The following is a 66,108-nucleotide window of genomic DNA, read 5'->3' as shown; positions in this document are numbered from 1 at the left end:
TACTAATCTTACTTCTATCTGTTGCTTCTATGAGGAGAAAATTGTTAGAAACGACTCACACGGAAGAACGCAGCGCCCATACAAATTCGGAAAGATGCAACATTCAACTCGGATCGTAAACAAATCAATTTAATTCCAAACAAATCATTCAGATATTACAAACAATAGTAATCGGTTATTTTTCGACGCATTCATATATAGTTAATATTTCATAATATTTTTGATTTTGTTTTTTAGATTAATTTTCGCTGGCGCTGGATTTTCGAACATTCCTGGAAAATATGAAAATGTCGTCTTCATTATCAAAAATCCTCGAAACAGGAAAAAATGTAACTCTCAAATCATGAAAAATACAAAATATTATGAAATATCAACTATTTACGAATGCGTCGAAAAATAATCGATGACTATTGTTTGTAATATCTGGATAATTTGTTGGGAATTAAATAGATTTCTTTACGATCCGAGTTGAATGTTGCATCTTTCTGAATTTGTATGAACTCTTCGTTCTTCGGTGTGAGTCGTTTTTAACAATTTTCTCCTTATAGACGCAACAGATAGAAGTAAGATTAGTAGCGATCAAAAGCGCTTTTTTATCGCATTAAGCCTATACCCCCTTTCATTTTTCGCGAACACTCCCTTTAAAAAAATTTCAAAAATCGAATTTTGTTAGAGGCAAATTTTTGAAAATTTGATCATCCATAAAGCTTCCCTGGTGTCATGTGAGGCCCCACACAAAATTTCGGCCCAATCGGTTCTAAAGTTTTGACGTTTATTGGATACAAACGAACAAATACCCACCAAGAAAAGGAAAGTATTATATATAGAAGTATGAAAGAGTGCAGAGTCCTTTATATTTCTTTAAGAATAAAGTATAAAAGAGTGCAGAGTCCTTTATATTTATATAAGAATAAAGTATAAAAGAATCCTGACTGCCTGGATTGACACGAAGGGTCTGAACAATAAACAGTAAAGACAGAGTTTACACTTTACAGGCTCTTTCAACCAGTCAGGTATTATGTTTAAACGTTGCCAAGAAAAATGCTAAATGAAAGGGAAAATATTAAACTAAACCAAAGTTTATTAGTAGTGGAACGATGTTTAAACTCACATAGTTGCACTATATATCTACTTTTTTATTAAAAGCGCATTCATAACAGAAATAAACAAAAAAATATCCTTTTTTGGTCAAATTGTACAAATGGGAAGACAAAACGTCGTCAATCAGAGCAGGGTTGACAAAATACGTAAAGTTTTCAAATTTGCACAGAACCCCAAGATAATAAACATCAATTTTTAGAAGGAAAATAAGGAAATCTTTATCATCACTTTGGTGTTTAGATAAGAATTTATATAGACTCTGTGTGAAATCTTTAAATGAAATGTTACTTTAAATATTGATTTTAATGATAAAATGGTTGAACACAATCTTATTGTTTATGAATTTTGCTCAAGAAAATCTTTGACAAATTGTTTCCTAGGTTTTAAACAAAAACCAAAGATTGCGGTCTGGTGCAATTCTTTTTCCAAAACTGATTTTCTAATTTAAACTTTTCTGCTTACAGAGTTTTCAGTTTTCACACGGATAGATTACAGAAAACCAGCACAGTTTACTAAAAATGTTTTTCATCATTGTTTTCATTTCATTTCATTTTAGATATTTTATATATATTTAGTATATTATAAAATATATCATATATAAAGAGGGAGTAAAAAACGGCATTAGCGTAGTTATTCACAGCCTTTTTTATTGGAAGGTTATCAAAATGTAATTACCAAAGAAAAAAATTTCCAAAACATTTTAAAGAAATACGCTTTTTCTTTAGATAGTTATAGTTTTATTCTGTTCCGAAAAAAATAGAAGAGAAAAGGCTAAAAAAATATGTTTTACAGGTGGATCACATTGGGATCGAAAGTCACAATCCGCATGAATGTTGTTTATAAATGGATCATGCATTTTGGACCATCAAGGTTATTGTGTAATTTAAAGTAGAAGTTGAAGGATTCATGTAATAAAAAGTTTTAGGAGCTGGGAACTTTTGAATGGTGAATATCGGATTAATGCTTGATCCACTCTTTTCTTAATCTCGAGACTAAATAATGCTTGTTCTCCTCTTGTTATTAATGTCCAGAGCTGAAAACTTTAGATTGGGATATCCTTAATCCCGATCGGTTAATTAATCTGGAGATTAAAAACAAGAGTAAAACAAGCAATATTTAATCTGGAGATTAAGAAAAAGAGTGGATTAAGCATTAATCCCATATCCACCATTCAGAAGTTCCCAGCTCTGAGCTGAAAACTTTAGAATGGTGGATATCGATATTAATGCTTGATCTCCTCTTTTTCTTAATCTCCAGATTAAATCATGATTGTTATCCTCTTGTTATCAATCTCCAGATTAATTTACCTATCGGGATAAAGGATCCCCATTCTAAAGTTTTCAACTCAGGTCTCATAGAATAAGAAACATAGAGGTGAATAGAATAAATTGGTTGAGTAAATATATTCCCAATAGAGTAAACATAATACAGGTTCTTATATACATAAGAAAGAAAATAAGTATTCAAAGCATGATTTGAAGTTTTATTGTATCACATTATGTTTCATTGCAATGCATTCTTCAGGATACTATAAATTTGGTGAATTCTTAAAATCGTTTGAGGATTTTTTAAAATCTTTTCGGAAATTTTTAAAAATAAAACTATTGACAAATAGAATTTTACAAAAAATATACATCTAATTACAGCAAATTAATTATATTGAATCACCAGTATATATATATATAGTCAAACCCTTAATAACGAATACATCGAAAGAATTCATCAAATGTCGTCTTCTTCACTTTCTGATAATGGAATGTTGCAGATCTTTAGATTTTAATTAAATGATTATATGGAACTCTTTAAAACTGTTCCTGCATATTCATGGCTATTTATTTATTTTCGCGAATACTGAAATTTACGAAATATAGCATAAAACTCATTGAAAAATTGTCAAGACGACATTTTTTTAAGGAACTGTCAGCGTAATTTACAATGGCCCTCCATTTACAGAGAAGCATGTTTGATTTTCAACGGTGCCCTTAAAACTTTGATTAATTAAGTATGTATTATGCTGCAGGAAAACAATGTAGAAATTATCAGAATTGAATACTTTTTTAGCTAGAAAAACTAAATCTTTTCCACATTTTTGACCAGATTTAAGGGTACCGTTGTGAATCGGACATACCCCTCTGTAAACGAATAGTCAATTAAAACTATAAAACTGCAGAAGCGTAGAAAAGAAGTGAGCACTGGCGAGTGGCGACAAACTATAACTTTAGAATAGATCTAATAATAAAAGATTGAAATATCAAAGGTTTAGTTTCTTTATAGAATAGAAACTTTTCAAATCCCTTTGGACCAAATTTAATAAATTTGAGAGAGGTTGCTCAAACTATGTAACGCCGGTTCAGAAAATCCTCACGAATCTCCTACCTTGAATAGGCGATTTAAGATTTAAACCAGGGCGGTAGATAGTTCAGCGACCTCTCTCCAATACATAAAATTCCGTTCCTGGACTATAGCATACCAAAATACGTTTTAAAAAAACCATCAATTTTCTAGCAAGCAGAGAGAATAATGCAAATCCAGCCAATTCCAAAGTTTTATTTTCAAAATAAACATGAATAATTCTTGATTTTTGGAAACATATGGTTTAAATTTTCATTCTTGAAAGATGACGGATAATTAATTATTTTTGTGAAAGTTGAGAAAGAAATTGAAAAAGTTGGATTAACTTTTTCAACTTAAAAAGCTTGTATCATCTAAAGTTTGCTCATACATACAACACAAAATATTGGAAACTAAACATCAAATATTTTCTGGTAACAAAAAATCAAGCAAAAAAACCATGGCGATGAAACAAAAACTGTTTGTCCCTCAAATAAACCAGAATTCATTTGTCCTACAGTAGTATTTTATTAAAGCTACAAAAAGAACTTTTGTGATCTAAATATCGGGATCAAGCATTGAACTCCATCTTCACTGTAGTTTTAGTAGAAGTAAATATTTCCATTTACTGATAGCGCCGATTGAAGTATTCATATCTCTAATTAGTTAATGAGATAGATAGAAAGATAGCAGTTACCGCCATACTATTTCTATTGGTTCAGAATAGACAACAAACATATGACTGAACCCTGATTGATCAAGCGGTAATGGACTCGGCATACAGGAGTGATGTAGAATTACGGATAAATTTGATACCTCTGAGATATCCCGTGGTGTTTATACCCTGCATGGATAACTGTTTTTTAGGGATCAAGAATTGATCCTAAAATATGAAAGTCTCCACACTAGATATGGAGATAAAGGTTTCAAGATTAACAATATTCCGCATTAAAGTATCCGATCTCTGGGATGTGTTAAGCATTTGAAATGTTCCAGCTCCATTAAAAACATTATTTTTATCATTAAATTTGCCAACTACCCAACATAAAATAGGAAGTAAATTGAAGTAGCATAGCACCATTGGCAAGCAGAAATTACTAAAGACTAAAAACTTTATTTTTTTTGCTTCTCATTTTTAGAAAATACTTCAAGATGACATTCTCACTCTAGCGTTTAAAAGTAATGAAGTTACAATGTTTTTAAATGAAATTATGTAAAGTTAAGCTAAAAATGTAGCACTTAAGATTGGAGAGCTTGAGTTAATGTGTAAATTCTACTATTTCTAGTTTTACTTTTTTCTTAAGGTTGCTTCTCATATTGGTAAATTCTTGGTCGCGTTGTGAAAGTAAATTTTATATATTTAGATCTCAATATATATTATATATATATATATAATATGGATATATATAATAGAATGGATATATCATAGTCAAGGTTTGATGTAATTTTTTCGCTGGGGTGTTATGCAGTAAGTTAGACATTGGACCCTGGAACTTACAATTTGTCTTTGATTTTCTTAAATTTAATAGATGTCAAAGGAGTATAGAAAAACATTGTAAGTCTTTAAAACTTGATAAGATTTAGCCTCCTTCTTTGAATTAAAAAAATGGTTGGAGATACTAAAGATTTAAACAACCTTGCTTATATTTAATATTTTGAATTTTAAACAAATTTCTCAATATCTTGATCAATATCTTGGTCAATTCTTAAGGTACAAAAACGGCAGACCACATTTTGGAATTCTGAAAACAAGGCGCCTTTCATGCTACCAACTCTTTGAAGAAAATGCTATGTTAGCAAGTACAAATTATTTTTATAGAATGAACAATAGCCAGAATAAAAATTTGTTATAGTAAAACCTAAAATTTGCTATGCAGAGGTTTTAGAAATTTCCGTAAAATATCTAGGGTCCACTGAGATATAACAGCTGCGTAGCCCACCGACAAAGTTACATGTAAACTAGCCCAGAATAGTATAGATCGGTAGATAGAAGCATACATATAAGCGGGCCGTGATTGTGAATATACCATTTCAAATTGTTACTGTATGTACTGGAAAAAAAATGCCGACATATATTGTTTTTAAAAATGAACAAAATTTTAAGTTGTACAATTTACAAAGAAAAATGGCAGCTTAACGAGCAACTATTTAAAGCAAAGTTTTTCCCAAAAAACAAGACGCTTTTATTTGTACATATATAAACATAAATCAGCATATCGTAGTAACCTTCCGACACCCTAGTCCGCTTTTACTTGCTGACCCCTCCCCACTTAAATACCCCCTAATACTTCCTAAGACAACCCCAGCCCCCCCCCTTATCTCCCTGGAAGAGTTGAATCTGGAGCAAAGTTGTGTGGATTCTAAATGGGAACATGAAAACCCTCTTCATATATATATACACATGAACTATGAAATAGAAGGAAGATACAATTGACGCCGCCCGCCCTACCATATGATTATACATGCTTTGCAGACAGTACTCCATTTGTATAAGAAATATTCAGAATAGGTTGTTGTATATGTGGTAATTGTACATCAGACTTTGGAAATATATTTCTTATACAAATGGAGTACTGTCTGCAAGGCATGAATAATCATATGGTAGGGCGGGCCGCGTCAGTTTCCTTTCTTTTTCAGCTCCTTGTGTTTATACAGAAAAAGTTTCTTACATAACAACGTACTCATGATATAGAAATAAACAACCAACAGGAGAATAATTGTCGTCTTTTAATCCCAGTTGAGATCGATCCCATGACATATTTTCACAGCAGTACTCTCTCCCCCCTCCCCCCTTAGCACTTAAAAGCCGCAGCACTCGGACCCCTGATGGCCCTAGCCTATTAAAACCGTATCGCTCAGCCCCCTACTTTGTCCTGTCCCGAGCTTGTTAGATAGATAGTTAGAAAGATATGTATTTCAGTTAAAAATTGCTTTTAAAATATATACATCTTAAATTTTCTATTTAAAAAATAGACGATTCATAACCAGGGCTGCAGCCTAACCATTTCTGGTTGTTATAATAGACTGGTCCTCCAAAGTTTTTTTTTAAACTAACAAATAACTAATTCATAATTGTAATACTTAATATATTGTTTGAGTAAATTAAATTAGTTTTTAAATAATAATGTTATTTGTACTCTCTGCTCTTCTCTTTCCAGCTATAAAGTCCATACAATCCATAGTTTAATCAATCAATCATATTGACAAATTATTATTTTAAAATATACCCAATAATGCTTTTCATATTCATATCAAAACGTTTTCACAAATCTGCGAAGTAAATTGAACTTTTTAATTACAACATCCTTATTTTTTTCAAGTACTGTAAAAGTGTGTTTAGGCTTTTTAGCGTACTAAAAATCGTTGTATTGTGTTAAAAAGTGCTCCCAGGTGTTGCCCGTAGAGTGGCCCTTCATGTCAAAAATCATTTAATAAAGGTTTTTTTCATATGTACAAACATTTTTTTTTCCAACTGTAAAATCTCATGCCCACAGAAAAACATTGCGATTTTTTTATTTTAGCAATTTTTGGGGATTTTTTCAGCGCTTTAGTTATTTCTCAATTCTCGGTCAGTTTTGATTTATATTACTAGCCTTAGAGGGCGCTTCGCGCCCATCTTCTAAATTAATTGTGAACATGTTCTCTTTGTGTACATCGTAAAACAAAACAAAAATAATTCGCGGATTTTCACAAACAAATTTTGTGGATTTTCAAAATTTTCAAAAATTTAATGAAGATCGAATTTTGATGGAGACAAATATTTGAAATTTTGATCATTCATAAACCTTCCCTGGGGTCCCTAGATGTCCCACAAAAATTTGGGCCCGATCGGTTCAGCTGTTTTGACGTTTATTGGATACAAACAAACAAACAAACAGACAGACAGACAAGCCAAATTTATATAAAAATAGATTTATATAGAAAATGTCTTTCTTCCAAGAAAATAATGAAAAAATTAAGACATTTGTTTCTGCTCGTTGAACCTTCTTTGAAAAAGCCTGCAAAAGATTGCTGGGAAGGCTTTGATTTATTTAAAATGTGGTCTGCTGTATGTATAACTTCAGAAATGGCTAAATTACAGAGTGTTTATTTAAACTTGCGCAAGTTTATTACTTGCTGTGATAATCAGTAAATTACAAAACTTTAGATTTTTACGCTTTTTTGATTTATAATAATTAAGCGGTTATAGATAGAAGAATATTTTTTTATACATTTTTACTATCTACTCAATAATAGCTTTACAAAAAACTTTTATTTTTTGGGGTGGGGCTTTTAAGAAGGTATCAACGAGCAGAAACAAATGTCTCGATTTTTCTATTTTTTTGAGAAACCAAATTATTTTCTTGCAAAAAAACACATTTTCTATAAAAATCTATATTTCAACATATTTCATGTGTATAACCTTTATACACATGAAAAAAACCTTAATGAAATGATTTGTGAAATCAAGGGCCACCCTTTTGGCGTCAATGAAGCATTTTTCTCTAAAATTCCCTTTGTTTTTAAATTAGGCCTCTAATATTCTAAAATGTGATATTAATTGCTTTTTCAACCACTAAACGTCATTTTATTCTACTAAGTATAGTTACCTGTAGCTGTACAGTGCCCAAAAGGAATTGAGTTTTTGTCACAAACTCTGATTTTTTATACCTATATCTTTGCATTTGAATGTCAGAAACCTTAGATATTTAAAACTATGAATCATTTTAGATCAAATGATAGTTTGAATTATCAAAGGTTTACACCATCAGGTTGAACAGATATGGCGATTGTAAAATCAAAATTTGTGGCAAAAACTCAGTTCCTTTAGGGGTCGTGGTTAAAATATTTGTCTCTTATATGCAGTTTTAACCTTCAAAATTAACTGAAAATGTAAGTTGTCCCTTTTCCTAACATTTTCAAAAAAAAAGTCAAGCATCCAATTTAAAGTTCTTTATTTTCAAAATCCTCATTTCTATGATTAAAAATACCCAATTAATTTAATTCTGTCGTGCAAAACGTAAAAGTAAAATTACTATTATTTTTTTTAGAAAATCTTTGAAATCGATAATACCCCCCCCCNAGGAATTGTACGTAGAAGAAGCACTTTTTTCAGAGGCGCCCTGTATATATATATTGTTTTGCAAACGTACCGAGTGCAGTTTTCCAATGCTAAGTTACATCCAAAACTTTCAATGGAATTTAAAACTGGTTCTAACTTTGGCATGTTATCAGACTCTAGAGGAGGAATGGAATGGACGGGTGTGTTTTTTATTGAAATGCCGTAGCCGAAGCGTATGTCCAAGACATATTTTATGCATTATCATTATATGTATTATAATCTTTTTGATCTTTGTAAAATATTCGTTTAGAAACCATCGAAATCTATATATAAATTTGGCTTGTCTGTCTCTCTGATTGTTTGTATCCAATAAACATCAAAACGGCTGAACCGATCGGGCCCAAATTTTGTGACCACAGGGGAAGGTTTATGAATGATAAAAATAAAATAAAAAATGCGTTTTAAAGGTTTTTAATTTTGTAAAAAAATTAAATTCTTGAAAATCCGTGAAATTTTTTTTTTAAATCCGCAAAATTTTTTCTTCTTTGTTTTAAACTGTAAACAAAAAGAACATGTTCACAATTTAAATAGAAGATGGGCGCGAAGCGCCCTAGTACTTTAAAATACTCTATGAATGGAATTCTACTTGAAGATTTGTCTATGTCATATTTTAGTTCTTCTATGCTATATATATTTAACACAATGTATTATTTTCTATTCTTCATTTATTTCTATATTTCTAGTTTTGTTCTGGTGTTTGTTATTAATCATCTAGACCTGGACATTCTTCCAAACAAATTATATAAACCTATAAAGAAAAAGATTATAAATCTTCTAATCAAAACAAACAATTAGTTTACACAAATTGTACACAAAGCACAACTATTTTAGAAAACAATGAATCTAATATATATCATATATATGAAGAAAAGTGTGACAAATATTAATATTATTTTTTTAAGGAAATTTCATTCTTTAGATTTTATTCAATATTTATCGAAGAAATATTCGATGCATCTATCTATCTATCTATCTATCTATCTATCTATCTATCTATCTATCTATCTATCTATCTATCTATCTATCTATCTATCTATCTATTTGAAAATTCTTTCCTTTTCTTTGATAAAAAAATATGGATATCTCTCTTTTAATATTTTAAAAATAAAATCATTTTATCATTCAACAAAGAAAATACTTTTTTTGAGAAAAACTTTAAAATAGAAAAACAAAAGCCATCTGAATTTTAAAAAGTCAAATAAAACGAAACTCAGGCATAGTTTAATTTTCAAGGTACTAATGTTCTTAAAACAAAATTTGTTTTTTGCAGAAGCAAAAGGTTGTGTACATTTTTGGCACACATATATTGTCCTTTTTCAGTCTAGAGAAGTGTTCAATTCTACCGATCAAATCAGAAAATCACTTTATAAAAAAGTTAAAATTGGAAATTATAAAATTTTAGAAAAAAGGATTTGAATCTGGCATGAAACTCCCTAAATGGAGAAGAAAAGAGATGAACGCAGGAAGAGAAAAAAGAAAGAAATTAATGCAAGAAGAAAAGAAAAAGAGACATGAATGCAGTAAGAAAAGAAAAAGAAACACGAATGCAGGAAAAAAGAAAGAAAGACATAAATTCAAGAAGAAAAGAAACAAAATGACATGGTTGCAAGAAGAAAAGAAAAAAGACATGAAAGCAGTAAGAAAAGAAGAATACACATGAATGCAGGAAAAAAGAAATAAAGACATTAATGCAAGAAGAAAAAATAGACATAAATGCAGTAAGAAAAGAAAAAGAGACACGTATGCAGGAAGAAAAGAAAAAAGACATAAATGCGGTAAGGAAAGAAAAAGAGACATGAATGCAGGAAGAGAATAAAGAAAACATTAATGCAAGAAGAAAAGAAAAAAAGACATGAATGCAGTAAGAAAAGAAAAAAAAACACGAATGCAGGAAAAAAGAAAGAAAGACAAAAATGCAAGAAGAAAAGAAAAAATGACATGGTTGCAAGAAGAAAAGAAAAAGATATATGAATGCAGGAAGAAAAGAAAAAGAGACATGAATGCAAGAAGAAAAGAAAAAAAACATGAATGCAGTAAGAAAAGAAAAAGAGACATGAATGCATGAAGAAAAGAATAAAAATGACATGGATGCCAGAAGAAAAGAAAAGAGACATGAAAGCAAGAAGAAAAGAAAAAAGAGACATGAATGCAGTAAGAAAAGAAAAAAGAGACATGAATACAGAAAGAAAAGAAGAAAGAGACAAGAATGCAGGAAGAAAAGAAAAAAGAGACATGAATACAGGAAGACAGGAAGACCGGATGAGAAAACATAAAGAAAAAGAACAAATCCTTGTAAACTGTTGGTAAATGTTAAAAGTTGTATAATAATATATACTTTTCCTAGATTTATGATATTTATTATCACAATACTATTTGATATAGTTGTTAATGTTTGTAGTTAGGAGAATATCTTTTATAAAGATAATAGAAGTAAAAATCCAAATTTTTAAAGGATCTAAAATAATTTATAGTTTGAAATATCAAACGTCAAGTCATCGGGTTGCAAAGATATAGGGATTAAAAAATCAAAGCTTGTGGAAAAAACTCCGTTGTAAGGGTGTATGTCGCATGTGTTGGCACATTTTTATGTCGTTTGGCATAATTTTTATGCCGATTGGTATTTGGTACATCTCTTATCAGTTTAAATTTGTTTTTACGGCTTCAGTCTAAAGAAAAATATTCTGCACAGATGAAAGCGTAAAAGAGAAACCTTTGAATGTACATGAGCAAAAATTGAAATAACCAACCTTCCATTCAAAGAAAATGGTAAATCATTGATGTGTTTTGAAGTAGAAAATATTGAAAAGGACTCAGGTTTCAATTTGTAGATTAGGAGGTTGGAAATAAAAATGAGTTTGAATCCATTTCAATATTTTTGCGACGTTCAGAGATTGTTTTGACATCTTTATTCCTTTTTTATTATTTGGTAGGAAAACATTGATCCAACGCACCAGTAACTGTACAATTTACATGCTCCCACTCAATCATCAGCATTTTACCATTTACTCTTTTTTAAGTAAAGCTAGAACCTTTAAAATTGATCCGGTCTAGAAAATAGATCCGGTCTAGAAAATAGATCCGGTCTAGAAAATAGATCCTGTCTAGAAATTAGATCCGGTCTAGAAAATAGATACGGTCTAGAAAATAGATCCGGTCTAGAAAATTGATCCGGTTTAGAAAATAGATCCTGTCTAGAAATTAGATCCGGTCTAGAAAATAGATCCGGTCTAGAAAATAGATCCGGTCTAGACAATAGATCCGGTCTAGAAAATAGATCCGGTCTAGAAAATAGGTCCGGTCTAGAAAATAGATCCGGTCTAGAAAATTGATCCGGTTTAGAAAATTGATCCGGTCTAGAAATATATCCGGTCTAGACAATAGATTCAGTCTAGAAAATAGATCCAGTCTAGAAAATAGATCCGGTCTAGAAAATAGATCCGGTCTAGAAAATAGATCCGGTCTAGAAAATAGATCCGGTCTAGAAAATAGATCCGGTCTAGAAAATAGATCCTGTCTAGAAAATAGATCCGGTCTAGAAAATAGATCCGGTCTAGAAAATAGATCCGGTCTAAAAAATAGATCCGGTCTAGAAAATAGATCCGGTGTAGAAAATTGATCCGGTCTAGAAAACAGATCCGGTGTAGAAAATTGATACAAAATTACCTCAGCTTTCTGGATCTGTGTTGAAACGAAAGGCTTATTTGTGATGTTTATCCCAATTTTGAGATCAATATTGTTTTTTACAAGTTTTGAAGAATATTCAAATATTTAAAAAAACAAGAATAATGACGGGATATCAACCTAAACAGTATCTTTATATTTATAATATCATTTGCAGTTATTTTTCTCTAACTCTAGCTTCTAGTTTGCTTAGTTTCATGATTTATCTTACGGTTTATTCTTCTAAACTTTTTGCTCTCCCTCATTCGTTCTCATTTGTGGTAAAAGGTTCTATTTACAGATTTACTCTTTCTACAGATATTGTAAAAACACTCAGAACAAGTTGTTTTTCTATCTTGAAAATATGTAATTCATTGGTTATTAAAATAGAATTTTTCTTTTGTCCCACCTTCATTTTTACTTTCTGTTATACTTCTTCTCCTTCTTCCTTCCTTTCTCACTTTCTACCTTTCTTTCTGCCTCCTTTCCTTCTTTCGTTTCTTTATTCCTCTCGTTCTTTGTTTTTACCCTTTCCATCTTTCAAGTTTTTGATAGTTTTTCCTTTATATTATCCTTCTTTCTTTCTTCCTTCCTTCCTTTGTTTCTTTCTTCCTTTCTCTTTTCATCCTTTCCTTTATTTCTTCCTTTCTTTTCGTTCTTCCTCCCTTTCTTTGTTTGTTTCTTCGTCTATATATCTGGGTCAGATGTCTCTAAGGTATACTGAGTGTTAATTTAGAAGTTTATATACATTACATTTATCGTTGAACCCTTACTTTAATACCATTATTTCATTTAGAGAATACAATGCCACTCTCAGGCAAATAGATTAGTTCTGTGTATTTTTGTCAAAATCAATCTTTTTTTGTATTTTTGATTCCTCCCTCACAGTCACCTGGGAAATATCATTAACATAATTTTCCCGAAAAACGAATTTCTAGTAAACTTTTGACGACTTCCCGCAATTCCTATATTCCGATTGTTTTTAACCCTTTTCTAATTACTGAACCAATTTGGGTTATTTCATAAACATTCTTAATGGTACAGGGTGAGTCAAAAAAAGGGTGAATAGCGAGATCTTGCATATAATAAAGCAGTTTTTTTGGTAATCTAATTTTTAACAAATATGTATGAAATAAAAAAAAATTTGATAGGCAATTTGATAGACCCTTTAAAAAACGAAACTATTTTTTACACAAAATTAGATGAGTAGAAAAACAAAAGTGCGGGAATTTATTATTTCTATCGCACCTTAAAATCTTAAATAAATAGATAAGAAGTTTAAGAGAAAATGCGCGAAATTAAATTAAAAAAATCAACATATTTTAATAATACGCTTTTGTATGCGTATTTTCCTAATATTATAACTTAGATATTTTACATATTGCCTATTAAAAAATTTGTTTTTGAAACTTTGAAATTTTTACCTATTTGTTAAAAATAAGATTTTCAAAAACTGCTTTATTTTATGCAAAATCTTGCTATTCACCCTTTTTGACTCACCCTGTAGATTTTCACTTAATTAGTTATTTGATTAGTTTAAAGATAAAAGTGAGATAAAAGGTCCATTCGATAATTGATAAATGGACAGACAGTGTTTAATTAAGAAAATATAAAGGAAGTGCATGCATTGGGTTAGTTATGTAATAAATACCCATAGTATTATAGATAAATTACGTTGTACATTTACCACACATCTTAATTCATTAGTAAATACGAAAATCATGTATTGCGATTAACCCAACCTATATACATATATATATAACCTCATCAAATCCATATTGAGATTAGCTTAACTACGTTATGTATAACTTGTAATTAGTTGATACTGAGACTCCGTACTGTTTTCTGGGAGAGAGTAATCGTTCCCTGTTTTAATAAAACAGGTTGCAGATTTGTGCCCATTGGTTTGGCATTGATAGTTGAAAGTTTGTGTCCCTTTTGACATTGATAACTGGTCCTCGTTGAAACATATGAGCTGAGATTGTGAACATTGCTTTGGCATTGATCGATTAAGAGCTTGTGTCCTTTTTGACATGGAGAGCTGACAAGTTGTAACTGGATAGTTACGGTGCTACGCATGTTTTCAGAGTTTTCAAAAATAAACGAAAGATACTCATTTTTAGTAGGACTCACTGTATTAACCCAGTTGTAACTCTCCTATTGGTCGGAAACTGCTCCACCATAAGAGCGAGTCTACTATTGGTCAGTTTGGATCGGGATTTACCTGAGAAACAAAATCCGACTCACTCTATATACAGAACTCGAGCCGTCAACAATAGTATACTCAGTTCTAAAATCGAGTCATTTCTCAGGTTTATCTTTTCAGACTCTTGTAATGGCTTGGTTCAGGTTGGACTAGATTCCTTTTATACATTTCATCTATCAGGATGCCAGCATATGTAAGTACGACGACCTTTTATTTCGTTCTATTTTGTATTTCCAGCTTGCGCAGTAAATGGAGTATTCCCCGTAACATTTTGTAAACCGCATTAGAGTCTGAGGCATTTTGGAATCCTTAATTTTGAACATTTATATTTATCTAAATTTGTATAAGTTAAACCTGATATTCTTTTTTCTTATGCAGATTTGATCCACTGAAACATGTTTCCAGAAGAGTAAGAATGGTTTAAACTTTACAGTTACATGCTTCAAGATTCTGGACGCGGGATACCAAGAACGGTTACAAAAGATGGAATCTAGGTAAATTAAAAGGGATTCTTTTTAGTATGCGAATTTGGTTATTTCCACCGATTCACGCTTAACATACAGGTTTGAGAAACCCATTTGAAGTAGGGCATTTATAACAGTTAGATCCTCCATGAACAGAATGAGTTTTGTTAGTTAGATCCTCCATGAATAGAATGAGTTGGGTTAGTTAGATCCTCCATGAACAGAATGGTATTTCCAATGTACAACAGTACAGTACAACATTACCCTTCAAACCTATGACAGCTCCAGATGGATTTAATTGTCCATAGAAAAGCTGATAATTGTTGAGCTCTTTAGTTCGTAATCTTTTTATATGTTAAAAGAAAAATTAATATTTACTTTCTAGAAATCCCAGGAAAAAATGTATACAAGGATAGAAAATTATTTGTCCTAATTATTTTTTACCCACTCTCTAGTTGATTCCATTTCTGAGATGGGATTTTTCCCGGAATAACGGAAACCTTAAAGGGAGTGTTTGCGAAAAATGACAGGGGTTATAGGTTTTATGCGATAAAAAATCGCTTTTGATCGCCACTAATAACCATACAAATACAGAAAATTGCATGATACGATTTAGACCATAAAATATCAATTTAATTTTAAGGTGTGGCGGGAGATTTACTTCTAACACAATTAAGATCACTTACCAGCTCCTAGAGTTATACAATGTTGGTGTAAACGCTGGCCTGGATTTGAAGCTGAATCTATGGACAAGGGATGGGGACAAGTTTTTTTCTTTTTCTCGCCTTCCTGGATCCAAGCATCAGAGAACCAGGACTAGGAGCAGAAGATGGAGAAGTTATGGACAGGCGAGAAATACCTCAAAGGATGTTAGGTCCCCCTTGCAGGCTGCAGGACCCTCCCAGGTGCGTGAGAGGTCCCATCTGCAGGTAGCTAGACCCCGCCAGGTGGATGAGAGTTCCCAACTGCAGGTAGCTGGACCCCGCCAGGTGGATGTTATTATAAAATATAAATTATATACAAATGTGGCGAAAGATAATCGATGACTATATGTTGTAATATCTGAATGATTTGTTTGGAATAAAATTGATTTTTTTATGGTCTAAGTCATATGTTGCAATTTTCTGAATTTGTATTGGCCCTAAGTTATTCGGTATGAGACGTCTTAAACCATTTTCTCCTTATAGACGCAACAGATAGAAGTAAGAATAGTAGCAATCAAAAGCACTTTTTTATCGCATTAAGCCTGTAACCCCTTTCATTTTTCGCAAACACTCCCTTTAAGAAGGAGACTTTCTCAGCTGTTTTGCTTTTCTTACACTACAAATCTTTCATTCCTTTTCTTAATTAACCCCACCCCATCTCCAATAATGAGAGGATCTAGAAATTGATCCTTATTTAATCCTTCCCTTATATACTTCCCTTTCCCCTACTCTTCCTCCCCATACCTCCTACTCACCTCTTACCTCCCCCTCCTCCACCACCCCCTTCTCATCCTGTATACCATCCCTTGTTGGATACTAATTATCCCAACCCTTAGATCTTGCTATCTACTCTTGGCACTTTTGTGTTGGATACTCATAATCTTAGATCTTGCTATCTACTCTTGGCAATTTTGTGATGAATACTCATAATCTTAGATCTTGCTTTCTACTCTTGGCAATTTTGTGTTGAATACTCATAATCCCAATCCTTAGATCTTGCTATCTACTGAGGCCACTTTCAATTTGAGGATCAATGCTTATTCTATTCATTTTAGTTATTCCTCGGGGTACTATTTCCATTCCAGATATCAAATTAAGTTAATATTAATCTGCAGATTTGAAATATTGAATGCACTGTTCCTTAGACTAGCTCCACCCTTTGTCTCTGGATTGCTCATGGATTCCGAACCTGCATAGAGAAAACAACTAGTTCCTTTGTGCCCCAAGATTTGAAGTCATACACGCTTCAGCAGTTCTCAGATAGCTCTGAGATAATTCCGAGAGCGAGTCCTCAGAGAGTTTAGAGAGTTCTCAGATAGACTTATAGAGTTCTCAGATAGTTCATATAGAAATACAGATAACCTCACTTTAGATACTCGGCAGAGGTAAATAATAGATCTTCCAGAATTTTTTAGAGAGTTATCAGATGGTATTTGAGAGTTCTCAGATATACCCTGATCTACTTTATATACTATAGAAAAGATCACTAATAGATCTTCCGGGAATTCTTAGAGGGTTCTCAGATATATCCGGATTTACTTCATAAACTCTAGAGAAGATCACTACTAGATCTTCTAGGAGTTCTCAGAGAGTTCTCAGATATATGCTGATCTACTTCATATACTCCAGAGAAGATCACTACTAGATCATCAGGAGTTCTTAGAGAGTTCTCAGAGAAATCACCCCAAATAGGTTCAGAAAAAGGGATACAGAGTCTTTGTCCTGAAGAAGTTAGAGTTGCAAGAGAAACAGCCGCTCATCATAGAACTACTCTTTAAAGATCCTATATGCCCGATTCAGATTCTTAGTTTGAGGTTTTATAGGGGTTGGTTCTGAACCATTGGATAATCCTCCTGAACCTCAACCAGCTTGAGTTAGTCCTCCAGCTTCAGAGAGACCGTTAATACCTGGAGCAGCTAAGATTGCAGGAGCAGCAGCTAAGGTAGCAAAGGGTCCGAGCGCAGTTAAAGTAGCAAAGGGAGCTACTATAATAGCAGAGGAAGCATCTAATATTGCAGGAGCAGCAGCTAAGGTATCAGAGGCTGTGGGAACAGCTAAGGTAGCAGAGGGTGCAGCTATGATTGCAGAGGGAGCAGCAGATGAACCAACAGTAAACCTGGCAGCTTCTGTTGCTGGTCTGATGCCAGAATTAAAGGATGATCTTTCATCCTCTGAAACATCTGCCCCCCAGATCTCCTAGTTCAGAGATAGAGCTAGGAGAGATTGTAGAACCGGTTGAAGCTGTAGAGATGGATCCTGAACCAGAGCAGCTTATTCATAATCTGGTGGATGCAGAACATCCTCATGATCAGAGTTATACAAAGAACCAGGATTTTGTGATCAACCCAGGCTATCTCAAAGGTGGTTTCCCGAACCTGGAATAACAAGAAGATTTAGTTAAGATTGACACTGTCTAGATTATTATATTAACAAACTCAAAAGTTGGCAATCTCATTTAATAATCTATCTGTAAGATAGAGATAAAGAAACGTTGAAAATAGAAAATACAAGGGATCAATTAAAGGTACGGCAACATAAAGCTAAACATTCACATAAGCCCTAACCAATGGGAGTAAATTGTGAAACTGGACTGTCCCTAGGATATAAGCATTGGTTGGATTTAATCTGAATGAAGAGAAAATTATTACTCTGCCATATGCTGACGATTTTTGCCTGATAACAACAGATCTGAGAAAACATCAAAAAATTCAAAATGAAATAAAATCCAAGATTGAAAGTATGGGAATGAGATTAAAACCAGCTAAATGTAGATCATTTTGCATGAGATCAGGTGTACCTAGCAGAATAAACTTTACTATTGGTAAAACTGAAATTCCAAATATTTTTCAAGAAGAGCAGAAATTTCTTGGCAAACTTCTATTTTCTACTGGTAAACTTAGTGATGCGTTCGACTACATCAAGAGTGATTTTGAAAAAAAAACTAATAAACATTAATGCACTCTGCTCACTGTTCATGCAATACAAAGCCATCTGAAGAAACTGGATACATTCCCTAATGTGAAAAAATGGACTGGATTACCACCCTGTGCAACAAATTCTGCTCTACACTTGAAACCTGGCCTAGACATCACTTCAATATCCACCCTGTACAAAACAACTATGACGCAAGCATGACACAAGGATAAAAATACTGGGTGATAAAACAGTTAACTCTGCCTTACAATCTAAATTAGACAGGGAAAAAAATTGGCACCGCAAAAATTCCATCACAGACTATGCAGAAAAAATGTTTCAACAAGCCACATGGTCAAGCAGAAATGCCTGAGTGAGATGACCAAGCTTCCAAACATCAATGCTATAAAAAAAATGAAAACTACTCCTGTTTGGACACCCTGCCAACACAAGCTAACCTTCTACAATGGGGAAAATCTACATCAGATCTCTGTAAACTATGTTTACAGGCAGGCTCTGAATTGCAAGGTAGAAGACAAGAAACTACAAACCATATTTTGAGTTGCTGCATGGTTGCACTACACCAAAAAAGATATACTTGGAGGTACAACAATCTTATTAAATATATTACTGGATTAATTGATATTGACCGATTTTTGATGTATGCCGACATCCCGTTCCATATCTCCTTCCAGAGGGAGGTATTGTCCCCCCCCCCCCACCTCCTTGTGACCGCAGAGAAACCATATCTAGTAATTATCTAGTAATTATCAATAGAATGGAGGAAAAGATGGATATTTTTGAGCTTACTGTCCCATTGGAAACAAAAATCAAAAATGCCAACGCTCAAAAGATGAACAAGTATGAACATTTTATCACAGATATAAAGTAACTGCATAAGTTCTGCAAACCCAGTGTTAGTTTCAAAGCAATGTGTGAAAATATATCCAGCCTTGCAGTACCATCATACCACATTTTTCGAAAACGAAAAACACTAGACTGGGACCAAGAAAATCCATTTGTGCAAACCACCTCTGAATAGCTAAACTATGCTCATGCTAAATGTCTTTAGATAAATATATTTGAGAATACAAGGGATCAATTAAAGGTATACAGTGACATAAAGCTAAACATTCACATAAGCCCTAAACCAATGGGAGTAAATTGTGAAACTGGACTGTCCCTAGGATATAAGCATTGGTTAGAGTAATTAGTCCTTGAAAAACGTCAAGTAAACTAATCAGTAGTAGTTCATAAATGATCATAAATACTACAGATTAACATAATATCGAGATCAAGCATTGATCTCGATATTCACAATTCTGGGCGGAAGAAACAATTTTTGTAATTAATTATTTCAAGCTTATTAAAAATATTTGATGGGATACTTTTCATTTATATTTTCTAAAGGAATTGAGTCTTTGTAACAAACTTTGGTTTTCTAATCCCTATATTTTTTTTCAACCCAGTGCAGTAGACCTTTGATATTTCACACTATGAAATATGTTAGATTTAACAATCTAAGTTTGAAATATCAAAGGTTTACACTAACCGGATGCAGAGATATAGAGATTACAACATTTGGGTTTGTGGCAAGAACTCAGATCCTTTGCAATTTATCTATCTATCAATCTATATTTCTATTTATCTATCTATCTATCTATCCATCTATCTATCTATATTTCTATCTATCTATATATCTATCTATCTATCTATCTACCCAAGTTATGCATTTGTACCTTGTATCTACCTATACATTTATCTATCTAAACATCTATCTATCTATCTATCTATCTATCTATCTATCTATCTATCTATCTATCTATCTATCTATCTATCTCTATCCCTCTTTCCATTCATCTATCTACATGATAGCATCATAATAGGTTAGGATTCACGTTATGAATTGTTTCCCATGCTTTATCTCCCGTAGACTCAGGATAATGGATAATCTCTCTCTCTATATAAACATATTTATATGTATATATATAAATTTATATCATATATCAATAGATCTACTTACAATAATATATTTATATTTGTTTGTAGTAAATTTATGATAGTGGTATATTTACAAAAGTCACAATAATTCTTTTTTTTAAACACCTCTCATTCTTCTGTAATCTTGCTATCAACAACCTATTCAACTGCAGTGCTCAACCCAACAACCTATTCAACTGCAGTGCTGAACTCAACAACCAATTCCACTGCAGTGCTCAACCCAACAACCAATTCCACGGTAGTGCTCAAACCAACAACCAATTCCACTGCAGTGCTCAACCCAACAACCAACTCCACGGCAGTGCTCAACCCAACAACCAATTCAACTGCAGTGCTTAACCCAACAACCAATTCCACTGCAGTGATCAACCCAACAACCAATTCCACTGCAGTGCTGAACCCAACAACCAATTCAACTGCAATGATCATTCCGCTAACTAATTTCACTGCAGTGCTCGGCTCGATAACCAATTTAACAGCAATACTCGTCTCGACAACCAATTCCATGAGGGGTATAAAGTTGAATACCTCTAGGTGAGGGGTGTATAGTTGAATACCTCTAGGTGAGGAGTGTATAGTTGAATACCTCTAGGTGAGGGGTGTATAGTTGAATACCTCTAGGTGAGGGGTGTATAGTTGAATACCTCTAGGTGAGGAGTGTATAGTTGAATACCTCTAGGTGAGGAGTGTATAGTTGAGTACCTCTAGGTGAGGGGTGTATAGTTGAATACCTCTAGGTGAGGGGTGTATAGTTGAATACCTCTAGGTGAGGGGTGTATAGTTGAATACCCCTAGGTGAGGGGTGTATAGTTGAATACCACTAGGTGAGGGGTGTATAGTTGAATACCTCTAGGTGAGGGGTGTATAGTTGAATACTTCTAGGTGTATAGTTGAGTACCTCTAGGTGAGGGGTATATATAAAGGTGAGGAGTGTATAGTTGAATACCTCTAGGTGAGAGGTATAAAGTTGAATACATTTAGGTGAGAGTGTATAGTTGAGTACCTCTAGGTGAGGGGTGTATAGTTGAATAACTCTAGGTGAGGGGTGTATAGTTGAATACCTATAGGTGAGGGGTATATATAAGGTTGAATACCTCTAGGTGAGGGGTATATATAAAGTTGAATACCTCTAGGTGAGGGGTGTATATAAAGTTGAATACCTCTAGGTGAGGGGTGTATATAAAGTTGAATACCTCTAAACCAAGAATACCGGAGCCTCTCTTCCTTTAGTATTCAACAGTCCAGCACTAGGTCAACATTAGAGGATGAGGGAGGATCTATCTATCTATCTAACAATCAATCTGTGTATTTATTTATATCTCTATTAATCCATTTTTCTTTCAGTTCGTGTATATTATATTGCGGTAACTAATAATGTTTATATAAATTATCCTTTTTTTATTATTTATAATTTAAAAAAAACTAAAACCTAAAAGAACAATTAAATTAACATTAATTTAAGATTTCTCATGATTGTCTGTAAACTTTTTTAATTTAATAAAAATAATAATAATAGTAATAATAATAATAATGATAATAATAATAATATCAATGTTTATTTATAACATAATGATTCCAAAACATTGCACCTTTAGGCTTTTTCTATGTTGATACAAATTTAAAATTTGGGTTTTCAACAAAATACCATCTTCTGATGTAAATAGCCCCAAAATCAAAATTCGAGTACTATGTTACTTTTTCCCTGCTTCTTTGCGCCTTCAAAAAATATAAGAAAACAAATACAAAGATTCAATTCTGAAAAGAGAAGGTTTGTACGTTTCAAATGCAAAGGCAGTTCACACCAATGGAAGTGGAAATTCATCTTTAAATTCTTATTTACAAATCTAGATTTGTTTATAAATTCTAGATATTTTTACAATTACATTAATATACTCGGCTAAGGTGGAAGTAATAATCTGATTTAATCTCAAATATTTCTAGTACTACTGGTGAGGGTATCCAAAATATCAACAAAGCATGGGTGCTTTGGCACAATGACAGCAGTAAACTGTAAAATCAGCGTATCGGTTTGAACAGTCAGGCTAAGAGTGTGTATTCAGAATATTGCCATGAGAACCGTGTTAATAATACGCTGAAGTGTTCTTTATTCGTCCCATAATCATATAATCTTTATTTTCCATTTTTACACCGGGAATCAAGGATATTTGATATTATTTAGAAAATGGAAGAAATAATTTTGAGAAAGTTAAATCCTTTTTGTTGGAAATCCAGAGTTTATTTTTCGAACATTTTTACTTTTCAATGATTTGACATATGCTCGCCCTGCATGCCAAAGATAAGCATGCAAATTGAATTGTTTAGAAGCCTAAAGTGATATGTTAGATATATTTTATACCTTTCTAGTGCAATTGTAAAGTGGTATGTTAGATATATTTTATACCTTTCTAGTGCAATTGTAAAGTGATATGTTAGATATATTTTATACCTTTCTAATGCAATTGTAAAGTGATATGTTAGATATATTTTATACCTTTCTAGTGCAATTGTAAAGTGATATGTTAGATATATTTTATACCTTTCTTTTTATTCCTTTAAAATATATACTAATTTATCTCTTGTAATTCAACGCAGCATACGCGCGTAACTTCTTTTTTGGGTCTCTGCCTCTGCCAGAACCATGTAGCTAATGGATTCAATATATATTTGCTTTGTATGTTTGTTTCTTTGTTTTATCAAAACGGCTGAACTGATCGACCCCAATTTTATTTAATAAGAGCTGCCGATGCAGAAGGTGGAAGATGGAATTCATAATATTTACGTGGCATTCTCCTAAATTTGAATTCTTAAATTCATTTAAGAAATTTCTATAACCTCATTAAAATTAAAATAATAAAATAATTCTTAGTAGTCTGATAATACCAATTTAAGATCAGAAGTTAATTAATGAATGATGAGATCATAGAAATCATAAAGAATCCATCTCCTTAATTTTCTATTTTTATTTTAATAAAAAGATTTTTAAAAGTAAGGGAGACAGAAAGAAAGAAATATTTTTTTAGAGTCACTTATATTTAATAGGCTTGTGCACCTAAAGGCATTGTTCACATTCACATATTGGAAAATACGCATATTAAACTTTAATTAAACTTTTATTAAACCTTGATTTTTTAGATCATAACTAAGCCTACTTTCCCCTCTAACAAGTTTGTGAGTTCCCGAATACTCAAAGATATTTTTGAAATGTTCACTAAAAACATTTTTTCGTGTATTTTTTCGCAACTTCTCGTAGCGATAACGCCCGATGTCTGTTAAAATATTAGACATTTCCCAAACGGCAACTTCCCAAAGGTTAGGTTAAGCCCTTGAAAACTGCAGCTAGTATGGGCTAGGGGGCCGAGCGCTGCCGATAGAACAGGCTAGGACGGACTCGGGGAGTCGCCGCTTGGAAAATTGCACATTTGGGAAGTTGCACCTGGGGAAAATACCCTTGGGAAGCTGACACTTGGGAAACTGCCGCTTGGGAAGTACCCAATATCTTTTAACCCCCCCCCCCTAACCTGCAAAGTAAAGCACGTTAAACTAAAGTAAATGAACTGTTTTTAATCATAAGTCTTGCTTTAGGAGCTACGAGACCACAACGTTGTACCAGTAATTTGACCTTTTTCTTCTTTCTAGTTCAGTTTGTGACCTAGCCAACCCACTCATGCTGTTCACTATTTTGTAGCTTTAAACATAAAAACTTCAAAGCTACAGCCGCTTGATTGTTTTTGTGAGAAAGGAGTGTTTTCAGTGCAGCTAACTGAACTGTGTAGAATGTATGCGAAGGTTCCCTGTAATCAGAGATGTATCTGATTCGGGGGGGGGGGGCGCTCAGTGAAATCGCTGATTTCCAGGGGGGTTTTAGGGTTCCAACAGGTGCTGAGCTCCACCCCCCTGGGACAAATTCCTGAAAACACCCCTGCCTGTAATCTTGTGATAAATAAATGCCACTACAGGGTCTGACATAAACAGGAAGGTTTAAATTTAAATTTATGATTCAAAATCTTGGAAACAAAACTCTAGAGTTAATTAATTTTGTGGGTTGGAACAAGTTCTGGATTAGATAGTTTTCATGTTTTCTTATCCTTTCATCCTCTTCAATTCTGGCAATACGGAAGCCCCCCCCCCCCCCCCCCCTCCCTACAATGTTGTATCCGGGTTTGGGGGGAAGTCAGCAATGTTGAGTTTATACCATAAACATCTTATTTGAGCCAAACAAGGCTCGGTCGTTTGAGTACGTTTTTGAGAGAAGTCTGTGACTCATAGTAATGTTGTGTTTAATTTTTGAAATCCGCCGGAAAATTGATAATATCCGTGAAAACTCTTAAAATGGGTATTTTAAACACGAATCAGGGACCAAACTAATACTTTGACGGGCTGCTATAAAGTAAACGTTTCCCTCGAAATAGTTCGCTTTAACAAAGACCATATTCTAAATATATTGCGGGTTTTAGTTAGGATCCATTCAACCATAACTATGTTTAAGAACGGGAAAAGTAATTATGAATTGAAATCATTGTAAATGAATGGAAGCTGCAATTGATATAATGTTTGTAAATGAAAAAATTTCAGAATATATTAAGTTTGTCCCATCTCATTATGAAACACAAGACAAACGCATTTTAGGAGGAGTATTGTGACAAAAAAAACCCTGACACCCTAAACTACCCCACCGTAACCCCCCCCCCTCCGGCTCTTACCTCATAAATTCTAAAATGTAGATGTACAGGGTGTCCCACGAAACATGACAGTTGGTGACTAGTTTTGAATGTCTTCTTACATATACTGTATTATATATAAAAGACTTTTTGCAGTTTATTTTGTTTTAACAAATCTTTTACTAAAATATATTTTACTTTGAAATAGATTTTACCATAAATATGACTGCTTTATAATATTTGTATTATTCTGATTAATATCAAATTAACAAATTATGGAAGAGGATATTTCAAACTATGCAGACTCTGTCATGCACTAGATTTAAAGCAATATAAAATCTTAAATCTAAATTCTGAATTTAATTTGTTGAAGAAACTCATAATTGTCAGCCACCAAGTGTTTGCATTCTTGTTAGTAAACACAAAATGTCAAATTAAGAATTGAAAAGTTTTTCCAATCCAGGTTCAGGTTTTGCATTCGGTAAAACTTTATAGTTTTAAAAACTTATTTTCCGCTTCTAAATACTTTCAGAGAGAAATCTTCTTTTACAGTTTCTCTCAGAAAATGGTGGAGAAAGAATGAAACTTTTTCGTGTACATTGAAAATGAAGTATAGACGCATCCTGGGTTGAAGAGTATAAAAGGGAATTAAACCCCTTGATAACCAGCTTTAAAGCAAATCCTTGTTGCATGATGATTGATTGAATAATTCTATATTTTCTAAAAGAAAGAGTTAGCTATTTTTTTTTATTTAAGTTGTCAAAAAAGAAGTCCGCAATCATTTAATAAATAAATAACAGAAAAAAGTGTATTCAATAAGTTTATAAATAAAGATATTGAGTCTTTGCCAGTTCAACTCTTGCAACTCCAACTGCTGATAATCTATTCCTAGCCAAAACTCCTGTTATAGCATTTGTCATTATTTATAGGTGGAGATTCTGACATTGGGTCCTTCAAAATTTTCTATATTCCACGTTTGGTGGAGTGTTCCTTTTTCTTTCCCCACCCTGCAACAGAGCTAGGAAACATTAACTGCATATAGATCTATATTTAGTAAGGTTATCAACATTTAACAATATACAAACCTGCTGAGATAGCAAATTCCGGAAAACTTGCCAGTTTTATTATTTCATTATTATTATTATTATTGGGTTCAGTGTCAGCAGCTGAGATATTAAATGAAACATATAATGAGCTAAAGTTCTTTGCAACAAACCAGAAATATCAGACAGATTTAAAAAAGAGGCAGAGATTAGCAGAATTTTGAACCAATGAATAGATAAGAAAAATGTACGGACTATTCATAATATCAATTATTTAGAAATATCAAAATAAATGTTGGGGTGTTGTTTTCGGGGTCCTGGGATCCCCTCCCCCCCCCCCAGGGGGAGAGTCCCGGTAATACAAGAATTACAAAGTTTGAAAAATTGGAATACTGTTATACTATAAAAATAATATTGTACAAATTTGTAATTATCTTTTATAAAAACCTTCTTAAAATTGAGTCAAATTTTCTTACCCCTATATATTTGCAAGCTAATGGTTTAAACTTGAATTACAAACTTATAGTATTTGATCTAACAGAATTCTAGTAGTTTATTTTATCTCAGGTCTACGATATATAGTATTTGATCTAACAGAATTCTAGTAGTTTATTTTATCTCAGGTCTACGATATATTGTATTTGATCTAAAAGAATCCTAGTAGTTTATTTTATCTCAGGTCTACGATATATTGGGTTACAAAGATAAAATGAATAGAAAATCAAAGTTTGTTACCAAAATTTTATTCCTTTAATGCTAATTACTTCAACAAAGAGTTGGTTTGATAAAATTATGTTGAGAATATAATCTAAACTTCTCATAAGAAGATTAAATCCATAGATTTCATACTTTTCATTAGTTTATTTTACAAGTCAAATATAACTTCAATATTCACTTTAAACATTGCCGTAATCATTTCTAAACAAATATAATTCAATATATTTGAAAATTGGTATTCAATATTATTGAATAATTGCTGAACAATTAGTACTCAATATTATTGAATAATTGCTGAACAATTGGTATTTAATATTATTGAATAATTGCTGAACAATTGGTACTCAATATTATTGAATAATTGCTGAACAATTGGTACTCAATATTATTGAATGATTGCTGAACAATTGGTATTTAATATTTTTGAATAATTGCTGAACAATTGGTATTTAATATTATTGAATAATTGCTGAACAGTTGGTATTTAATATTATTGAATAATTGCTGAACAATTGGTATTTAATATTATTGAGTAATAACTGAACAATTGGTATTTAATATTATTGAATAATTGCTGAACACTTGGTTATTTAATAGAATTGATAATTGCTGAAAAATTAGTATTTAATTTTATTTAATGATTGCTGTACCAGATACAACTAGTATTGAATATGATTAAACAATTGTTGAACAATTAATGTTCAACATAATCTAAGAATTGCTGAACAATCAGTATTAGCTATGATTTAATAGTTTCTCAACTCTGTTCGATATATTTAATAAATTTTAAACAATTAGAACTAAATATATATTACTAATGGCTGAACAGCTATTATTAATTATGATTTGTTAATTAGGTAACAATTAGTATTAGTTATGATTTAACAATTGCTGAGCAACCAGTGTTAACTATCATGAGATAGTTACTAAAGAACCATATTTATCTTTACCTTACAATAAAAACTAGTTTCAAGTTTTGGATTTTACCTTGCTATGCAACATTTGTTAAAGGATGCTAGGTTTTTGGCCGATTTTTAAAATAAAAATTCTCAATATTATCTAGCCTGCACCACTGTGGAGTGGACAGGGTGAGGCGTGTTCTCTGTAGGCCTTCCATGCCCTCAAACAGTCCATGGGCTCAAAAAGAGAATTTGAAAACTATTAACCCAGCCAGAATGTTAAGACATAAACACCGAATGCAAAAGTATGTTTTGCATTATCACTGTTTAAACATTTAAGAAAGAAAGAGATAATACACGTGGATTATATATATATAGATAGATAGATATAAATTTGACCAAATATCCTAGTAAAAAAAACATTTACAACAGCACAATTTTTACATTTTAATTTAGCCATATACATATAATATCTGAATAAATTGTAAACAATCAGTAAAATTTATGTTAATTTATACATAACGTATTTCAGAAAAATGCAGAATGTCTGGCTACTGTTCTGTTGCCTCCCCAAGATTTTAAACTCTGCTAAATTCCACACAGAGCTGTAAGTTTTTTCAATTTTTAAAAAAAAAAATTTAATAAAATGTCACAATCACAGATCTAACTAAAGAAAAAAAATTTGTTCTGGAAATATCTTAGAAAGGTTTTAATTTTCCTCTTTTTATCTGAAAAGAACAGGATAATAAGTACTTTTTTGCAATACTTTTTTGCTTTGTTTAAAGAAAGTGTTCATGAAAAATTAAGGTGGGTATAGGCTGATATAGAAATGAATTTGATATCGATCGCAACTATATTATGATTATGTACGCATCAAATAGAAGTAAAATTAGTAAACTTTTTACATTGAATTTACAAAAGATATTGTCATATTTAAAAATACTTTTATTTTTAAAGACTTTTCTCAAAATATGACAGGAGTTTATTTTTATAAAGTAAAATAATATTATATTTAATTCTCAACCGGTTTCGTGATTTGAAAAGTAAGAAATTCTGAATGGTTTCAATGCTTTTATAAACAAATTCAAATTTCATTTCTAATCCTGAGCTGCAAAACAAATTTATTAAAGAGACCTTTCATACCTTTATACCGTTATACCTTTATACCTTTATACCGTTATACCTTTTTACCTTTATACCTTTATACCTTTATACCTTTATACCTTTATACCTTTATACCTTTATACCTTTATATACCGTTATACCTTTACCTGAACAAGAAGGAGTAAGATAACTTAATTTTTCTATCTGAAAGAGTTTTCTCTCTGAAAGAGTTTTCTATCTGAAAGGGTTTTCCATCTGAAAGAGTTTTGAATCCTGAAATTTTCTACTTTGTTTCAATCAAATGTTTTATTATGTGAGTCACTTTTATGATCAACAATTTTTTTTTGAATTAAATAACTTTTAAATATTACTGTGCAAAATTTTGTTTTATTTAATGCAGATTTTTTAAACATTCAAAACATTTAAACTCTTGCGTGCAGGGAATAAATCTGAGCATAATTTTATCTAAATTTAGTTTTGTTGGAAATGTAAATATGCAGAGCAAAATTTACAGGTTGTTGGAAAAGTAATGTAAAACTTAATGCCTTGTCCGTTTTGGAATAAAATGTGTCAACTTTTGATCGTCATTCAAAATACGTCAAACAAAATTTAGTTAATCTTATCATACTTGAACAACGCCCCGCTTCCAAAATATTAAAGTTTAAAACTGAAAAAAAAACAATAATTTAATTTGTTAAATATTACAAGTCCCCTCCACCTTCCCCCTGCCCCCATATTCCTTAATGCATTCCATTAAATTCATCTAAGGTGTGTTCTGTGCAGTGTGCAATAATTAACATTGATTAGGAACTAAGCCTAGATTAGCTAAGATAAATTAATTATTTAAAAGAATTGTCTGCCTATAGTTTGCCTTTCAAATAAATGTACATACAATACAGGGTGTCACTTTAAAATAAATGTACATACAATACAGGGTGTCACTTTTAAATAAATGTACATAAAATACAGGCAGGGGTCAATATAATTCCCAAAAAAGCTGATTTTCTCGATCCCAAAATTTTAAATTATCATATAAAAAAAATTTGCCCCCAATTAAAGAATTTGCCCCCATTTCTTTCAAATTTGTCAATCCCAAATGGGATTGAAAAGGGAATTATATTGACCCCTGAATACAGGGTGTCACTTAAAAAAAATTTACATACAATACAGGGTGTCATTTTAAAATAAATGTACATAAAATACAGGGTATTATTTTAAAATAAATGTACATACAATACAGGGTGTCACTTTAAATAAATGTACATACAATACATGGTGTCACTTTAAAATAAATGTTTATACAGTACAGGGTGTCACTTTAAAAATAAATGTACATACAATACAGGGTGTCACTTTAACCTAAATGTACATACAGTACAGGGCCGGGTGTCACTTTAAAATAAATGTACACACAATACAGGGTGTCATTTTAAAATAAATGTACATAAAATACAGGGTATCATTTTAAAATAAATGTACATACAATACAGGGTGTCACTTTAAATAAATGTACATACAGTACAGGGCCGGGTGTCACTTTAAAATAAATGTACATACAATACAGGATATCATTTTAAAATAAATGTACATACAATACATGGTGTCACTTTTAAATAAATGTACATAAAATACATGGTGTCAATTTTAAATAAATGTACATAAAATACAGGGTGTCACTTTAAAAATAAATGTACATACAATACAGGGTGTAACTTTAAAATAAATGTACATACAGTACAGGGCCGGGTGTCACTTTAAAATAAATGTACATACAATACAGGGTGTCATTTTAAAATAAATGTACATAAAATACAGGGTGTCATTTTAAAATAAATGTACATACAATACAGGGTGTCATTTTAAAATAAATGTACATACAATACAGGGTGTCACTTTAAAATAAATTTACATACAATACAGGGTGTCATTTTAATACATACAATACAGGGTGTCATTTTAAAATAAATGTACATTCAGTACAGGGTGTCACTTAAAAAAATGTAGTTAATGCCAAATGTAAAAATCTGATCAAATTTTCGGTTTTTGTTCAATCTAATAGGAGGGACATAAAAACATAGAAAACCTCATGTGATGGAATACAAACTTGCAGGTACATTTCAAAGTCTGGACAAGAATCTGGGAATGTTTAAATATTTCTAAATTGTATTCTGTTAAAGATGTGATTTAACACCTTCACTCTGACAGGAGTTAATAAAAACCGTAAATGGACCAATTTTTTTAACGACTTCTACCTTCCATTTCTTTTTCCTACGTTATCTTAAAATCTTTTTCCTTTCCTTACTTTCGTCTTCCATAGTTTACCCTTTTCCTACACGGCACTTCCCTACCTTTCCATACCCTACCTTTCTATACCCTACCTTTCTATACCCTACCTTTCTAGTTACCATACCCTACCTTTCCAGTTTCCATACCCTACCTTTCCAGTTTCCATACCCTACCTTTCCAGTTTCCATACCCTACCTTTCCAGGTTCCATACCCTACCTTTCCAGTTTCCATATCCTACCTTTCCAGTTTCCATGCCCCACCTTTCCAGTTTCCATACCCTACCTTTCCAGTTTCCATACCCTACCTTTCCAGTTTCCATACCCTACCTTTCCAGGTTCCATTCCCTACCTTTCCAGTTTCCATATCCTACCTTTCCAGTTTCCATGCCCTACCTTTCCAGTTTCCATACTTTTTCTTTCCAGTTTCCATACCCTACCTTTCCAGTTTCCACACCCTACCCTTTCCAGTTTCTACACCCTACCTTTCCAGTTTCCATACTTTACCTTTCCAGTTTCCATACCCTTCCTTTCTAGTTTCCATACCCTACCTTTCCAGTTTCTATACCCTACCTTTCCAGTTTCTATACCCTACCTGTCCAGTTTCCATACCCTACCTTTCCAGTTTCTATACCCTACCTTTCCAGTTTCCATACCCTACCTTTCCAGTTTCTATACCCTACCTTTCCAGTTTCTATACCCTACCTTTCCATGCCCTTTCATTCAATGTATTCAAATTGTTTCAAAGTTTTCTCTTGTATTAAGTGTTTGTGAAATTCCAATTCCTAGAATCGCCTTTTTTACTTTACCTTTAAATCTACGTAAATACAATTTCACAAACAAATCTTTTTACGTTGCAATGAAGGTTTAAACTTGTAATTTTGTTTTGGAATGTTCAGGGTAAAATGTTGTTGATAGAATTAAGTAACTTAACTAAACTTTATATTTTATCATCTGAAAACTTAAAAACCTTGAAAATTATAAACATTAAACATGGGTGGCATCAATAGGACAGTTTTCACAAAACTTCAGATGCCAGCACTCACTTTTTTATTCCTTTTGCAAAAAAACACGCTAATTTCATGGTTTGATTATTACAAGTTTTAATATTTTCGAAAATTATTCTATCAATAGACACAAATTAAAAGTAATAAATTGATATAAATGAATATCACTTGTCATTCTTGTAATTTTTTTATTTTATTTATTTAAATATATATGCATTTAGTTAGCTTTTATATCCAGTTTCGCTTATTTGCACGTCATTTGTGACAATTTCTCTCTTTTCATTTATATAGTTCCAAAGGTTTTGGTTTATAACCATAGGATTTGTTAAAAGAATTTTTCTTTTTTGAATCACATGATTTATTTCTAACAAAAAGTTTGTGATTTTCTAAAATGAGAAAAAGGATAAAAGTGTGTCAAGATTTCTCTGATGAGAAAAAAAGTGTTATTTTTTTCTTCCAGACTTTTAGGGCGCTTCTCTTGATCGCATCCCTTTTTAGTAATAATTTTAGCTTCTAAATATTATCTTAACTGCAACAACTTCTTTTTAGAAACATTAAGGAAAAATAACAACTTTCATTGGCTGATTTCACAACTCTGATTTTTGACCATAAACCTTTTTGAGTGGTGGCATGACAAGTTCTACAGAAATATTGACCGTTGTGACGGTAAAATCTCTTATTAGAAAATATTTTACTTTCTATTCTAAAATCTCCCGAAACTAAACTTATCTGTTTACAATCTGATAACTAATGTTTACTAAACTATAGAAATTTAATTTGTTTGATGTTCAATTAATATAGAATAGATTTGAACCAGGTTCATCATATCTCAATATTTAAATCCACATTTACAAGAACCAAACTTAAACCTGAAATTCAAGATTTAACTCAGGCTCCTTAAAGGATCCGTAAAATTAAGTATACGTTAGTAGACTCATTTATAGAAATTAAATTTTCAATCATTTTTTTAAATTAAGTTTTTATAATTTTTTTCAAATACTAAAAGGGTTTCTCCGTTGAACCTGAGCTGAAAACTTTAGAATTTGAAACCTTAAATCCCGATCGCTTAATCTGAATATCCAATGTGGACACTTTTAATTTCCTTCTTAATCCACACTTTTTCTTTCTTTTTCTCTCTTGATACAAACTACAGATTAAATTGATATTAAAATTAAGAAAAAGAGAAGATCAAGCATTGATCTCGATATCCACAATTATAAATGTTTAGCTCAGAGCTGGGAACTTTTGGGTTGAATATATATATATATATATAATCCCAATCGTTTGATCTGAATATTCACTGGGGGCACTTTTAAATTCCTGCTTAATCCACGCTTTTATCTCACCCTCAACTAAGCTTGCGGTGTGTACTGCAGTGATTTGCAGTAATCTGACCAAATAAATGGCGAGTTTTAGTGGAGACTGATCTATTTTGGATATCCCTTCCAGATTCCGACCAATGAGAGTAAATGGCGCGTAAAATTTAAAATTTTCCAGTTTCTAATTATCTGTTCAATATTCCTGAGATCGATAAAAAGAGGAGATCAATCCTTGAACTCAATATCCACAAGTTTTCAGCTAGAAAAGAAAGCAAAGTTGAGACCGGTTACAGACTTCATTTAAAGTTAAGGATACCAAATAACCAATATGCAGACGATACTTTTTCTGTCTGCCTATGGTTTCTATCTGCCTATTATTTCTATCTGTCTATGGTTTATATCTGGCTTTTGTGTCCATCTGTCTGGTGGTTTTATGGTTTCTATCTGTCTATGGTTTCTATCTGTCCATGATGTATATCTGACTATGGTGTCTATCTGCCTGTTGTTTCATAGTTTCTATCTGTCTATGGTTTCTATCTGTCTATGGTTTCTATCTGTCTATGGTTTATATCTGTCTATGGTTTCTATCTGTCTATGGTTTCTATCTGTCTATGGTTTATATCTGTCTATGGTTTATATCTGTCGATGGTTTATATCTGTCTATGGTTTATATCTGTCTATGGTTTATATCTGTTTATGGTTTATATCTGTCTATGGTTTATATCTGTCTATGGTTTCTATCTGACCGGATATCCTTGTGATTAATTTGCCTGGCTGGGTTTCTATGAACAGTTTTTACATTTATAGAAAGAAAGTCGATTTTCTGTATTTAGAATCAGTGCACTGTATTCTGTATTATTATATTCTGTATTCTATGTTTCCTTTATCTTGTTGAGTTTATTTTAATTCTTTTTTCTGTTTTCTGTAATTCTGTATTTCTGCATTTCTGCATTTCTGTTTTTCTGTTTTGAGATTCTGTATTTCTATTATTTAGTTTCCTATTTATTACTTACTGTATTCTGTATTCTGTATTCTGTACCCTGTATCTTGTGACACAGAAATCTACATCCTGAAAATTGAATTTGAAATCTATAATTGGCAATTTTGAAATTTAATTCAATTCATATTTTTATTCTTTGTTTAATTTCTAGATTGAAGAACCGAAATCTAGTGGATAATGGACTATCATTAAACTCTACAACTGTCCGGTATATTTTCTAAAACAAGAGTACATAAATACATTATAGTACACTATAACATCTAAGATGACACAAATATAAGATTCTAAATATATAAAGTAGTAATCTCTGTTTGTCTGTATGTATGTCAGATCTTAATTCATGAACCCCTAGACCGATTTGCCTCAAACATTGATCAAGAAACTAATTAGAACGAGGTAAATGGTCTTGTCTTAACTTTAAAAAATTTAAGTTGGCTGACTGTAGCGGAGAGAGATAAAACTAGGTTATATTGCTCTAGTACATAATACATGTACTACACAGTACACAATACATGAAGATACTACAGTACACAAATACTAAATTTGGCACAAAAACACTACTGCATATTACACAAGTACTCTTTCCAGTACAAAGAAAAATAACTATTTTACACAATCTTACACAACTATAATTTCAAAGGACAAAAAAAATACATTTTTGAGGTCAGACATTTTCAAAACAAAAATATTTTATTTTAAAACTCAGATGTGCTGTTTAATACAAAACTCCATGCAAACCTACACATGATGTTATAGCACACAAAGTCATGACATTTTTCTAATGTTTTTTTTTGCTAAAAATAAATTGTTTTTTTCCCTAAAAATAAATGTATTATTACTCTGATCTTTGTAAAGTAATGTTCCAGCCTAACCGTAATCTATTTTGTAGAGAGATTAAGTTTATGAAGGGTGGAAGTGATGTGCGGTGTATTTTGAGGTAAATCAATTTTCTTCAATTATATCTTTTTCATTAATTTTCTTAATCTTCCTAACCCACTTTCTTCCAGACATGGCTATTGTAAGTTTTAATATCAACAAAAAATTTATGACTTAGATCAATTTTTTAGTAGGCATCTTAAACCTTTATTTGTCAATATAAAGATATGTATTTAAATAAAATTCAGTAATCAATGCGTAAGTTTAAACTTTTCTCCTTTGAATAAAATTCTTTTGATAATTTCTTTTTCAAATTAAATCAAATCATAATAACTTAATTTTCTATAATACTATAATTCTGCATCAAATTATTTATTTATGTTCATAAATACGATTCATTTTCCCCAAGAAATAAGTATTTTACAAAAACGAATTTTTGATGGATTTAGTAAAGAAAATGTTTATTTTTTAAAATTGCAATATTTAGGGGCGGGGGGTGGGGATATGGCCTTTTTCTTTCTTTACATTTGCTGTATGGCTAGACCATACCAATTCTCTGTAGTTCGGAAAAATGTTTTTAAAGCTTTAACACGCTTGTTTAGCTTAAAAGGAGTAAATGGAAAAATCTACCAGAATAGTGCATATTTTTGTTCACTGTATTGAAACATATTTCCACCCAGATTATAATATTATAATATTTCAAGTTTATTTAACAGTGAAAAAGGTATTTACTTAAAACTGTTTACAACTATTAATTTCCTGTTGCAACAGATTACACAGTTTTTAGGTTTTTTGTTCATGGTGGGATGTTTTAAATTACAGGAATATACGAAGATTCCCCATGCATGAAAAAAATAGTTTTATTTTAAATAGACATATTTATTATTTTTCGTGTTTTATAATTTCTTGTATTAGCCTGACCCAATATGATATATGTAAATTGTATCAATTTGACGAATTGTGATTTAGATTATTTTACTAAATTATTTTCATCAAGAAATATTTTCACGACAAAAAGGGTTTAATAATAATTCATATTTTGCAGCCTCGAGAACTGGTCAATGTATACACTACTAGATGTAGAAGTAAATACTGAATGTGGGGCCCTAAACCCCGCCTGGGGGGCCAGGTATGTAAACAATGGCTCTAAACCCCGCCTGTGAGGACAGGTATGTAAACAATGACTTTAACCGGCCCCGCCTGGGGGGACAGGTACGTAAACAATGGTTCTAAACCCCGCCTGGGGGCAGGCGCGCAACTAGGGGGGGGGCAGGGGGTCCAGACCCCCCCTAGCCTGATTAAGGGGGGGGCATGCCTCTCCCTTAAGAAGTCTTGCCCCCCCTGTATGGGGGGCAAGAAATGACGAAGTCCACCCTGTTTTGCAATTTAGCGATTAATGAATCCAGACCCTGAGGAAATTTAAGAGCTCTTATCGTAAAATTAAAAAAAGATAATTGAACGTTAGTTTATTGAGCTTATAGTTCAATCCATATAGCACTTAATACACCATATACACACATACAGACCCCCTTCGTCTCCGAGCCTAACTACTGCCGTAGATCAGAACAGTTTGACAAGGTTCCAATGTGCCTTAATCTTTGTTTTTTTCATTATGCTGTTTTTTCCTGGGAAAGGGGGTTTATCAAGTATTTTTTAGATATTTTCACTAAGTTCTGCCACTTATTATGATATTGCTTTTTTAATACTGTAGTACAACTATTCAATTAATCCTACATGTTCACCGCAAATATTGTGTGATGTGTCATATTAAAAAAAAAATATTTTTCATGTAAAATCATGAATTTTTAATGAAAGGCATTTCTTGTCAGTTTTTGAGTACAATGTACATATTTGATTTATGGATAACTAATGAAAATTTATATATATATATATATCGAGTTAAAGCAAGATATCACATTTGAAATCTGTTTATTTGTTTTTGTTTATAAATTGTTACTTTTATCTTTTAATTCTTTTAAATTTTAATTCTTAAACATTTATTATTCAAATTTCTTATTTTGTATGTTATATATATATATGTTATTTGTATTGAAAATTAATTATTTTTGTGATTTATACCAGAATCAGGGGCGGATAAAGGATTTAAGTGAAGGGGGGGAGGCAAGATTTTTTAGGAACAAAAAAATCATAATTAGAAAAGACTCAAAAAGAGTGAAAATTAATGACTAAAGACTTTTCTATCTGTCTATGGTTTCTATCTGTCTATGGTTTATATCTGTCTATGGTTTCTATCTGTCTATGGTTTCTATCTGTCTATGGTTTCTATCTGTCTATGGTTTATATCTNGTCCCCCCCCCCCCCCCTGTATCCGCCCCTGACCAGAATAGATTTCTTGTTTCATTTTATATCAGATGTGTTGACTTATAACTGAATATCCGGTTGGTAAGGTTAGTTTTTATTGTTTAAGTATAACACACATTTTTCTTGCCCCCCCCCCTAAAAATGTTTAGGGGGGGGGCCAAAAAAATTTTCGCGCTTCGCGTGAAATATTTCCCCCTAGCCCCTCTCTAACCAAATGTCTAGTTGCGCGCCTGCCTGGGGGGCCAGGTATGTAAACAATGGTTCTGAATCCCGCCTAGGGGGCCAGGTATGTAAACAATGGCTCTAAACCCCGCCTGGGGGGCCAGGTATGTAAACAATGGCTCTAAACCCCGCCTGGGGGGCCAGGTATGTAAACAATAGCTCTAAACCCCGCCTGGGGAGTCAGGTATGTAAACAATGACTCTAAACCCCTGCTGGTGGGCCAGGTATGTAAACAATGGCCCTAAACCCTGCCTGGGGGGGCCAGGTATGTAAACAATGGCTCTAAACCCCGCCTGGGGGGCCAGGTATGTAAATAATTAAAGTAAATATGAATTGAAGTGACCTATGGAAAGATGTCAATGCCCGATTTACAATGGTACCCTTGAAACCTTACCTGATCAATAATGTGAAAGATATTGTCGTTTTTCTTGGTTTATAATTGTTTAGTTATTATTATGCATATGCTTTCCTGTACAAGTCACTTTCGAACAGAAACCACAATTGAAAATAATCTGTTTTCAAATTTTAAAACATTGAAATCTACTTCATGCTTCATAGACGAAGTTTCAAAGGATACCAGACATTGGCATCTTTTAATCAGATTCATTTCAAATCTGGCTCAATGTTGAAATTTTTGATTAAATAATTTCAAACAGCTGACTGCTAGGGTATAAAACTAACGCCCATGCCTAGAATGGTCGTCTATTTGATCCGTTTTTAAAACAAATCAAGTTTATTTTGGCTAAAAAAACAAACAAGAAAAACCCTAAATATTAAAACATATAACGTAGAAAATTTGTTGTCCTTGTCCAGCACCAAAACGTTCAGAGATCCAGTGTAGTAATTATTCATCAGTTTTTAAAACCAGGTTGGTTTTACGTACTTACATTATACTACTGTGAACATTCGAGTTCGACTTTTTATTCAAGGAATTCCAAGCTTAGGTTTCTTTTTGTATTCCCACACTCTAATAAATGTCAAATTTTCATCTAACAAAATTTGTTTGAGCACCGGAGCCCCTTACAGTAAAAACAAACTGTAAAAAATTATATTAGCACAAAACTCGAGCAGCCTCAAGGGATACAAATATATAAATATGATTTTAGATAAAAATAGAAACATGTTTCAGGAATGTTTTCCCTGGGTATCGGGAGGTCCTGGTTGCGCAGCAAAGTAATCCTTTAATTGGTACATGTGGAACCATCTCGTGGCAAGTTGTGGAAATTGATATTAGGTAAAATCATTTTTACTGGCCCAGTTCTAACACACAATAGGCCCTGTGCCAGTTTTGAAACTAATGTCCCCTGTGTCCTGTAATATAGGTTTAGATGAATAACAAGAGCTTAAAGTGACTGTAGACGTAAATTTCAAGGTATTTCTCAGTCTCTAGTTAATTATCGAGTGATATGTCCAAATCACAACGATACCCTTAAAAGCTGATAAATTATCGTGTTTGTATCCATGGAAAAGTGTTTAATTCTGACAATTTGCTACATCTTTTGCTAAAGCAAATGCTTAAAATTACACGTCTACAGTATTTACCTGCAAACTTCATGATGTTTATGCTAATTCAATTCGTTGAAAAGACTAAAAACTGAAGTTTGTTAAAACTTTTGACACTTTTATTAAATATGTAACGTTTTTATGAAACATTTACATCTTCAAAACATTTACATTTAAAAAAAATATTTAACGTAGATCGAAAAAAATTATCCAATTTTAAAAAAAAATCAAATCTATTTTTTATGTCCCCCCCCCTCTATTTGCCACTTTTATCTAGTGCTAAAATGTGAATTGCCATTGTATCGAGGTTTATCAAGATATTTGCCATTGTATTGTAACAGTGGGCGAGTTTTGTTGATCTTTTACGATCAGCAATTCAAGGATTTTTTGGATCGCTGAGATCATAGCTACCAAGGGGAATCATGCCCCCTTTCCCCCCCCCCCCTCTTTAACCCTACGGTTGGACTTTAGAGTCCTATTTTGAATCCTAACGGATTTATTTGAGTTTGCATTTGGATTCTATAAATAACCCAAGCGACGCCGAATTTTCCGTTATCTTGAAGACCCAAGCGTTGGGGAGGNCATTCTATATGCCACTTTCATCAAGTAAGAAAATGTTATTTGCCATTGTATCGAGGTTTATCAAGATATTTGCCATTGTATCGAGGTTTATCAAGATTGATTGTTTTAAACTTGGAAAGGAAAACAAAACTGTGTAGAGTGTAAAAGCTGTTTAGAAAGGAGTTTACTTTAACTTTACTCTCTTTACAAATTACCTTTTAAAAACATTTACTTAAAAGGTATTTCCGGTTTAAAGAGGAAGTAAAGTAAAAGCACTTCTTTAACAGCTCGTTTTGAAAATTATTTGAATAGATGTTATAGTGACATTAAACAAACAAATATTTCTATGCAGGAAATCTGAAAAGTCATAATTTGTAGGCTGGCACGTTTTACTCATAGCAGTAACCGTTAAACTCTAATTCTGATCAAAAATAATTTATTTTTAATTGGAGTTTATCTTCAGTCAGTGACTTGTGGATAGTGGTGCAGAAGGAAGTCAATAAACATAATTATACAATCAAATTATTACAATCAAGGATTTCATGATTGTACTCTCCCCAACCTGACTATCACTCTAGGTTTTTAACAGCTATGGCATTTTTGCCAAACGATATTTCGTTGTAATCCACAACATCTCCAGATAGTTAAATATAGGGTAAAAATAGTAGCAAATAAAATAAACAAAATAAAGAGACCAAGAACCAAAAAAATATATATATGTTAAGAAAACAATAACAACTTTTTAATAAGGGAGGCTCGCTTGAATTTATGTTAACAGTCCCTTTAATATCAAGGTGAATCAGGAATATCTTCCCCCCATGTCCTACCCTGATATAAGTACACATCCTGTTCTAGACTTAGCTCCTATCCAATAATCTCTGTAAGCTACTTTAAGTCTCTCATCTCTGAAGCTTCTAATAAGACTGTGAACATATATTTTCTTAACACAAATGTTTATATTAAGTAAAAAAATACCTAGCATAACACAGTTTATATTTTTTAATATATAAAAAAAAGTTCCAATTTTAGTAACTTTTGATTTTGTGAAAGGTTTATATGCACGAAACGTTTAGAATGTTAGTAAACGCTGCACAGCCCTAAAGTAAAGTAAAGTTAACCAACGGTGCACAGCCCTAAATTAAAGTAAAGTTAACCAACGGTGCACAGCCCTAAAGTAAAGTTAACCAACGGTGCACAGCCCTAAAGTAAAGTTAACCAACGGTGCCCAGCCCTAAAGTAAAGTTAACCAACGGTGCACAGCCCTAAAGTAAAGTAAAGTTAACCAATTTTAAAAGACAAACAAAAGAAATGAAAGTGTTGTTTAATTTCACACTTTTCTCCCGAGCCAACATGGTTGAAAACTAAAACAAAAAACAAGATTTTTCTACAATATTATATTCTTTCCTTTTTTCTCTTAGCATGAAAAGGGTTTTTCTCAAATGTTTTTCCTTTCGTTGTTAGATATGTTTATTCATAATTTTTTATATTAATTTGCGCTTATTTTCTTCGATAACAACTTTAAAATGTTTAGATTAATTGTTATGTGGAGTGTACCTTTCAACTTTAATCTCAGGGATTCATATTATGCTATAGGGATGGTTTATCAAAAGGTAATACAAACTATCATAATCATGCTATACATTTTTTAAACTAAATTTTTGAAAGAACACTATCATTTGATTTTTATAAAAATAAGTAAACAAAGTGATGCTAATGATGATAATGATGATAATGATGATAATGATGATAATGATGATAATGATGATAATGATGATATTGATGATAATGATGATAATGATGATAATGATGATAATGATGATAATGATGGTAATGATGATAATGATGGTAATGATGATAATGATGATAATGATGATTATGATGATTATGATGATAATGATGATAATGATGATATGATGATTATGATGATAATGATGATAATGATGATAATGATGATAATGATGATAATGATGATAATGATGATAATGATGATCTAGGGTAAGTTCTCCACCTCTGCCTATTGGTTTAACCAGATGTATTATGGGAATAATTCAGCCTATACACGTAGCAAGGAATACTACAACGTTATTAATTAAAACAATCAATTAAACTAAAATAGAAACGACTAAAACTTTTTTTAAAGTTTAAAACTTTGAATTTATCGAAATAAAATGTTGTACTGTGACCAGGCGGGTCAACCTGTAACCTTTTCCAACTCGAGATTAGTTGTTCATGGATTTATGGAGGCGTTCACATACCATTCTATTCTCAACATATCAGTTCTACCACAGAGAAGGTATAGACTAAACATATCAGTTCTACCACAGAGAAGGTATATATGTCTCCAGTAGTAATTTTCCCGAAGGCTTTTTCCTAAGCGGCGACTTCAATAGGATATTTTCCAAACTGTGCAATTTCTCAACCGCAGCGCTCGGCCCTTACCCAATTCTAGCTGCAGCGCTCGGCCCCTACCCAATTCTAGCAGCAGTGCTCGGTCCCCATTGCAGCCTGCGGCTGTGAATTTGTCACTTGGGAAGTCACTCTAGGAAGTCACTTTGGAAAATACCTAACACACACCAGTGATGAGTAATTCACTTAAAATCTAGCAATACGAAAAAATCCCAAGACGAACGATAAATCGACGATTTTTTTGCGTGTATTAATCGAAAAAAAAAGCATTTTATGTCCCTATTATATGCAAGCTTGTATCGCCACATCACAAATCTTTTTTTCTCGACTTTTTGTGTATAATGTAACGCTTGGAAGTCGTTAATTTTAAGACTTTTTTCGGGTTTGTTAGCCTATACTGACATTAATTCGGATAAAAATCTGAACTAGCCTATACTGACATTAATTCCGATAAAAATCTGAACTAGCCTATACTGACATTAATTCCGATAAAAATCTGAACTAGACTATACTGACATTAATTCGGATAAAAATCTGAACTAGTATACTGATATTTATTCGAATACAATTCTGAACTAGCCCATACTGACATTATATCTGATAAAAATCTGAACTAGCAATATACTGACATTATTTCGGATAAAAATCTGAACTAGTATACTGACATTTATTCGAATACAATTCTGAACTAGCCTATACTGACATTATATCTGATAAAATCGTTTTATTTTATTTTATTAAATACTGTTACATAAGTTTTTCGTACCGTCCCGGTCTGCAATACATAGTCTGTAATTGTACTGTGTAGCTTGCTCTAGCTGGTTAAAGGTCGGCCCGGTACTTGAATTAAACTGGAGTTTACTGTGATATAATGATGATAATAATGATAAAGATGATGAATAATAATAATAATAATATTTCAGCTATAACCTGGCTGAATCTGTTCAGAGGAAACTAAATACCAAACATCAAGCAGATTATGTTGTCAGTAACTCAGCTGTCATAACATCTAGTTCAGCTGTCAAATCTTTAACTCAGCTGTTCATAGCTGTCAGTCTCAACCTGGCGTTCAGCTCATAATCTTGGAATAAATGTTTTTTCAAAAACTTAATTTTATTCAATACTAAGATTAACTTTTCCATAATTAAAACATTTTAAAACACATCGTGAAATTTTGGAGTTGGGGGTTCTTAAAATAAAAAGACAGTTTTATAATCAACGAGAAAGAGGAAACGAAATTTGAAAAATGTTAAAGATAAATTCTACGTTAATAATCAGATGAAAATTAAAGTGATACCCTTGTAGGTCGGAATTGTCCCAATCTAAATAAAAAGTTCTTTGAACTTACAGAAGCAATCCCTTCAGATATTATCCTTCATTGTACAATAAAACTGTACACTCTGTACAGTGTTTAACATAGCAGTACAATTTGTAATTGACGCAATATTGTACAATATGTACAGCTTCATGAAATTCTCCCCAACACAAAATCTTCCTATTTTATCATACAGAGAGAGTCCCGTATCATATTGGATTATCTCAAGCTTATAACGCAAAATCTTCCTATTTTATCATACAGAGAGAGTCCCGTATCATATTGGATTATCTCAAGCTTATAACGCAAAATCTTCCTATTTTATCATACAGAGAGAGTCCCGTATCATATTGGATTATCTCAAGCTTATAACGCAAAAAACATAATACTCAAAAAACCTAGTATTTTCTGGAGGCAAATTTTTATATTAGCCTTATACAATTTTTTTAAAATTATTCATTCTTCTAAAATGTTCTGATTAGTCCCGAAAATCCTATTTCAGAGCTATTAATGATCAAATATGATGTGAGACACCCTGAACATAAACCCACTGTTAAAAAAATTCTAACATTTTGTTTGTAATATTAAACACAGAAAACATTTCGATATAAAGATCATTTTCTTCGAAACTAATAGTAAAATGTTAGCGATATATAATAAAAAATACAAACTATGTTATTAGAATTTTCTAACAATAAGTTTGTTTAATCGAAATGGTTTCGATAGTTCGATTTTAACAAATTAATTTTTGTAAATTGTGTACACTGGTTTAATGGCAATGCTTATTCTGTGATATTACTATTTACCTAAGAGAGGAGGTTCAACTAGCCGTAACTAGTTCAACTACTAAAATTTGTTCATAAATTTCCAAATCTGGTAAATAAATTAAACCAAATAAAAGTTAAATTATTATAAAATATTTAAGTTGCTATATCCGAAAAACAACTTTGATTTAAGTACAGTTAAAAGACTGTGAGTGGTGTACAGGCAGTGTAAAAAATGTTGTTGACAATCAAACTTATGTTAAAACCAATCCCAAGAATATAACCTCTATAACCTCTTTTTAATAAAACAAAAAGAGATTTGACCCCGGCCTGCACATATCTTTTTTGTTACATGAAAGGAATGTAATTTCAATTGATTTTCCATTAAAAGTGGAGCATGTCCCCTCTATACCTTAATCTGATCAATAATGTGGAAGATATCGTCGTTTTTAATTTTGACAATTTCTAAGTAGAAATGTGCAAGTCAAAGGATTTGAATCTTTGTAACAAACTTTGATTTTCTAATACCTATATTTTTTCCACCTGATAGTATAATACTTTGATATTTCAAACTTAGATTTTTTCATCTAGTAGAATTCATAGTTTGAAATATCTAAGGTCTACGGCATTGGATTACAAATACATAAAAATTAGAAAATCATAGTTTGTTACAAAGACTCAATTCCTTCATAGAGAAAGCACACCTAAAAATAATCATTCTTAAAGAAAAAATTATGAATATCTAATGAATTCTTGGTCAGATATGAAAGATTTAAATGTAACTGAATTGTGAATCCGACATGGCAGTTTATAAATGGAGAGTCGCTTGAAAGTATGTCTAAAATAACTGTTGGTTCCATTTTGTCCTTGTTTATTTCTTTTTTTTATCTTTTAATTTTGTTTTAAAAACCAATTTAATTATTTACTTAAAATTAACATTGTTATTAAATTACAACTTTGAATTATTTAGATTAAAAACTGGTGAATTTGATGCAATATTATTTTCATCGCTTCTTGCAAATCTGCCATAAACTTACACAAGCATTGTGTATTGCATACTAGTGACTGCACAGTGTTTAAAAAAAGGATTAAAGGAATTGAGTTTTTGCCACAAACTCTGATTTTTTAATTCAAACATCTTTGCGGTGACCTTTGATAGTTTAAACTGTAAATTCTGTTAGATCAAATAATCTAATTTTAATATATCAATGGTTTACACCACCGGATTGGAAAAATATAGGGATTAGAAGAATGAGTTTGTGGCATAGACTCAATTCTTTTGATTAAAAAATAAATGTGCTCTGAGGTAGAACTTTATGAATTCGATACACGCTCAAAAAGAACCAAAATATATTTAGTTTCAATTCAATGACCTTGCAACTACTTTACTGCAGAAGTATATATTAAACTAGCTGTATTGAGTTAAACTACAATTCTCTGATTCATAAAATTCTATCTCTGAATTCCACAGCATAAACCCCACACATTATAACTCCACAAAACCTGCCATGTATTCCTTAACTTATAACTTTTTACATAAAGAAAATGTTCTCCCCCTAAACCAAGTTTTGTAAAATCCTAGAACCTAAAAGGTTCCGACTCAGTGTACCCTGGCAAACTATTTGTTGAATAGATGTTGAGAAATATTTGTAAAACTTGTTATTCATGGAATAAATTTAGTAGATTATCTGATTGTATTATTTGAATAAATGTCGCTCTTTAAAGGGACTGTCAGTCTTAGTTCAAGTTTCCTTAATTTACAGCTTTACTTCTCGATTCCCAATGGTACCTTTCAGCCTTTTATCGGGTAATCAAATTGGAAGAAATCGTCGTTTTTCTGTCAATTTTCTTCATTGTCTCTACTGTATTGTGTCGCAAGTGACTTTTTTATTGAACAGAATCGAAAATTATCGATTTTTAGAAATACAAGGATAACTCAATCATTTAAATATAGGATCGCTTTAAATTTTGATAACAGTCCGTTTATTCGAGCTGTTTACTAGATTTTTAATAAATGTATACATTTTTAAACTTTTCTATTTTGATCTGAAAATGACGAAATATCAAAAGTTTGAGGGGAAACATGGTTCTGGGGTTTCCTTTAAAAAGTGTTTAAAAGTTTAAAAGGGGTGGTTTAAAGTTTAAAACCTTTAAAACTTTAAACCTTTAAACCTTTATCTGATTAAGGATAAATGTCAGAATTCTCCCTTTAAACCTGACATCTGATTGATAAATGTCAGAATTTCCCTTTAAACCTGACATCTGATTAAGGATAAATGTCAGAATTCTCCCTTTAAACCTGACATCTGATTAAGGATAAATGTCAGAATTCTCCCTTTAAACCTGACATCTGATTAAGGATAAATGTCAGAATTCTCCCTTTAAACCTGACATCTGATTGATAAATGTCAGAATTCTCCCTTTAAACCTGACATCTGATTAAGGATAAATGTCAGAATTCTCCCATTAAACCTGACATATGATTAAGGATAAATGTCAGAATTCTCCCTTTCAACCTGACATCTGATTGATAAATGTCAGAATTCTACTTTGCTTTTTTCTGTAGCCCTTTATATGTACCTTTAGCACTACAGAGCACTTTTTGTTAGCTTTGGTTTTTAGGAAGTAATTGGCAAAATTCTCATCAATTTTTGCTTAAGAGCTTGCAACCTGGAAATCGCAGTAGTCATTGTCAATCAAACATACCAAGCTTTAATTGAAGAATCTCTTAAAATGAAGTGTAGAGGTTGAATAGATAAAACCTAATAAATAATTGTATTATCTATATTTTCCATACACCATGCCGTGTTTAAGAAATAAAACCAATTTACAACAATGCTAAAACTATACAAAGACCCCCTGCTGTTGAATCTTGTGTTTAGAAATAAACACATTTGAATATAAATACAAAATACTACGTTGCACTTTGTACAGCTTAATTTTGCCAAAGTAATGTTAGTAATTATTCACTGTCAACTAGACAGAAAAGAACGTTACAACTAAGACTTTGTGACCTCGTCAAGTCTCAGCTCAATACACAAGGTGATAAGCATAGTTATCTGGTTACATATTAGAAATTCAAATCTAGGAATTATGATCGAAAACATAAAAGATTTTAATCTTTCGTGCAGTTTACTTTAGTTTAACGTGCAGTTTACTTTAGTTTCACGTGCAGTTTACTTTAGTTTCATGTGCAGTTTAGTTTAACATGCAGTTTACTTTAGTTTAAAGTGAAGTTTACTTTAGTTTAACGTGCAGTTTAAATTAGTTTAACGTGCATTTTACATTAGTTTAATGTGCAGTTTACTTTAGTTTAACGTGCAGTTTACTTTAGTTTGAAGTGCAGTTTACTTTAGTTTAACGTGCAGTTTACTTTAGTTTAAAGTGCAGTTTACTTTAGTTTAACGTGCGGTTTACTTTAGTTTAACGTGCAGTTTACTTTAGTTTAATGTGCAGTTTACTTTAGTTTAACATGCAGTTTACTTTCGTTTAAAGTGAAGTTTACTTTAGTTTAACGTACAGTTTAGTTTAGTTTAACGTGCAGTTTACTTTAGTTTAACGTGCAGTTTACTTTAGCTTAATGTGCAGTTTACTTTAGTTTAACATGCAGTTTACTTTAGTTTAAAGTGAAGTTTACTTTAGTTTAACGTGCAGTTTAAATTAGTTTAACGTGCAGTTTAAATTAGTTTAACGTGCATTTTACATTAGTTTAATGTGCAGTTTACTTTAGTTTAACGTGCAGTTTACTTTAGTTTGAAGTGCAGTTTACTTTAGTTTAACGTGCAGTTTACTTTAGTTTAAAGTGCAGTTTACTTTAGTTTAACGTGCGGTTTACTTTAGTTTAACGTGCAGTTTAATGTGCAGTTTACTTTAGTTTAACGTGCAGTTTACTTTAGTTTAATGTGCAGTTTACTTTAGCTTAACGTGCAGTTTACTTAAGTTTAATGTGCAGTTTACTTTAGTTTAACGTGCAGTTTACTTTAGTTTAATGTGCAGTTTACTTTAGTTTAACATGCAGTTTACTTTAGTTTAAAGTGAAGTTTACTTTAGTTTAACGTGCAGTTTAAATTAGTTTAACGTGCATTTTACATTAGTTTAATGTGCAGTTTACTTTAGTTTAACGTGCAGTTTACTTTAGTTTAAAGTGCAGTTTACTTTAGTTTAACGTGCAGTTAACTTTAGTTTAACGTGCAGTTAACTTTAGTTTAACGTGCAGTTTACTTTAGTTTAAGGTGTATTTGTTTCCTTTAGAATTTGTCCTTTAGAAGTGTTAAGATAATTCTCTTAAATGTTAAATGTTTTTGATTGCGATTTTTGAAGGAATTGAAGTGAAGATATAAGCTGTAAAAAAGAACAGGATTAAGACGATGAATTTCTTATTTTTAAGATAGAAAAACAACTTGTTCTGAGTGTTTTTACAATATCTGTAGAAAGAGTAAATCTGTAAATAGAACCTTTTACCACAAATGAGAACGAATGAGTGAGAGCAAAAAGTTTAGAAGAATTATCCGTGAGATAAATCATGAAACTAAGCAAACTAATGGGATTGGGATATAATCATTAGAAGATACATGTCTGTTGGTTTGATACATAGACATATCCTTAAAATATCAAAAAATGTTCCTTTTATAATAATGGATTCCATTGTTGGAGACGCAAAGAAAGGTAAAACTGAAATAATACTCAGCTCACCCCCACTTTAAAATTTAATCTGCTCTGGCCTGATTTTTCTTATTTAGTTTAATCATGTACAAATACAGGAATAAAGGAACACATATAAAAGTATTTTACTGTCAAACTTCAAACATAAAGCTTATATTTTTCTACATAGAGTAGAATAGTTTCACAGTCTTTTCATCTTTTCCTCTTCTTCTTCCTGTCTTCCAGTTCCAACCTATCTTCCTTCCTTGATTTTCTCATATCTTCCTGTCTGCATGCCTTCCTATCTTCCTTCCTTGATTTTCTCATTTCTTCCTGTCTACATGCCTTCCTATCTTCCTTCCTTCATTTTCTCATATCTTCCTATCTACATGCCTTCCTATCTTCCTTCCTTCATTTTCTCACTGTCTACATGCCTTCCTATCTTCCTTCCTTCATTTTCTCATATCTTCCTGTCTACATGCCTTTCTATCTTCCTTCCTTCATTTTCTCATATCTTCCTATCTACATGCCTTCCTATCTTCCTTCCTTCATTTTCTCATATCTTTCTGTCTACATGCCTTCCTTTCTTCCTTCCTTCATTTTCTCATATCTTCCTGTCTACATGCCTTCCTATCTTCCTTCCTTGATTTTCTCATATCTTCCTGTCTGCATGCCTTCCTATCTTCCTTCCTTGATTTTCTCATTTCTTCCTGTCTACATGCCTTCCTATCTTCCTCCATTCATTTCTCATATCTTCCTGTCTACATGCCTTCCTATCTTCCTTCCTTCATTTCTCATATCTTCCTGTCTACATGCCTTCCTATCTTCATTCCTACATTTTCTCATATCTTCCTGTCTGCATGCCTTCCTATCTTTCTTCCTTCATTTTTTCATATCTTCCTGTCTACATGTCTTCCTATCTTCCTTCCTTCGTTTTCTCATATCTTCCTTCTTTCATTTTCTCATATCTTCCTGTCTACATGCCTTCCTATCTTCCTTCCTTCATTTTCTCATATCTTCCTGTCTACATGCCTTTCTATCTTCCTTCCTTCAGTTTTCTCATATCTTCCTTCTTTCATTTTCTCATATCTTCCTGTCTACATGCCTTCCTATCTTCCTTCCTTCATTTTCTCATATCTTCCTGTCTACATGCCTTTCTATCTTCCTTCCTTCATTTTCTCATATCTTTCTGTCTACATGCTTTCCTTTCTTCCTTCCTTCATTTTCTCATATCTTCCTGTCTGCATGCCTTCCTATCTTCCTTCCTTCATTTTCTCATATCTTCCTGTCTACATGCCTTCCTTTCTTCATTCCTTCATTTTCTCATATCTTCCTGTCTGCATGCCTTCCTATCTTCCTTCCTTCATTTTCTCATATCTTCCTGTCTACATGCCTTTCTTTCTTCCTTCTTTCATTTTAATATCTTCCTGTCTACATGCCTTCCTATCCTCCTTCCTTCATTTTCTCATATGTTCCTGTATAAATGCCTTCCTATCTTCCTTCCTTCATTTTCTCATATCTTCCTGTCTGCATGCCTTCCTATCTTCCTTCCTTCATTTTCTTATATCTTCCTGTCGGCATGCCTCCCTTTCTTCCTTCTTTCATTTTCTCATATCTTCCTGTCTGCATGCCTTCCTTTCTTCCTTTTTTCATTTTCTCATATCTTCCTGTCTACATGACGTCCTTTCTTCCTTCTTTCATTTTCCATATCTTCCTGTTTAAATGCCTTCCTATCTTCCTTCCTTCCTTCCTCCATTTTCTCATTCCTTCCTGTTTGCATACATTCCTATCTTTCTATCTTCCTTCTTTTCTTCTCTCATAACTTCTTACTTGCTTGCCTTCCTATCTTCTTATGTCCCTTCCTTCTTTTCTTCATGTTATCCTATCTTTCTGACTGCTTGCCTTTCTAATTTTCTATCTCCCTTTCTTGCTGGCATTCTATTTTTCTCCCTGTTTTCCTTCCTGTTTTTATTTGATAAAAAATTTGCCAACAGAATTTTTTTTAACCTTATTTATGCTAAGTAGAATAAAAAAGATTTATTTATTGTTTGTTTTTGTTGTCTTCTAAGACCTCCTCTGAAATTGTTTTCTAAAACTAGCATATGCCAAATTTTGACCTTGAGAGAAAATATATGCAAATAATAATTTTTCCCTTATATTTCTGTTATGATGCAAATACAAGTGCAAAAACTAATTGAAGAAAAAACAAAATACAAGGAATGATGGAAATTCACAGTATTTTGTAGTATCTTTTAAAAGTCTAAAAACCTAAAAAAAAAACGATCCAAGATGTTTTCCATCACTACCCCCCACCCCCTCCTCCTTTCTAACCCTCTACAACCATCCCCCCCCTCAATCTTTGATCCTATTTGTTGTCTGTGTTTTAACAGCAGAGATTTAAATATTTTTGAATATTTCCTTCTTTGAAATGTTAATTTTATCCAATTTAATTCCTATCAAAGGATTAGGACATTTCAAATACACAGCATAACTATTTTTTGGGGGTAAATACCAATTAGAAATTACCGGAATTCAAAATATTAGGTTTGAATATACTTTATTTTTGAAGACATTTTTATTAATCAAACGTTTATTAAATTTACGTTATTCTATCGTTTGAATAATAATTTACAAAATTTTAAAACTTTGAGTCATGTCTGAATAAGATATAAAACTTGACAAAGTAGTATTTAAAATAATTATTTTACCTGCAATGAGAAGTTTAACTAAAGAAGAATATGTTTAATTTAATCTCTCTATTTAAATAGTTTGACGTTAATTTAAACAATGATATAGATTCATATTATTACTTACCTTTACACGTTACCATCATTTTCTCTTTCTAAACTAAATTCAAAAGTTCTTATAGTGAAACCCTTAATAACGAATACATCGGAAGAATTTATCAAATGTCGTTTTGACAGTTTTTTAATGAGTTTTATACTATATTACGTAAATTTCAGTATTTGCGAAAATAAATAAATAAATAGCAATGAATATGCGGGAACAGTTTTAAAGAGTTCCATATAATCATTTAATTAAAAAACTAAATATCTGCAACATTCCATTATCAGAAAGTGAAGAATACGACATTTGATGAATTCTTTCGATGTATTCTTTATTAAGGGTTTCACTGTATATCAAATTCTGATTCACAACGGCATTGACCCTTTTAATCGTTGTCTTATCAATTATGTGGAAGACAGCGTAATTTTTATAATTACAAACAACATAAACGAGTTTAAAACTTAACTGAAAAACATGAAAAACTTTATTCGAATATTTTGTGCCTTTCTTAACTCTTTAGTTTTTTTCAGCAATAAAAGGAATACAAAGAAGGATTTAAAGAACATTTAATTAAAAAGATCAAGACTGAAGATTTTTCATAAGTTTTAATTTTAATATTTTCTTAAAAAAATATTACCGCCTCCCTATTTAAAATCTGTTCAGGGATGTTTACAGTAGTTTCTATCGCAATATTGGGGAAACCAATATGAAAATACTAGGCTTTCATGGCGCTCTGCGCCCATCTTTTATTTCAACTAAGAACATTTTCTCTCTGTATAAATAGTAAAACAGTAACAAAAAGTTCGCGAATTTTGTAAAAAAAATATCGTGGATTTATAAAATTTAATCAAATCGAATTTTGTTTTGAAATTTTGATCATCTATAAACCTTCCCTGGGGCCGATTGGTTTGCCGTTCTGTCGTTTATTGGAGATACAAACAGACAGGCAAGCAAAGTTTATATATATAGATATATTCCTGATTACCACTTAATAGAAAAAGAAAATTTTTAGTTAATAAATCTATATATAAATTTGGCTTGTCTGTCTGGGTGTCTGTTTGTCTGTTTGTTTGTTTGTATCCAATAAACGTCAAAACGGCTGAACCGATCGGGCCCAAATTTTTGTGGGACCTCACGTGACCCCAGGGAAGGTTTATGAATGATCAAAATTTTAAAAATTTATGTTTAAAAGTTTTTTTTTTCGAAAAATTTTGAAAATGCGCAAAAAAATATTATGAAATCCGCAAACTTTTTTTGTTTTTGTTTTATACTGTACAACGAGAAGATGTTCAGAGATAAAGCCACAATTAAAAGTTGAAATAGAAGATGGGCGCGAAGCGCCCTAAAGGCCTAGAAAGAAGGGCGCGAAGCGCCCTGAATTTCTAGTAAGATATATTCTAATTATTAAACTAAAAGGAGAGTTGATCAAAAGAATTAAAAATGGCCCCCTACAAAGCTAAACAAACAATTACAGACAAAGCAGATATATTTATGTATATTTATATTATACGGGTCAGCATTTAAAAAAAATTTTAACTGTAAAACTTAAAATTTGAGTTTTAAAATTGCTGATTTGAACATTAAAATACTTGATTTTAAAAATGCCTATATTACAAAAACTAAATCAAACGTTTTTTGGATAAGATTTAACTGTTTTACATAAAACTATAGTGCAGTCTAGTTCCTGTGTACAATGTAACCAGCCCTCTCTATATAAAATTATCTCTGCACCCAGCCCAAAATTAGCTTGGACTGATAGGCTGAGAACTTTAGTTTCAAATTCCATTGAAAGTTTAGGACTTATCATTGCATTGATAGAGTATTAAGCTCTTCAGCCTGAACCCTGGAGCTTTACCAATAATGTTCAGTCTGAACCCTGGAGCTTTATCAATAATGTTCAGTCTGAACCCTGGAGCTTTACTAATAATGTTCAGCCTGAACCCTGGAGCTTTACTAATAATGTTCAGTCTGAAGCCTGGAGCTTTACTAATAATGTTCAGTCTGAACCCTGAAGCTTTACTAATAATGTTCAGTCCAAACTCTGGAGCTTTACTAATAATGTTCAGTCTGAACCCTGAAGCTTTACTAATAATGTTCAGTCTTTACCTTGCAGCTTTACAAATAATGTTCAGCCTGAACCCTGAAGCTTTACCAATAATGTTCAGCCTGAACCCTGAAGCTTTACCAATAATGTTCAGTCCAAACCCTGAAGCTTTACCAATAATGTTCAGCCTGAACCCTGAAGCTTTACCAATAATGTTCAGTCCAAACACTGAAGCTTTACCAATAATTTTCAGCCTGAACCCTGAAGCTTTACCAATAATGTTCAGTCTGAACCCTGAAGCTTTACTAATAATGTTCAGTCTGAACCATAAGCTTAACAAATAATGTTAAGTCTGAACCCTGTAAATTGAAGGATTTTAAAAATGTTAAATTTTTACGTTTTTTACCTGACAACATTTTTTAATTTTGAGTTTCGAACAGATATAAATAAAAGAAATATCTAAAAAATGTACAATTAAATTTTTTTTTTAAATAGATTTTTGAAAATTAAATTTTAAAAATTTCCACGGGCAACGCCGGGCATTTCAGGGAGTGATTTATATTGATTTGCTTTGAGACTTTCTCCAGACGTTAGACCAAACTCCCAAAAATATTGTATAGTATTGTATTTATATTTGTTTAAAGGTATGGATTCATTTTTTAGAAACATTGTTTTTAGATGAATCAATGAAATTATGTATTGAATGGATGGATAGGCAGACAACAGCAAAAATACAGAAATATAGATATTTTCAAAAGAATATTCTTAGATTGATGTCTTAAACAGGTCTTTAAGAAACAGGGTGCACCATACAACGTCTGTAAGATAGATTAATTTATTTTCTAAGAAAATATTCATAAAGTGAAAAAATTGCTGTGTTTGCAGAGCCAGGAGGGGGAGGGGGTAAGGGGGGTGTTGGCTGATTATTGTTTTAAGGTAAATAGATTGTCAAGTACAATAGATGGTATTGTAGAATTTGTAAACTCTCTTACATCACCTTTGTGTCAACAGTTTTATGTGTCCGACAAAATTATTAATAAAAAAGATAATAAAGTGCAAATAAATGCAATTTTGTGTTCTTTATTTTCTGTTTTTACACTTTTTATTTCATTTTGGAAAAAATTTTAACTAATGGGAGAAAATGTTCTCTTCCTTGTTATATTTGACACTAGTGAAGTCATGTATAATTGGTCCATTTCTCTGTTGCCACCTATTGTACTTGATAATTTATTTGGCTTTAAAAGGAGTGACCGGCTATGTAAGGTAGTTGAACTGAGTATGCAGTGTTGTGGAAAACTTCTTTCGGATTCATTTAAGACATATTAAACTTTTTAAAGATCTGTAAATCCTGAGTTTGAGCGCAAATTCGACGTTCGAAACTCCTACTTTGGGGTGGATACGCTTGTAGAATTATAGTTTTTAATTTATTAAATGAATCTGAAAGAAGTTTTCCACAACACTGCATACTCAGTTCAACTACCTTACATAGCCGGTCACTCCCTTTAAGGTAATTTCTTGATGTTCAGAATAACAACAATAATAAATACCTAAAATGGCCCAAAAAAGATATTTTTAAAACTTTTATAAAGAATTGTATAACAAAGAAAAATTCAAGTGCGAAAATCTTAAATAAAGAAAAGTTAAAGTTTTAATTTCGTTTGAAGAAATCTCTAGTTTGTTCAGTGGAAAGTAGAAAAATAAGACAATTTTTTAAAATTTGTTTTTTATCTGGAAACATGAAAAAAAAAAACCTTTTAACGATGTAAATGCTTAAAGGGACTGTACACAGAATCCCAGAGGCCCTTCTGTGAAAAAGTGGGTTGTCCGATTCACAATGGTACCCTTGAAAGTTTTGACTGATCAAGTATGAATTACATATTCAGGTTTTTGTTTGAGACTTGTGCATTTCTTGCTTCACAAATAGTTAAGAAAAAAACGAAATAAAACAATTTTGACACTAAAAGAAGAAGAAGCATTCTTATGAACTATATTTTGGGGTGAAATTTTTTTTAGCCGGCCAAACCGTGAAACGAATATAAGCCGTAATATCTACTGAGTTTTATAAAGTAAACAAATAATATGTTGGACAATTACTCTAATCAAACTCTGATTAACTCAATTAATGATCACATTTTGGTAAATGCAATATAGACAATGTTTGTATTCATTATTTTCTTTTCTAATTACCAGGATATAATTAATTCAGAGACAAACTAGGTTTATATAAAGAAAACATGCTTATATTGGTAAGCAAACTGAGCCTAAAACTAAAGAATGCTCGAGTTATCAATTATGTTTTTTAACTGTCGTATTTTCACATTTATCGCAAAATTGAATGATGTTCTCTGAGAAATAATGATTTGTTGATAGAAAAATTGGGAAAATGCGAGTAAAACACTAAACATGACCATGCAGTCCGAATTTAATGAATTTGAGCCGCGTCTCAAATCCGCCAAATACCGGTTTCAAATGAGCACCGGCTTAAATCTTGAAACATTGAATACAATTTTAAATGGAACCAACCATATTTGAGCAGCGTCTCAAATTTAAGCCGCAGCTGAAATTCTTTAAATTCGGCCTCAGGTTTAAATGATTTAGCTCACCAATATCGTTGAGTTAAAAATTTAAGCTACAGCTTAAAGTTGCACAGTTTAAATTAAGTCAGAAGTACATGGTCCGCAGCTGAAACTTAAAATTTAAGCTGCAAACTTTCGTTCGTTAGTTCTAGACTCTGATGGGAGAGTTATCTCGGAGATATTCTTAAGTACACAAAACTTTAGAAAGCTCTTCATTAGGAAAAATTTGAAAGAAATTTCTCCCCNTCTGAAATTGTCAATCAGTGAATAAAGGCATATTTAATCTCTGTATCCACCCCCCACCGTTCACACAGCTTTCATTTACAACCTAATAAAGCGTTTAAGTTGAATTGAATGATTTAAAAGTATGCATAAACATTTATTTAATCTAGTTTTCTAGACTTTTATATTAAAGTTTTCTCTTACCAGACATGCTCGATGTTCTTTGAACTTTTAGGATATTCATATTTCAAAACAGTTTAAAATTGGTTTATACCAGCCCTGGGGAGCATACCATAGATATTTTATTCATAAAGCTTAGAAACATAGAGAACCTATGAAGATTAGTTTTAAGTGAAGTTTAGAAACATAGAGAGCCTAGACGATTAGTTTTATGTGAAGTTTAGAAACATAGAGAACCTAGAAGATTAGTTTTAAATGAAGTTTAGAAATATAGAAAACCTAGACAATTAGTTTTAAGTGAAGTTTAGAAACATAGAGAACCTAGACGATTAGTTTTAAGTGAAGTTTAGAAACATAGAGAACCTAGAAGATTAGTTTTAAGTGAAGTTTAGAAACATAGAGAACCTATACAATTAGTTTTAAGTGAAGTTTAGAAACATAGAGAACCTAGACGATTAGTTTTAAGTGAAGTTTAGAAACATAGAGAACCTAGACGATTAGTTTTAAGTGAAGATTAGAAACATAGAGACCCTAGACGATTAGTTTTAAGTTGAGATTACAAACATAGAAAACCTAGATGATTAATTTAAAGTTAAGTTTAAAAACGAGAGAACCTTGGCGATTAGTTTTGAATTAAGTTTAGAAACATAGAGGACCTAGACGATTAATTTTAAGTTGAGATTACAAACATAGAAAACCTAGATGATTAATTTAAAGTTAAGTTTAACAACGAGAGAACCTTGACGATTAGTTTAGAATTAAGTTTAGAAACATAGAGGACCTAGACGATTAGTTTTAAATGAAGTTTAGAAACATAGAGAACCTAGACGATTAGTTTTAAGTGAAGTTCAGAAACATAGAGAACCTAGACGATTAGTTTTAAATGAAGTTTAGAAACATAGAGAACCTAGACGATTAGTTTTAAGTGAAGTTTAGAAACACAGAGAATCTAGACGATTAGTTTTAATTGAAGTTTAGAGACATAGATAACCTTGAAGATTAGTTTTAAGTGAAGTTTAGAAACATAGAGGACTTAGACGATAAGTTTTAAGTGAAGTTTAGAAACATAGGGACCCTACACAACTAGTTTTAATTATTGCTTTAAACTCTGTGGTTTCAGCTTTGTATGTTAAGATCCTTCAAGATCTGATAAATTATTTGTGTAGACATGTCAAAACAAAGATTCAATCCGCTTAACAACAATTCATCGATTACTTAATTTTTAAAACATAATTTTCTAAAGATTATAATTAAATCAATTCTTTATTCAAATCTTCAAAGCAAAGTTCAATAAAAAACAGAAATTCTACTCTCGGCCAGTGAGAGAAATTCCACTCTCGGCCAGTGAGAGAAATTCTACTCTCGGTCAGTGAGAGATTAAGATTCAAGATTGTCCCGGATTATAAGCTTAAAATCAAAACTTTCCATTGTCCGAGTACACCATCATATTCTTTAATCTATATCTGTCTAGGGTTAAGTTTTACTCAAAGAACAGGAGCTGAAGATGGGAAACACATATAAAATGGTTGAATTAGCATAAATATACACTGTAGGCTATTTCAATATTTTCAAATATTCTCATTTTCAAAACAAGGGGAGCTAGATCTATTTTCTGTAAAACTGTATTTTAGATACATTTTACTCTTTGGTTAAAATCAGCTGAAGACGGAACTTCTCTTGTTGAGTTTCGTTAATCTTGAAAGTTTGATCTCGATATCCAATGTGGGCACTTTCAAATTTAAGGATCAATGCTTGATCCCTAAATTCTGCAGGGGTAAAGCCAGCCACTATGGGATATCGAAGAGTGATTAAATCAATCCATAGGTCTGAATAAGAAGATCAATTCTTTATCCCAAGAATCAAAAATCAAAAGTTCTCATCTCTGAAGTTTTTTTTGAGAAAGAGAAACAGGTTTGAGATTTTTTTAAATTCCCCAAAATGACAAAAAAAAATTCTGGTAGAAAAAATCTCCCAAACTGCAACTTTATGATCTTACCTTCAAATGTGGAATTCATTTTTCACAACATTTTAACAGATATTTGAGTCTTTATATTTATTAAATATTTTTTGAAAATTTGATCTACCCTGTTTAAACAGTGTAATCCTCATGAGGGAAAACGAGGAGTGCTATTCTTCTGAATTTGATCTTCATTCTTGATTGAATTGGTAATCTTAAACTTAATCCACCATATTTTAAAGGGACTGTCAGCATATTTTCAAGCAATCCCCCCAAATTAAGAGTTACATGTGCGATTCACAACACTGTCCTTTATATGAACAACAATTAGAAGGATGGGTAGTTGAAGTCAATATTTTTATATTATTTTATCTTTGCATTGAGCCAGTGTGATTAATTGATTGAAATCATTTTATATTTTATATTCTATTACAACAAATGCAGTTACTGTGTGCAATCCTTCAAACAAACAGATAATTCTAAATTATTTTAATGTAAAATATGTATTTCAAATTGAGTTGTTGAATTTCATTTTGTGTTTGAAGTTTAGTTCGGAATTCTCTGCCAAAGCATTCGTCATATTAAATATACAGGGTGTCCAGATCAACATGGGAAACAAAAGACGATTTAGAAGTCGTCGTTTGGTTGTCCTTAGTTATTAAAAGCAAAATGGCAATAGTATATATATAAAAGAAAAATCTCGGTCAAACTTATCTCCTTTCCTAACCCAAATTATAAGGGAACCTTTCACCCTATAGCTTAACAATCTTTAAACTTTGAAAAAAGCGACATATTTATGTTTAATAGGTCTAATTGGGATCGAAAGTAACATTTTGCTCAGATAAGGACCGAACTATTAGTATCAAATAGGCGTGCTTAAAGTTTTGGAGGGGTAATGCCGCATGTCCGATTTATTACCGTACCTTTCAAACCTTTTTTTGATTAATTAAATAATTAGAAATTTATCAAGTTTGAAAATAGTTAAACTCTGATGGTTTTCTCCTTGTTGTTCCGCAGATCAAATGTGAATTTCTCGTTTAAATGAACAGTAGGAGAAAGCCAAAGGAATTGAGTCTTTAACACACTCAAATATTCTAATACTAATATCGTTGCAACCTGATGATGTAAACCTTTGATATTTCAAACTTAGATTATTTGATTTAACAGAATTCATAATTTGACATATCTAAGGTCTACGACATTGAGTGGCAATGACATATTATTAGAGAATCAGAGTTTTGTGGCAAAGACTCAATTCCTTTATGCAAAATTACTAGTAAGATTTTTTTGACCTCGTTTTTCTTTATTCTACGCACAAGTATGAGCAAACCAAATATATCCGGTTACATATTGTAATATCAAACCAGATATATCCGGTTACATATTGTAATATCAAACCAAATATATCCGGTTACATATTGTAATATCAAACCAAATATATCCGGTTACATATTGTAATATCAAACCAAATATATCCGGTTACATATTGTAATATCAAACCAGCTTTGTTCTTTTTTTCTTCAAAATAGCTCTACTACAACATAAATAGAGTTTTGTTTGAAAACATAATAGATTTCAATATTATATTCAATTTTACTTAGGTTTACTTGCTCTGTTTACCAGAAGCATAAACTTTTCTTTTTTTCGATCAATCATATAAAAACGTGTAGGAATCTTGTAACAGCTTTAAGTGTAGTACTTATGGCCACTTTATACACGAATATTAACCTTTAAATCATGTGATATGGATAAATTATTTAGGAACCGACTATATTTGCAAAAAGTTGTGACGACATTAAATCCAGGTTTAAACTTTTGATGAATATTTATTTCAAGATGCATTTGGTCTGAGTGATTAACCCTTCTTTTTCAGTGACTAAAAATGAATTGTCTCTCTTATTGTTTAAATACGTCATAAGGACAGAACCTCTCATACGACCAGTTGAAGGTTGGGAACTGTGCAAAAGAAATGGATCGTTGATAAATTATTATCTATTGAACAATTTATGAAAATATTCGAACAATGAGTCTCTTTTTGTGTAAGGGTTATAATTTTATTTTTATGAATAATAGATTAACATTAGCTGATTAAACTTTAAAGGAATTCTATGCAAAAAGTACTTTAACAACATTTTTGCAAAGTTATCCTTATTGTATTAGAAATCATTTATCAAGTATTACAATTTCTAACTTCAGGTATGACTTTTTTGTTCACAGAAATAAATGAAGCAACTGATTACTCACCTCAAACTCTAAATTTTTAATCCTTATATTTGTTGACCGTTATATTGTAAACCTTTAATACTATAAATTATAAAATCTGCAGGACGAATAGTCAAAAGTTTAAACAAATCAATTTTTTACACGATCAAGTTGTCAAGGGATTGTAAATTTAGAATTTGAGGCAATTGATCATTTCATCTACCAGTACCAGCTCAATTTGCGTTGTTTTAACCAGTCTTTAAATATTTCTTGCTTCGTACCACGCACCTCTATCCCTTTGGTAAAAGTAAATTCAACCTACATGAAGCATAAAGTCTGACCGCGTCAACCTTGTTTCACCGGCTAGTCCTGTCCATAGAGCTAGGCACAGTACAAACTGGGACCGNATTCTTGAGTTACAGACAGCTAAACAAATATATTCTTGAGTTACAGACAGCTAAACAAATATATTCTTGAGTTACAGACAGCTAAACAAATATATTCTTGAGTTACAGACAGCTAAACAAATATATTCTTGAGTTACAGACAGCTAAACAAATATATTCTTGAGTTACAGACAGCTAAACAAATATATTCTTGAGTTACAGACAGCTAAACAAATATATTCTTGAGTTACAGACAGCTAAACAAATATATTCTTGAGTTACAGACAGCTAAACAAATATATTCTTGAGTTACAGACAGCTAAACAAATATATTCTTGAGTTACAGACAGCTAAACAAATATATTCTTGAGTTACAGACAGCTAAACAAATATATTCTTGAGTTACAGACAGCTAAACAAATATATTCTTGAGTTACAGACAGCTAAACAAATATATTCTTGAGTTACAGACAGCTAAACAAATATATTCTTGAGTTACAGACAGCTAAACAAATATATTCTTGAGTTACAGACAGCTAAACAAATATATTCTTGAGTTACAGACAGCTAAACAAATGTGTTCTTGTTGATTCCATGAGGACTAGGAGGGATATAGGTCTTATAAATCTTATGGACCTCTCTTCAAAGATTTCGCACTTATTAAGGCAAAATTTTGGGAATTTAAGCTAGCTTAACGTTTTTTGTCTTTTAAGGAAAAGGGTTATTTTTTGGGTGAAATGGCAACAAAAAGAGAAAAAAAAATTGCCAATAAAATTTCTAGTTTTTAAAAATTGTTTCAAAATTGGAAAAAAATCCAGTTTTACACAGAAATTTTCTTTTTTTCACCCGAATAATTTGGGAAAATAAACATTCCAGGATATTTTTGAGTAATGGTCAGCTAAACTTTTGTTGTTTTCTGAAGGTTGGGAACTGTGCAAAAGAAATGGATCGTTTTCAAACTTTGACTTCATAAGCTCGCTTAAATAACAAAACTTTAACTTCATAAGCTCGCTTAAATAACAAAACTTTAACTTCATAAGCTCGCTTAAATAACAAAAACTTTTTCAATATATTTTTTTATGTTCTGCATACATGTATATTAAGAAACACATGGGTACAATATGTACATTTATATACATACAGGGTTACCAGGAAGGATGAGCTTTTAATGACGTTTACTTGAACATATTAGATAAATTATGATCTAAAGCTTAATTAGATTTGGTGTTGAGGTCGTCTCTGAAGTCTTATCTTTTATGGGTTGCCGTTTACTAAATCTAGAAATTGGTAACAAGCATCAAACATCAGAGTTGACCCGGTTCGGAAATTCAAATGTACTACGGCTGCCCATGGTATTATAGGAAGAAAAAGAGAGGTGGAATGAGCACTAAGAATTCCTAATGTGATATTTTTTAATATAGGGAACGTAGTTTAACACTTGTAGAGGTGAAATATTATATATTGAATGTATCTTCAATAGAAGGAGGCAAAGAATATGTTTTATTCCATTTTGACAGAATTAACAATAGATACCACTTCAATATACTGTCCACGTGGGAAAATCTATACGTCTTTTTTTGCGATGATTCCGATTTGAAATGATGTGATTTTGTTTGTAAAAACTTATCTACCCTAATTATAGCCACAACTCTCGACCCCTAGCCTGCCTTTGTCTCAGTTCTTGACCCCCTAGCCTGCCTTTGCCTCATCTCTCGACCCTCTAGCTAGCCTGCGCTAGCCACATCGCACGACCTCTTGGCCTGCACCATAGACTACACCTGCCCTAGCCACTCTAAAATCCCACTATTTCATCGGTCAGAGTACTACAAATCACTGCAGTAAACACCGAAAGCTTAGCTGAGGGGAGTAGCCAAATAGCTCGACCTCCCCAGCGTGGTCCATGGATCTTTTATTTGTTTAACTTCAACTAAATACTTTATCCTTTCAATTTCTGTTCTTTAATGAGAGAAAACACAGGGTTGTTTCTGTAATATTAAAAATAATTAATTATATGTATATAGCAATATGTTGTAAGTTATTATCATAATATTGGCATATATACAATATATTCATTATCTGTCTGTACAATATATATTATGCATGTATACATATTCATAATATTTTCATTAAACATTTTTAAAATGATTATTGAATAAAATGTAAAATTGTATATTCAGTAATGCACCTACAATCTACATGAATTATCAATTATCAATGTGACTGATTCAATAAAGAGAGACCAATCAACAAATATTATAAAAATGCATTTCAAATTGGAAAAAATTGTACCTTAACACCAAATAAATTTAAATGTATACTGAAAATATATTTTCTAAGAATTGTATTGCTTTATATCAAACTGTATTTTATGCAAATATGTGATCATAATTGAATTTTTTCTGCTCTTCTTGAAAGACGCATTTTTCCTATTCATAATTTTTAGAGCTGCAAATTACTTATTAAAATCAACAGTACGCCTTTCTTTTTTTCCTCTTCTCATTTTCCTTGCTTTAAATTTATTGTAATGTTTATTGTTGTGGTTTTCATTTAAAACAGTCCTTATCGGCAAGATAAGTTCTGACTATTGTTTGTTATGTAATATGTATGTATGATATAATAGTTTTCAAAATATCAATTTTTTAAAGATCTACTTTTACATCGTTAATAAAAACTAATGTTATTTCCACAGTTATTTTTTTCGAATTTTTGTTAAGATGTCAGGATTCAGGAAGAGAAAATTTTAGTTTTTGGCAACTAATCAGTTCCTTAGGATTCAGAATTATTCTTTGAAGCAGACTTTCGATAACTTGTTTTTCCCTAGAACTTGATTTTTAGGGTTTCCCAACTCAGGAATTAGAATTTTTAATTGTGTTGACTTATTCTTGAGTTACAGACAGCTAAACAAATATATTCTTGAGTTACAGACAGCTAAACAAATATATTCTTGAGTTACAGACAGCTAAACAAATATATTCTTGAGTTACAGACAGCTAAACAAATATATTCTTGAGTTACAGACAGCTAAACAAATATATTCTTGAGTTACAGACAGCTAAACAAATATATTCTTGAGTTACAGACAGCTAAACAAATATATTCTTGAGTTACAGACAGCTAAACAAATATATTCTTGAGTTACAGACAGCTAAACAAATATATTCTTGAGTTACAGACAGCTAAACAAATATATTCTTGNGACAGTACACTGCAGTACTAAAGATGTGTACACTTCTGAAATGACTTTCCTTGCCTTACATCCTTGAAGACAATGAAAACACGTCTAATATAGGTTGACATAAACATATTTTTACAAATAAAATATAAATATGAAATTATGCACTGAAGTATAAACAATTTGATCATATTGTTATAATCTAATTTAGTGTTATTATATAATCCAGTTTAGAATAGATCATATAACAAGGGAATATAAGATATTTATGTAAACAACACAATCTTACACATAGCTAGATAGATAGATAGATAGATAGATAGATAGATAGATAGATAGATAGATAGATATATAGATAGATAGATAGGTAGATAGATAGATAGATAGATAGATAGATAGATAGATAGATAGATAGATAGATAGATAGATAGATAGATAGATAGATAGATAGATAGATAGATAGATAGAAAGATAGATAGATAGATAGATAGATAGATAGATAGATGGATAGAAAGATAGATAGATAGATAGACAGATAGATAGATAGATAGATAGATAGATAGATGGATAGATAGATAGATAGATAGATAGATAGATAGATAGATAAATAATTGCTTTACTTTAAGTCGATCTGAGTAATATTGAAAGCTGAATACGTGCAACAAACCCATTTTTCTAATCCCTCGTTCTTTTCAACCATTATGACTTTTGATATTTCAAACTATGAAATCTGCTTGATCAGCTAGTCGAACCAGATATGGATTAATTTAACTCATACTTGACAGCCGTGGCTAGTCAGACCCTGCAAAAATAGCTTTAATTGAAGGATCAAGCATTTATCCTCAAATTTAAAAGTACCCACACTGGATATCGAGATCAGCGTTGAGATAAAAGCATAAAATGAACAGAATTATTTTTATTTCATTATAGGTTTAACTCAATTAACTTTACTTGGTTTCAAGTAGGAGGAATGGAGAAAGTTTCCTTTGACACAAATTATATTTGAAATGTTTTATAAATTTCAACTCCTGAGAATGGGATTACCAGGTTATGTAATTTTCAAACCTGGCTCTAACGCGTCGGATAGGAAATAATAGCTGCTACAATTTGCGGATTTCATAATATTTTTTCGCGCATTCTCAAAATTTTACAAAATTAAATAATTTGAGATAATAATATTTTAAGATATCATATTTAAAGTCTGAAAATAACCTTCCGTGGGGCCATGTGAGGTCCCTCACAAGATTTGGGCCTGATCGGTTCAGCCGTTTTGACGTTTATTGGATACAAACAAACAAACAAACAACCAGACACCCAAGCTAAATTTATATATAGAAGTTAGTCAATAAAAAAAACAGTTTGAAGTTGCAAGCTCTGTGCACATGGATTTAGTCAGTCTACATTTATTGCATAAAATGCGCTGGGGTCACTACACATTGGGTACACTAGATGGGCTGGTGC

At 31.7% G+C, this 66,108-nt stretch overlaps 1 protein-coding gene across 1 annotated transcript; it reads left to right on the top strand.

The window, feature by feature from the left end:
* The first annotated feature begins 14,340 nt into the window (after positions 1-14,340).
* On the top strand, positions 14,341-44,027 carry LOC111706015 (tereporin-Ts1). The gene is made up of 10 exons (XM_023478750.1): positions 14,341-14,592; positions 14,778-14,893; positions 34,663-34,719; positions 35,401-35,448; positions 36,433-36,516; positions 39,061-39,165; positions 41,527-41,605; positions 41,990-42,064; positions 42,182-42,288; positions 43,325-44,027. Exons 2-10 carry the CDS (start codon positions 14,883-14,885, stop codon positions 43,479-43,481), a joined length of 723 nt encoding a protein of 240 aa, XP_023334518.1. The 5' UTR covers positions 14,341-14,592; positions 14,778-14,882; the 3' UTR covers positions 43,482-44,027.
* Positions 44,028-66,108: the final 22,081 nt, after the last annotated feature.

Source organism: Eurytemora carolleeae, unplaced genomic scaffold (genome assembly GCF_000591075.1).
Source record: "Eurytemora carolleeae unplaced genomic scaffold, Eaff_2.0 scaffold200, whole genome shotgun sequence".
NCBI lineage: Eukaryota > Metazoa > Arthropoda > Copepoda > Calanoida > Temoridae > Eurytemora > Eurytemora carolleeae.
This window is presented reverse-complemented; position numbering and strand designations above follow the sequence as displayed.

Coding starts and splice junctions, on each gene's coding strand:
- LOC111706015 (XM_023478750.1), top strand. Junction 36,517..39,060: donor AACCCCGCCTGGGGGGCCAG/GTATGTAAACAA, acceptor AACATGTTTCAG/GAATGTTTTCCCTGGGTATC. Junction 42,289..43,324: donor TCAGTTCTACCACAGAGAAG/GTATAGACTAAA, acceptor ATAATATTTCAG/CTATAACCTGGCTGAATCTG.